Source organism: Trichosurus vulpecula, chromosome 3 (genome assembly GCF_011100635.1).
Source record: "Trichosurus vulpecula isolate mTriVul1 chromosome 3, mTriVul1.pri, whole genome shotgun sequence".
In the NCBI taxonomy this organism is placed as follows: Eukaryota; Metazoa; Chordata; class Mammalia; order Diprotodontia; family Phalangeridae; genus Trichosurus; species Trichosurus vulpecula.
The window spans coordinates 54,735,438-54,807,526 of NC_050575.1; the positions used below are offsets into that span (position 1 = coordinate 54,735,438).

The window sequence follows — 72,089 nt, forward strand, 5'->3', positions numbered from 1 at the left end:
TTCATGAGACCTCAGTACCAGGGTAGCTGAAAGGAACATATATATATATACACCCATATACGTACAGAGGGCACAGGGTGAGTTGAATATGAAGGGATGATATCTAAAAAAAATCAAATTAAGGGATGAGAGAGGGAGAAAGGGAGAGATAGAATGGGGTAAGTTATCTCACATAAAAGTGGCAAGAAAAAGCAGTTCTTTAGGAAGGGAAGAGGGGGCAGGTGAGGGGAAATGAGAGAATCTTGCTCTCATGGGATTTGACTTGAAGAGGGAATAACATACGCACTGAATTGTGTATCTTACCCCGCAGGAAAGAGGGAAAAAAGAGATAAAAGAGGGGAGGGGTGATAAAAGGGAGGGCAAATGGGGTAGGAGGTAATCAAAAGCAAACACTTTCAAAAAAGGACAGGGTCAAGGGAGATAAATGAATAAAGGGGGATAGGATAGGAAGGAGCAAAACATATTTAGTGTTTCACAACATGAGTATTTTGGAAGGGTTTTGCATAATGATACATATGTGGCCTATGCTGAATTGCTTGCCTTATTAGGGAGGGTAGATGGGGAGGGAAAAGGGGGGAAAATTTGGAACTCAAAGTTGTAAAAGCAGATGCTCAAAAAAAGTTTTTGCATGCAACTAGGAAATAAGATATACAGACAATGGGGCATAGAAATCTATCTTGCCCTACAAGAAAGGAAGGGAAAAGGGGATGGAGGGGTGGGATGACAGAAGGGAAGCCTGACTGGGAAATGGGACAATCAGAATATATGCCATCTTGGAGTGGGAGGGAGGGTAGAAATGGGGAAAAATTTTGTAATTCAAACTCTTATGAAAATCAATGCTGAAAACTAAAAATATTCAATAAATAAATAATGATTTTAAAAAAGGAGGCAGATAGCAAAGTGGATTAAAAACTATAATCCTCCTTCTACATTAAAGGAGTAGAGGTATTGGAATATGATAATCGGAAGTCAAAGGAGATAAGATTAAAACCAAGAATCACCTACCCAGCAAAACTGAATGTAATCAATGGGGGCTGAGGGGGGGAATGGATATTCAATGACATAGAGGACTTTAATGAGTTCTTGAGAAAAAGTGACAGTTCTACTTAAATTAATTTACTTATTCAGCACCATACCAATCAAACTACCAAAAATATTTTATAGAGCTAGAAAAATAATAATCCATGTGGAAGAGCAAAAGGGAATTGATGAAAAGAAATGCCAGGGAAGGTGGCCCGGCCATACCAAATCTTAAATTGTATTATAAAGTAGCAGTCCTCAAAACTACTTGGCACTGGCTAAGAAATAGATTGGTAGATCAGTGGACACAAGACCCAGTAATCAAGGATGATAGTAATTTTGTTGTGTTTATCCTTTGTTCTAGAAGAGGACTATGGCATCAGGCAGATGATGACATGACTTGCAGTTCACTTTGATTTGACAGTGGGAGGGATGTGCAAGGCCACTAGCCTCACTTTCTCCTCCAAAACCATGTGGGTTCAGTGGCTAGATATTCATCAGGATGACTGGAGGTGGCCCAGGATGCAATGGGGAAGCTGGCTTAGCCATACCAGATCTAAAACTGTATTATAAAGCAAAAATCATCAAAACTACTTGATCCTGGCTAAGAAAAGAAAATGGTTGATCAGTGAAATAGGTCACTTACACAAGACACAGTAGTCAATGACTAGTAATTTAGTGTTTGAGAAACCCAAAAACTCAAAATTCTGAGATAAGAACTAACTATTTAACAAAAACTGCTGGGAAAACTGGAAAATAGTATGTCATAAACTAGGCATAGACCAATATCTTTTGTACATTTAGGAACCTTTCATTTTTTTAAATGTCTTTTTCAATACATACCTAGTAGTGGCATTGCTAGGTCAAAGGGTATGCATGTTTTTATATCCCTTCAGGCATAGTTCCAAATTGCTCTACAGAATGGTTGAATCAGTTTGCAACTCCACCAAAAGTGAATTAATGTCTCATTTTCCCAATATCCCCTCTAACATTTGTCATTTTCCTTTTCTGTCCTATTATACTGTTTAATACATGTGAGATTGTACCACAAAATTGTTTTAATTTTCATTTCTCCAATCAATAGTGAGAGTATTTTTCCCTATGGCTATATATGATTATTTCATCTGAAAACTGATCATATCTTTTGATCATTTATCAAAGGGAGAATGGCTCTCATTTTTATAAATTTGAGTCAGTTCTCTATATATTTGAGAAATGAGGTCTTTATCAAAGAAACTTGCTATATTTTTTCACATTATGATTACTATCTGTATTTCCCTCCATCCTATTTCCCTCCTTTTATCCTACTCTCTTTCTCCTTTCAACCTGTCCAACCTCAAAAGTGTTTTGCTTCTGACTACCTCCTCCCCTGATCTGCCCTCCTTTCTATCTCCCCCCTTTCCTTATCCCCTTCCTTTCCTACTTTCCTGTAGGGTAAGATAGATTTCTATACCCAATTGAATATATATTTTATTCCCTCTATGAGACAATTCTGGCGAGATTAAGGTTCACTCACACTTTCTCACCTCCCCGCTCCTTCCCTGCTTTAAAAAACTTTTTCTTGTCTCTTTTATGTCAGATAATTTACCCCATTCTACCTCTCCCTTTCTCTTTCTCCAAGTACATTCCTCTTGCACCTCTTAATGTTTTTTAGATATCATTTCTCCATATTGAACTCACACCCATGCCTTCTGCATGTCTGTATGTATATATTTCTGTATGTATGTATGTATGTATGTATGTATGTGTATTTTTTTCCTTCTGTCATAATACTGAGAAAAGTCTAATGAGTTAAAAATATCATTTTCCCATGTAGGAATATAAACAGTTTAATCTTACTAAGTCCCTTATAATTTCCCTTTCCTGTTTTTCTTTCTACACTTCTCTCGAGTCTCCTATTTAAAGTCAAATTTTCTATTCAGGTATCTTCTTTTCATTAAGAATGCTGGAAAGTCCTCCATCTCATTAAATATCCATTTTTTCCCCTCAAGGATTATACTCAGTTTTGTTCGGTAGGTGATTCTTGATTTTAATTCTAGCTCCTTTGTCTTCCAGAATATCATATCCCAATCCCTCTCATCCTTTAAGTAGAAGCTGCTAAATCTTGTATAATCCTTATTGTGGCTCCACCACACTTGAATTGTTTCTTTCTGCCTGCTTGCGATATTTTCTCCATGACCTGGGAACTCTGGAATTTGGCTATAATATTTCTAGCAGTTTGCATTTTAGGATCTTGTTCAGAAGGTGATGTGTGGATTCTTTCAATTTCCATTTTACCCTCTGTTTCTAGAATATTGGGGCAGTTTTCCTTGAATATTTCTTGAAAGATGATGTCTAGCCTCTTCTGTTTATTGTGGCTTTCAGGTAGGCCAATTTTTTTTTAAATTATCTCTCCTAGATCTGTTTTCCAGATCAGTTGTTTTTCCACTGAGATATTTCACACTGTCTTCTATTTTCTTCATTCTTTTTATTTTGTTTCATTGTTTCTTGATTTCTCATAAAGTCATTAGCTTCCATTTGCTCCATTTTAATTTTTAAGGAATTATTTTCTTCAATGATCTTTTTGACCTCCTTTTTCCATTTGTCCAATTCTGCTTTTTAAGGCATTCTTCTCCTCATTGTCCATTTGGGCCTCTTTTTACCATTTGTCTTAATCTGTTTTTCAAGATGTTTTTTTTTTGCTTCAGTATTTTTTGTGTCTCCTTTACTAAGCTATTAACTCATTCTTCGTGATATTCTCATATTGATCTCATTTCTCTTACCAATTTTTCCTCCACCTTTCTTACTTGATTTTCAAAATCCTTATTGTGCTCCTCCATGGCTTGTTATCAAGTCATATGTTTTTTCTTGGAGGCTTTGAATGTAGAAGTTTTGACTTCATTATCATCTGATTCTATGTTTTGATCTTACCTGTCACCATAGTAACTTTCTCTAGGTAGAGGGCTCTTTCTTCCATTGCTCATTTTCACAGCCTATTATTTGATTTTTAACTTTTTGTTTAAATAGGGCTCTGCTTCTAGGTAGAGGGACCACTGTCCTAGACATTAGGGGTTTTGTGCAGCTCTTTTCAGAGATACTTCTAGGGACTTGTAAATTTTTAGTTCTTCCAAGATGGCATTATCTAAGGAGAGGTGTTTACTACACTCCTGGCCTGTGCTCTGGCCTTCCAAATTTGTTTCATTCTGTCTTTGGTGGGTTCTAGTGTTCTAAAATTTTAGAGTCATTTTTTAAAAGTATTTGGAGGACTTTGGGACAAAGTTCAGACAAGTCCCTGCTTTTATTCGGCCATCTTGGCTCTGTCTCTGCCAAGTCAATATTTTAAAAAATAAACAACACTGTCTAAATTAATTTAATTATTGTTATGGTAATTAGGGTGGGACTTTTATTTTTGCTGTTTTGTCTTTTGGAATGCTGAGATAATCAAGTACCTTTGATGAGTTGTGCCTTTCAAATGTAATGGCAAGCAAAGTAGACTTTTGTTGTCTTTGTTTTGGAGTGCTTCTCAGCACTAAGGAATCTTTGATTGAATTGGGAGTATTTGATGACCTACTGATGTCAAAGGAAAGCCTAGTTCACATGGGTTTGAGTCCCATGGTTGTGATGCCCTCTGACCCTGAGCAAGCCATTAAGTTCCAAGAAGGCCTAAGTCACATGGATTTGAGTCTCATGGCTATGATGCCCATTGATCTTGAAGAAGTGTATATAAACTCAGATGTTAGCTTTTTGTCTTTGGGCACACTCATTGGAAGAGTGTTGGTGATTTGGTCAGAGGAGACTCTGGGTAGACATTGGACGCCCTCCCCCCATCTTTGAAAAACTCAGTTGTTGTTGCTTCTATCACTGGTAACAGTGTGTGTATTGCTTTGACAGATAGCTAGAAGCCTGCCTGCTGATTTGTGCTTATTTGCTCTGTTTACATAATATATGCTTGTAATTTCTGTTTGTATTTTCTCTGAAGTTCAGGGTGCTGACTTTTCCCCCTAAACTAAGTGAATGATATATGTATGTTCAATAAAAGTAACATTGTAAACCCCTTAAAGTTGCTTTCCTTAGAAAAGTAGATCAAACAACCTGTGCTAGCAGCCCTCCTGTTTGCTGGTGTTGTTGGTGCTACACATCCACAGCAGCTGCTAGGAGCATTGTTGTTACATTTATTCAATTCCCTATTAAACTACCAAAAATTATTTTAGGGAGCTTGAAAAATAATTATAAAATTTACCTGGAGGAGCAAAATGTCAAAAATGTCAAGGGAATCAATTAAAAAATATATGTAAAGGAAGAAAGGGATTACAGGGAAAGAATTCAGAATTCATAATTTAAAAAATGAACATTAATTTTATGTATTCAAGAAATATTTAATGAAATATTGTGAAAAAATCAAAAATAAAACATTTATATACATTATAATATATTGTATTGCTTTAGAAATACTTTAGATAGAAATATGCTTATTGCTTGATTGATTACCTCACTTGATTTTCACAACCCCAGACCATTCAACAGCTTAGAAAGTTTTTGAATTCTTTTCTTCTTCGTGAATGGAGAAATAAATGAATAAAAAGGTGTGTATTAAGTGCCAGAAAATGCACTAATCCCAGGGGATATAAATACAAAAACATTGAGAATCTTTTCTGTAATGGATCTTTCATTCTAATGGGAGAAACAAAGTACCTGCAAGAGTGGTGACCAGGTGGGCATACTCTTGTGTGCAAAGTTATAAGAGTAGTAGATATCTATCTATCTATATATATATCTATATATCTATCTTTATGTATGTATAGACATAGATATAATACATGTAAGAACAATGGAAAAGCTGACAATTGTTGTTCAGAGGTAGATAGATGGCTAAATGGATAAGGCACTGGGCCTTGAGTGAGGAAAACCTAAGTTCAAATCCAGCCTCAGATACTAGTTGTGTGACCCTGAACAAGTCATTTAACCTGCTTGCCTTCACCCGCTGGAAAAAGAAATGACAAACCACTCCAGAATTTTTGCCAAGAAAATCCCATAGATAGCATGCACAATGGGGTCATGAAGAACCAGATACAAATGAAAGACTAAACATCCACCACAACAACAAGAATCCAGAGGGTGAAGGGATGGTAGGGGTAGGCAAGGTGAAGGCATTATTATTGAGCCTCTGTGGAAAAGGAAGGGGAGAGCTTAATCACCTCTTCTTTACCACCACCACAAATGAATTAAATACTCTAGCTGTTATAAAATTCTGACTTCTATTAGAGAGGGGGGCACTATCATTGGGATAGGACTTTACGGTTCATAAATCTGATCCACTGTTTTTTAATATTAAGGCCCAAAGATGAAAAGAGACTTGTCCATAGTCATAAAGGAAACAAATACAACAGCCACAATCTGCCACTCTGATTATGTATCTATCATTCTTTCCAATAACCTATGGTAATTAAAAACCCCCATCTAAAGCAATCTGCCATAATATAGATTCTATCACCCTGCTAGTCAAATCATGTCTCCCCTTTCCTTCCCAATCCTTACCCCCACATCTAGACATGCAAAAGCAATGCACAATGAAGAATAATTATAGTGTAGTAAAAAACAATTCAATGAGGAGACCTATATTTTAATCATAGTTCTATCATTAAGTTGATGTACATCCTTGAGCAAGTCCATAATTATTTCTTAGTGTCAATTAAAATCTCACTTTCATGAGAATCCTTTCCTGATCATCCTGAAGGATAATGCCATCCCTCTGTTGATTATCTCCAATTTATTTTATATCTCACTTATTTGTGCATAGTTGTTCCCATAATGTCTCTCTCATTAGGTTGTGAACTCCTTGTGAGCAGAGACTTTTACCTTTCTTTGGATCTGCAGCACCAATACTGTAGGTTCTTTTTTAAATTTTATTTTTATTTATTTATTTATTCATTCATTCATTCATTTATTTATTGGAAATTTTTATTTTTAGTTTACAACATTCGGTTCTACATAATTTTGAGTTCCAGATTTTCTTCCCTCCCTCCTCCCTCCCTCCCCAAGATGGCATTGAATCCCATATAGCTTCCATGTATAACTTTGCATTGAATTAATTTACACACTAGTCAAGTTATGGAGAAGAAATGTGATCAATGAAATGAATCATGCAAAAGAAGAAACAGGACCAAAAAAAAACAACCCAAAAATAAAAACAAAAGGGAGAAAAGGAAAAAAGGCTATCATGAAGTGTGCCTCAATCTGCATTCATACTTCATAGTTCTTTCTCTGGATGTAGATAGCATTCTCCATCGTGAGTTGTTTGGAGTTGTCTTTGTACCTTGTGTTGCTGAGAGGAGTGAAGTCTGTCAGGGTTGGTCCTCACAGAATCCATATATCTGTGGTTGTGTATAATGTTCTCCTGGCTCTGCTCCGCTCACTCAGCATTATGTCATGTAGGTTTTTCCAGGTTGTTAAGAAGTCCATATCATACCCATTTTTTATGGCACAATAGTATTTCATTATCTTCATATTGCACAGCTTGTTCAGCCATTCCCCAATTGATGGGCATCCCTTTGATTTCCAATTCTTAGCTATCACAAAAAGAGCCGCTATAAAAATTTTTGTACATATGGGTCCTTTTCCAGCTTGTGTGATTTTTTTGGGATACAACCCTAGAAGTGATATTGCTGGGTCAAAGGGTATGAACATTTTTATAGCCCTTTGGGCATAGTTCCTAATTGCTCTACAAAATGGCTGGATCAGCTGACAACTCCACCAGCAAGGTAACAATGTTCCAATTTTCCCACATCCTCTTCAGCATTTATCATTTTCCTGTTTTGTTATTTTAGGCAATCTGACAGGAGAGATGTGGTATCTAAGAGTTGTTTTGATTTGCATTTCTCCAATCAGTAGTGATTTAGAGCATGTTTTTCATATGCCTAGAGATATCTTTGATTTCTTCCTCTGAAAACTGCCTGTTCATATCCTTTGACCATTTCTCAATTGGGGAATGACTTGTATTCCTATATATTTGGCTCAGTTCCCTGTATATTTTAGAAATGAGGCCTTTATCAGAGATACTAGTTGTAAAGATTTTCTCCCAATTTTCTGCTTCCCTCCTAATTTTTGTTGCATTGATTTTTTTTTGGACAAAAACATTTCAATTTAACATAATCAAAATTATCCATTTTGCATTTTGTAATGCTCTCTATCTCTTGTTGGGTCATGAATTCTTTTCTTTTCCATAAATCTGATAGTAAACTATTCCTTGCTCTCCCAAATTACTTATAATATCAGCCTTTACTCCTAAATCGTGAACCCATTTTGATTTTATTTTGGTATATGGTGTAAGATATTGGTCTATGCCCAGTTTCTACCCTACCATTTTCCAATTTTCCCAACAGTTTTTAGTGAAATAGTGAATTCTTAGCCCAGAAGCTGGCCTCTTTGCGTTTATCAAAGAGTAGATTGTTATAGTTGTTGACTTGTCCATCTTGTGTTCCTATCCTATTCCACTGATCCACATCTCTGTTTCTTAGCCAGTACCAGGTAGTTTTGATGACTGCTGCTCTATACTACAGTTCAATATCTGGTATGGTTAGGCCACCTTCTCTAGCATTTCTTTTCATCAGTACCTTAGATATTCTAGACCTCTTGTTCTTCCAGATGAATTTTGTTATTATTTTATCCAGCTCTGTAAAATAATTTTTTGGTAGTTCAATTGGTATGGCATTGAATAGATAGATTAATTTAGGTAAAATTGTCATTTTTATTATATTAGCTTGGCCTAACCATGAGCAACTGATATTTTTCCATTTATTTAGATCTGACTTTATTCGTGTGAAAAGTGTTTCATAATTACGTTCATATAAGCCCTGGGTTTGTCTTGGCAGATAGACTCCCAAATCTTTTATAGTGTCCACAGTAACTGAATGGAATTTTTCTTTCTATCTCTTGCTGTTGGACTTTGTTAGTAATGTATAGGCATGCTGAGGATTTATGTGGGTTTATTTTATATCCTGCAACTTTGATAAAGTTGTTTATTATTTCAAATAGTTTTTTACTTGATTCTCTAGGATTCTCTAAATAAATCATCATATCATCTGCAAAAAGTGATAATTTAATTTCTTCTTTTCCTATTCTAATTCCTTCAATTTATTTTTCTTCTCTTATTGCTACAGCTAATGTTTCTAGTACCAAATTGAATAGTAGGGGTGATAATGGACATCCTCGTTTCACCCCTGATCTTATTGGGAATACATCTATCTTATCCCCATTACAAATAATGCTTGTTGATGGTTTTAGGTAGATGCTATTTATAATTTTAAGGAGGGTTCCATTTATTCTTATGCTTTGTAGTGTTTTTAATAGGAATGGGTGTTGTATTTTGTCAAAGGCTTTTTCTGCGTTTATTGAGATGATCATATGGTTTCTGCTAGTTTGGTTGTTGATATTTTCCTAATATTGAACCAGCCTTGCATTCCTGGAATAAATCCTACCTGGTCATAGTGTATTATTCTCGTGATGAGTTGCTGCAATCTTTTTGCTAATATTTTATTTAAATTTTTTGCATCAATATTCATTAGGGAGATTGGTCTATAATTTTCTTTCTCTGTTTTAACTCTACCTGGTTTGGGTATTAGTACCATATTTGTGTCATAAAAAAATTTGGTAAGACCCCTTCTTCACCTAATTTCTCAAATAGTCTACAAAGTATTGGAATTGGTTGTTCTTTAAATGTTTGAATAAATTCACATGTAAAACCATCTGGCCCTGGAGATTTTTTCCTAGGGAATTCATTGATGGCATGCTCAATTTCTTTTTCTGAGATGGGGTTATTTAGAAATTTTACTTCCTTTTCTGTTAAACTGGGCAATTTATGTTTTTGTAGATATTCATCCATATCTCTAAGGTTGTCAAATTTATGGGCATACAATTGGGCAAAATAATTCCTAATCATTGTTTTGATTTCCTCTTCATTAGAGGTGAACTCATCCTTTTTCATTTTTGATACTGGTAATTTGATTTTCTTCTTTCTTTTTTTTAATCAAATTGACCAAAGGTTTATCAATTTTATTGTTTTTTTCATAAAACTAGCTCTTTGTTTTATTTATTAATTCAATAGTTTTCTTGGTTTCAATTTTATTAATCTCTCCTTTGATTTTCAGTATTTCTAATTTGGTATTTAATTGGGGGTTTTCAATATGTTCTTTTTCTAGCTTTTTCAGCTGTATGCCCAGATCATTGATTTCCTTTTTCCCTATTTTATTCATGTAAGCATTTAGATTTGTCTCCCGGAAGTTCAAGAAGCCAAGTTTCTGGGCTGCAAGTTTCAGGAGTTGGTGTTTCACGGCCAATGGCATTGTGCTGCCTCTTGTTGCTTCTACAGACTGCCATCCTGTGTTGGGAGGACTGGGGATCTCTGCCAGTTTCGGTTGCCCGGCTTTCTCCCAGTCTGTCTCCCATATGGGTTTCCCAGCCAATCGCTTCCACTTTGGTCTGGAGCAGCTCCGCACGCTGAGCACTCTCCAAGCCTACAGATTCATGCCTTCAGCCTTTCAGACTCTCCCGGCTTGGAAATTTGCCCCACTCAGACTGCTCGCGGTTTCTAACTGTCTCAAATCTGCTCAAATTCACTTCTTTATAGGAATCTGACTGACCTTGTGAGAGAGCTCCAGTAAGATGCTGTTTTCATGTGGCCATCTTTAATACAGTAGGTTCTTAATAAATATTTCTTCACTTATTAAATTCTTCAACCATCCAATGAAAACAATTATATTTTTATGGGTAGACAAAAGAAGTATTAATTTTAAGTGAACAAAGAAAGTTTATATTTGTTCTGGATGAAAGGTATTATGCATATAAGGAACTTTCTCTGAGGTCACCAACCCTAAAAATGTAGATCAGCAACTCTTCTGAACAATATTTCTGGAGAGTTTTGTGTGGGACATTGAGAGGCTAAATAACTGGATAGGGTTTGAAGCCAGGTATTCTTTACTCTAAGAACAACCATCTCTTAATTACATGACACTTTCTTATGAATGTAAAAACATTGTGAAATACATCTAACACAATCCAAATGAAATCACCACTATAATAAATTGTGGAGCTATGACAGAGAGAGCCTTGGTAACTCATGGTATTCTAATCATTAAACATGAACATACAAAGGATATATGAATTTGTCAAATGGAGACATGCCAGCTTGGGTGTTCCTCAATCAATACAGATTGCAAACCTAGATAAATCCTTAGAAGTTGCTTAAGATACATAGAGGTCAGAGATTCATAGATTTAGAATTTTAAGAGACCTTAGAGACCATTTTGTTGCATCTCTCTCCTTTATAAATGGGAAAAAGGCCAAAATAAATAGACCCTGACTTGGCCAGGGTCATACAGCTAGCATTCTAAGAAGCTAGATTTAAACCCAGATGGTCCCAATTCCAAAGTCAGAACTCTCTCTCTGTCTTTCTCTCTCTGTCTCTCACTCTCAATCTCTCTCTCTCTCTCTCTCTCTCTCTCTCTCTCTCTCTCTCTCTCTCTCTATCACTGTGTGTGTGTGTGTGTGTGTCTCTCCTATATTACGCTATCTCTCATCTACTTTCCCAAGTGAGGCAGCCTAAAGGAATAGTTCACCAGATGAATGCTTTCTCTATTTGTTCATCGGGTATCTTTTGCCATAGCCCACTGAGACAGTTCCCCGCTTGCCCACTAATAGGCTTTTGATGAGACCATTTCTGTTCTATTCAGCGATGTATTATAAATTTTAATTTGTTCTGTTTATTTAATGAAATTCATTCAGACTAATCCTCATTTCTAGTAACTGTTAAAAAATGTTCCATTTAATTAAAATTAATGACCTTCATGCCTACCAAGATTTGTGAGTTCAGAGGATGAGATCTGAGACTTAGCACAAGAAGGAAACTCGGCACAAATGCAAGAAATCAAGAGCAGTCTGTGTGAGAGATTATCATTTTCTTTTTGGATTCCAATTCCTGCAGGCAAGCAAATAGGGCAGAGAAGCCACAGTTTACTAACATGATAGGAAGTAGTTTGCAGTGAGCAGCACTGGTTTTGTTGGGGCTTCCAACTACTTTGTGATTTTAAAAATGTATTTTGCACACACACACACACACATACACACACATACCCATATATATATATATGTATATATATATGGGTGTGTTTATGTGTATATGTTTGTGTATATGTGTGTATATAGATATAGAGATAGAGATAGAGATATACTTTCCTACAATACAACCTAGCTCAAGATATTAGCAGGCAAATTAAATTAAAATTCCCAACAGAAGAGTAGGAGATGAAGCAAATAGCAAAATACATTTGTCTCTATATTCTTATTGATTATTTTCTTCACATAAAGTCTACACTTCATCCTTTTGGCTGATGTATAATTTATTAGTGAGGCAAGAGTAAAATCCCCTCCAATGCTGAACTGCTGAAATTACTTTCCCTCAAAGTTAATGGATGCAGTAAGATATCAAGAAAAAAATCCCTGTGATTCAAGGACAAATCCATTTCAGATCACATTTTAATCTAAAAATCAAATTTCACTTGACAGATATTGTAAAATTTAAAAGACAAGCAGATGAGAAACATTACTATGCCCTGCAAACAAAACAAAGATCAGGTGATCAGCTAGAAAATTGGGTCATGTTCAAGTCCTGGATCATATCTAAATTCTCTGTTTTATTCGGAGGAAAACCCTCTTTTGGGAGGTTATAGGATCCTTAAAAATAAAATAAGAACACCCGATGCAATAACTCATCAAGCAAACTTCCTTAGAAACTTTGTTCAATTGTCCTCCAGGTGCTTTTTAATATTAGAAGAAAATCCCATTATCCCTTCATGGGGAGGATGAAGAGAGCAGTTAGACTCTGTCTGTTGAATCAATGTTAAACCTGTTAAGCTATGAAATACTTGCAATAAGTGACCTGTCTCAGGGAATAATTGAGGATGAGAAGTGTGATTTATTGCTTTGCTAGAAGGGGTGGGGAAGAGAGCAACTGCCTGTCTCACTTGATGGGCAGCAACTGTATTCCCTGTGTCACCCTGCCAGCAAGGGTCACCTTGTTTTGCTGGGGCCATGACTGCTGTGGTGAGGACAGAGTATAGACCCAATTTAACCCATGTCAAAGGGAGGACATTGAAAAATGTGACATTTTATTAATGACCATTGTTCCCTGCCCCACCTATACGCACACTTAAAAAAACCCCAAACACCAGCATTTGAATATATTTTCTCAGTGGCCAGGCAGAGAATATTCAAATACAATAGCTGCCAAAATCAAGGAAGTTCTACAGCTTTGCCTGCCAAGTTGCAAACAATATCTCGGCATGTGTTTTGATCTTTAGCTCATCAGGTTTTTACAACTGTTCTTTCCAAAAAGCCCCCAGAGAAGCAGAGAATAATTAAATTACACCAAGCTCCCAAACCACATGTTGGCAAAATGGGAGAGGAAAAAAACAACAGAAGGATTCCAGGTTGGCATATACTTTCCATTCTACCCAAGTAGCACTTGTACTGTTTGGATACCCAATTCTGGTTATACATGGTGTCCAAATTGTATATGAGTTTATGCTAGCATAACAGATACATAATTCAGTCTAATTTTCCATGGAAATTAAATGTGAGAAGAGTCTATGTGGCTTTATGGGAAAAAAATACCATGGAAAGCTTTGGAGTTGAGGGACCTGAGTTCAAATCCAAGCTTTGCTGTGTAAGACTTGTAGGACCTTGGATAAGCTAGTTTGTCTCTATGGGCTCTAGTTTCACCATTTCAGTCATGTCTGTCTCTTCATGGCCCCTTTTGGAGCTTTTTTCCCTGCAAAAGGCTGGGAAAACAATGAAAGTTATGCCAATAAATGAAAAGCCACAAATCTGATTCAGGTACCCAGAATAATATTTTTTTTTCTGACAAAAGCCTGTTCCATCTAGATTTGGAGCCAAAGGTTTGAGTTTGAAGCTCTACGTTCTGCCTTATGACTTCAGGTAGGTCTCAATTTCCCTCCATAGGTCTCAGATTTTTTATCCTGTGGCTCCCTAGGGTGTCCAGGATAAAACAGAAAGTTTCCTTTTTGGTATTTAAAACCCTTCACTATTCTTTCCTGAGTTACTTTTTATTACTTCCATTTATGCATTTTATGTGGCACAGTGGATAGAGTGCCAATTTTGGAGTCAGGAAGACTCATCTTCTTTGGTTCAAATCTGGCCTCAGATATTTACTAGCCTTGAAACCTGGGCAAGTCACTTAACCTCATTTGCCTCAGTTTCCTCATTTGTAAAATGAGCTGAAGAAGGAAATAGCACACCACTCTAGTATCTTTGCCAATAAAATGCCAAATGAGGTCATGAAGAGTTGGACAGGGCTGAAAAAGAACTGAACTAAAAGAAGTTAATGGAAGAGAGGAGTGCAGGTATTACAAAAAGTCATTGGTATATTCCCTAGTACAAGAGAATTCTAGGAAGACTCTGGTTCCCCAGAATGTGGGGAGGATTCTCCCTGCCTGAAGTTGCTTAGTCGCTAGTGCTTGCATACGTTGTTCTTCACATCTCTGGGTCTTTCCACACATTTTCCCCATACCATACTTGGAATATACCCTATCCTCACACATGCCTCTTAAAATCTCTAGCCTTTCTGATTATTTCATCCTTACAGGGATCCTGCTCCTCCAAAAGAAAAAGAAAAACAAATCCATGAGAATGTAAGCTTGAAAAATTGCTGCATTTTGTTATGTGTTGTGCTGTGTGTCAGATTTCACAGGACTGCCTTCTTTATTTTTTGTCTTTTTAAAAAAAATACTTATTCTAACATTTTCTTCTTTTTAAATTTTGAATTCCAAATTCTCTCCCTCCCACAGAGAAGACTAGCAATATGATGTCATTACGTATATGAAATTATATGAAACATATTTTGATTTTAGCTATTCAAATTCTAACTTTTAAGGAATTATTTTCTTCAGTGAGTTTTGGTACCTTTAAAAATTTTGGACAATTTTGGTTTTTTTAAAGAGTTCTTTTCTTCATTGAATTTTTGTGCCCTTTTTCTATTAAGACAATTGTGTTTTTTAAGGTGGTATTTTCTTTGATATTTTTTGTACGTCTTTTACCGAGCTGTTATTTGTTTTTTTTTCATAATTTTGTTCTGTCACTAAGTTCCTTTGGCAATTTTTCCTCCTCCACTCTCATCTCCTTCTTTATCTCCAGAATTCTTGTTGGGTTTGTGTTCAATCACCAGTTCTTCTTTGAGGCTTGCCTTGTAGATTTTTTCACATTATTGTCATCTTCTGGGTTTGTGTTTCAGTCTTCCCTGTCATTCTAGTAGTTTTTTATGGTCAAGGTTTGTTATTTGTTAAAGTTGGGCTCTGCTCATCTGGGTAGGGAGAGACACTGTCCTAAGCTTCAAGCTTGTTTTTTCTTCTGTTGCTGTTTTCAGAACTATTTCTGGGGAATATGCAAATTTTCAGTGCTTCCAAGATGCTGTGATCTGGGGAGAGGTGTGGTCACTGCTTCCCTGGTCTGTGTTCTTGTCTTTATCTAGGAAGGATTTCTGCTTCCCTGTACCTGCAACCAGTAGTAGTCGTCCTCTCCCTGAAACTGTGACCAGATCCCCTGTTCTCATGCAACTGCCTTGCTAAGGCACCTTTGTGCATGACCAGGGCCACTGCTCCCTTGTGATCTAACACAACCATTCCCCTCTGCCTTGGAACTGTGACCCAGAACTGCATATGTTCAATAGAGTTGCAAATCAGTGTCAGCTGCACCCAGTGTTAGCAAAGCATCCCCTGTAATCTCTTGTTGACCTATTCCCATCTCTGTACTGAGAGCTCCCAAAGCTGCTACTGTTGCTATGATCAATATTGCTGTCACTGCGTGTCTGTACCCTGGAAAGGTCCCTACACAGGTGTCACAGAGCTCTGCTGATGACCTCCTGACTTTTCTTAGGCAGGAAAAGTGACTGTACCTTATCTTTATGATGATGATGATGATGGCTGTATGGAGGGGAATATTGAGAGAATTCATCTGGTTTGCTTGTCTCTAATCGAGCATCTTGGCTCTGTCCTCAGGACTGCTTTTCTAAGTGCCATATCTAAAACCCAGAGTTTGAAGAAAGTCAAATGTTTCCACATTCCTCCTTTTCTTTATCTTTCCTTAAGACCCAAGGACTCATATGGAGGCAGTGTTTTCAAAATTATCTAGATTGAGTCCTTCTCCCAATGCAGTTCAACACCTTCTCTGTGGCTTAAAGTCTTAGAGAGCTGTATAGATCAAAAGTTGTCAAACACATTACCTAAGAACTGTACATAGTCCACAACACTCCTTAGAGTGGCCCAAATCACTTTAAAAAGTAAATGGGAAATAATTAACAAAAATATAAAAAATATTATAAAACATAGGCAATATAAATAAATATATTTTTACTCAATCTGAAACCTGAAGGGATCTTTATGTATAGTTTAGTGGCTGCCATTTCTTTTGGGGATTGATACTACTGATCACTTTTTTCTAAGTAACAAATTTTCAATTTTCCTTATTATTGAGATTATCCCCTTTTTTCTGATATTTTAAGAATCAAACCCTCACTATCTTCTGAATTATGTCACCACTAGCAGAGATCTTCTCTGTGTACTCTTAAATTAGATAGGTTTTTCTAGGGGAGAACTAGGAGTAATGGATAAAATTTCCACAAATGCAGATTTGGGCAAGATATAAGAACCACTCTTTTAATAATTAGAATCATCCAAAATTGCAACAGACTACCTTTTAAGGTAATGAGTCCCTCATCACTGGAGATTTTTCTTAAGAGGCCAAATAATTATTTTATTGTAGAGAGTTTTTTCTTGACTAGAAATGGGTTCAATTAGATTATGTCTATGGCTTCAAATCTGAGATTTTAAGATTTATTGTGAAATTGGTTATAGGACTGAAGGTAAACAGTCACATATGTGTATGTCTACACATATGCACACATATGATCATCTTTAAAATATCTGCAGCTATTTCTCTCTTTTCTATGATGTATGAATACAGAACAAAAATAGAGGAATTGTATGGAACAGAAATCAGAATGTAATGGTATATTGTTAAACAGAATGTCAAAGACAAAAAAAAAGATCATTTTTCAGTACCTGTACAAAACAATGCCAAAGCTAGGAGAAAAGTGAAAGTTAAAGCACAGGCAGCACCCTAGCCAGGCAAAAATGATGGGTGATTTTTTTTAAAGACAATTTTATCTAAACAGTTGTAGCAGTAAAATAGATAGAAAGCAGATCAATGATTTGGGCATGCAGTTGTAGCAGTAAAATAGATAGAAAGCAGATCAATGATTTGGGCATGCAGAAAAAAAAGCTTTAACTAGAAGAAATTAAAAATCTCCAATTAAAAACTAAATTAGAAATCCTGAATCAAAGAAATATTAATAAAATTGAAAGTTAGAAAACCATCGAACTAATAATTAAAACAAGGAGATGCTTTTATGAAAAAAAATTATAAAATAGAACTTTGGTTAATTTGATTTAAAAAAAAAAGAAAGAAGAAAACCAAATTACAAGTATCAAAAATGAAAAGGGTGAATGAACCACCAAACAAGATGAAATTAAAGTAATTATTAGGAGCTATTTTACCTAATTATATGCCAATAAATATGATAATATCTGTGAAATTGATGAATATTTACAAAAGTGTAAGCTGCTCAGATTAACATAAGAGGAAGTAGAATACTTACATAACCCTACTTTAGAAAAAGAAGAAATTGAGCAAGCCATCAATGAGCTCCCTAAGAGAAAATGCCCAGGACCAGATGGATTCACAACTGAATTCTACCAAACATTTAAAAAAAAACAATTAATTAAAATACTATTCAAATTTTTGGAAAAATAAACAAGATGCACTCCTATGAAATTCCTTTTTATGTCATAAATATGCTCTTGATACCTACACCAGGAAAAGCAAGAATAGAGAAAGTACTCTAATCAATATTGATATAAAAATTTAAATGAAATATTAGCAAGAAGATTACAGCAATCCATTACAAAGATGATACATTATGGCCAGGTGAGATTTATACAAGGAATTCAGGGTTGGTTCAATATTAATAAAATTATCAACTTATTGGACCATATTAGTAACAAAAACAATGAAAGTCATATGATTATCTCAATAGATGCAGAAAAAGCTTTTGACAAAATGACAGTCATTCTACAATAGGTAGCAGAATAGCTAGAATTTATATAGTGCTTTAAGGATCTCAAAGCCCAGGTGCCCACTTGGCCATTGTTTGGGCCCTAACTAACTCGGAATGTATATAAATAAGAATTGTTTCTGTTTGGGCCAGAAACCCTCAGGGTCTTCTCCTCCTACTTTGATTTTTTTTTTTCTGGGCTAGGTTAAAGAGGCCCTTCTTTGCCTCACTTTTAAAACCTAGCCTTAATCAGTGAATGGGCATCACTTCCATGAAACTGAGAACTACTAAAGACCTTAACTTTAAATGACCAAGTCTTCCACCACATCTGGGGCCATCTCTTGTCATCCTGGTATGTATTTAGCCACTGGATCCAGATGGCTCTGGAGCAGAAAGTGAGGCTGGTGACTTTACACAGCCCTCCACTACTTAAATACAATCCAGTTGCATGTCATGGCATCACCTCCATGACGTCATGGTCCTCTTCAAGAACAAAGGACAAACAACAACGTTCTTCTTAAATACACTAGAAAGCACAGGTATAAACTACCCAATAAAAGCAGAGGTGAAGCAGTGGTGCCTCTTACCATCACTATTATTCAATATTGTACTAGAACCATTAACTATTGCAATAAGAGAAGAAAAAAATTGAAGTAATTAGAATAGGTAATGAATTTAAAAAAAACTTATCAGTTTTCTCAGATGATATAATGGTATGGTTAGAGAATCCTAGAAAATCAATTTAAAAACTAGTTTAAACATTTAAGTGCAGCAAAGTTGAAGATATAAAATAAACCCACAGTAATCATGAGCATGTGTATATATTACCACAAAGTCCAACAAAAAGTGACAGAAAGAGAAATTCTATTTCAAATAACTGCAGACAATATAAAATTCTTGATAGTCTAACTGGCAAGATGGAGCCATGAACTATGTGAATAAAATTATAAAACACTTTTCAAATGCACAAAAAAGACCAATATAAACAATTGTAGACATATCTGCTCATGGGTAGACCAAGTCAGTATAATGAAAATGGCAATTCTGCCTGAATCAATTTATTTATTTAGTGCTGCACCAAACTACCAAAATTATTCTATATAGCTAGAAAAATAATAACAAACTTCATCTAGAAGAACAAAAGATAAAAAATATCAAGGGAATCAATAGAAAAAAAATGTGTAGGAAGGTGGCCTACAATGACCAGATTTCAAACTATTTTATGAAATGGTAATGGTGAAAATAATTTGGTACTGCCTAAGAAATAGAGTGGTGGATCAGTGAAATACATGAGGTAGACATTTCTTGTTGTTGTTCAGTTGTTTTTACTCAGGTCTCACTCTTTGTGACCCCCTTTGAGATTTTCTTGGCATAGATTTTGCAGGGGTTTGCCATTTCCTTTTCCAGCTCATTTTGTAGATGAAGAAATGGAGGAATAAAAGTTTAAGTAATTTGCGCAAGGTCACACAGCTAGTAAGTGTATTAGGCCAGATTTGAACTGAGGAAGATGAGTGTTCCTGCCTCTAGGCCCAGCAATCTATCCAGTGTGCCACCTGGCAGCCTTAGGTATATAGTACATAGTAGTAAATGGCCAAAGTTATCTAGTGTTTGATAAACCCAGAGATCTAAGCTTTTGAAAATGAAATCATTATTTGATAAAAAGTGCTGGGAAAACTGGAAAGCAGTTTGGCAAAAATTAGGAATAATATGACACATCTTATACCAAAATAAGGTCAAATTGGATGAAAGATTAAGACATAAATAATCAAATTATAGGAACATGAGACTAGTTCCAAACTGCTCTCCAGCATGGTTAGATCAGTTCACAACTCCACCAACAATGCATTAGAGTTCCAATTTTCTCACTTCTTCTTCAACATTTATCATTTTCCTGTTTTGTCATGTTAGCCAATCTGATAGGTGCAATGTGGTACTTCAGAATTGTTTTGATTTGCATTTCTCTAATCAATAGTGATTTACAGCATTTTTTCATATGACTATGGATAGTCTTAATTTCTTCATCTGAAAATTGCCTGTTCATACTGTGACCATTTATAAATTGGGAAATTACTCATATTCTTATAAATATTTTATAATGTTTACAATCACTTTAAACGGAATCTCTCTTAGTATCTCTTGCTATTGGGCTCTGTTAGCAATATATAGAAATGCCAATGATTTATGTGGGTTTACTTTACATCCAGCAACTTTGCTAAATTTTTTATTTCAAGTAGTTTTTTACTTCTCTAGACTTCTCTAAGAATGTTATCTTATCATCTGCAAAGAGTGATAGCTTAATTTCTTCTTTGCCTATTCTAATTCCTTCAATTTCTTTTTTCTTCTCTTACTACTAAAGCTAAAAATTCTAGTACAATATTGAATAACAGTCATGATAATGGATATCCTTGTTTCACCTCCAATCTCATTGGAAATGCATCTAGCTTAGACCCATTACCTATAATGCTTGCTGATGGTTTTAGATGGATGTTACCTATCATTTTAAGGAAGACTCCATTTATTCCTATGCTCTCTAGTATTTTTAGTAGGAATGAGTGTTGCATTTTGTCAAAAGCTTTTTCTGCATCAATGGAGACAATCATATGATTTATGTTAGTTGTGTTGTTGATATGGTCAATTATACTAATAATTGTCCTCTTATTGAACCAGCCCTGCATTCCTGGTATAAATACTGCCCAGCCATAGCATATTATCCTCAAGATAAGTTGCTGTAATCTCTTTGCTAATATTTGATCTAAAATTTGTGCGTCTATGTACATTAGGGAAATTGGTCTATAATTTTCTTTCTCTGTTTTGACTCTTCCCATTTTAGGTATCAGCACCACATTTGTATCATAAAAAGAATTTGGTAGGACTCCTTCTCCTATTTTCCCAAATACTTTATATAGCATTGGAATTAGTTGTTCTTTAAATGTTTGATAGAATTCACTTGTAAATCAGTCTGGCCCTGGAGATTTTTTATAAGGCAATTCATTGATGGTTTATTCATTTTTTTTTTACTAAAATAGGGTTATTTAAGTATTTTATTTCCTCTTTTGTTAATCTTGGCAATTTATATGTTTGTAAATAGTTACCTATTTCCCTGAGATTGTCAAATTTATTGGCATACAGTTGGGCAAATAGATCCTAATTTTTTATTTTGATTTCCTCTTCATGGGTGGTGAATTCACCTTTTTCATTTTTGATACAAGTAATTTGGTTGTCTTCTTTCATTTTTAAAATAAAATTAACCAAAGTTTTATCTAATTTTTCTGTCTTTTTATAAAACTAGCTCTTAGTTTTATTTATTAGATCAATAGTTTTCTTACTTACAATTTTATTAATCTCTCATTTAGCTTTCAGAATTTCTAATTAGGTTTTTAATTGGGCTTTTATTTTTTTTTTCTTTTTCTATCTTTTTTAGTTTCATGCCCAATTCATTGATCCTCTTTTTATTTTATTCATGTAAGCCTTGGAATTATAGAATTTCCCATAAGAACCACTTTCATTGCATCCCATAAGTTTTGGTATGTTGTCTCATTATTATCACTCTCTTGGATGAAGTTATTGATTGTTTCTATAATTTGTTCTTTGACCCACTCATTCTTTAGAATTAGATTTAGTTTCCAATTTCTTTTTAGTCTATCTTTCCATGGCCCTTTATTACATGTAATTTCATTGCATCATGATCTGAAGAAGATACATTTAATATTTCTGTCTTTCTGCATTGCATTATGAGATTTTTATGCCCTAATACATAGTCAATTTTTGTGTAGGTGCCATGTACCACTGATAAAACCTTTCTATCCCCATTCAGTTTTCTCCAGATGTCTACCATATCTAACTTTTCTAAAATTCTATTCACCTCCTTAACTTCTTTTTTGTTTATTTTATATTTAAATTTATTAGTTCTGAGAGAAAGAGGTTGAGGTCTCCCACTAGTATAGTTTTGCTATCTATTTCTTCCTGTAACTCCATTAACTTCTCCTCTAAGATGCTGGATGCTATACCACTTGGCACTTACATGTTTAATAATATTACTTCATTATCTATGATACTTTTTAGGAAGATATAGTTTCCTTCCTTATCTCTTAATTAGATCTATTTTTGCTTTTGCATTGTTTGAGCTCTGGGTTGCTACCCCTACTTTTTTTTTTACTTCAGCCAAAACACAATATATTCTGCACCAGCCTTTTATCTTTACCCTGTGTGTATCCCTCTGCTTCAAATATGTTTCTTGTAAACAACATATTGGAGGATTATTGTTTTTATCCACTCTGCTAGATGCTTCCATTTTATGGGAGAGTTCATACCATTCACATTCACAGTTGTGATTGCTATCTGTGTCTTTCCATCCTATTTTCCCTCTCAGTAGAGTTTTGCTTTTGACCACTGCCTCCCTCAATATGCTCTCCCTTCTATCTGGCCCCTCCCTTTTCTTCCCCTTTTCCATTAGTGTTTTTCCCTCCCTTCTATCAGCTTCCCCTCACTTTTCTTTCCCCTTTGCCTTCCTACTTCATTTAAGGTAAGTTAGATTTCTATATCTGTTTATGTTATTCCCTCTTTGAACCAAATCTGAGGAGAGTAAAGTTCAAACAATCCTCATCTCCCTCCCTGCTTTCCCTCTACTGTACTAGGTCTTTGTGCCTCTTTGTGTGATATAATTTACACTTTTCTGCCTCCTCCTTTCCTCTTCTCCTAGTCCAATCCCTTTTCACCACTTAGATTCACCACTTAGATATTTTTTTAATCATTACATCAAAGTGAACTTATTCCCACAACCTCTATCTAGATATACCCCTTCTAAATGTCATACTAAAGGTACAATCCTCAAGAGTTACAAGTATCACATTTCCTTGCAGGGATGTAAACAAATTGCCCCTATTAAAAACATGTTGGGTTTTTTCCTTTCCTGTTTACCTTTTTATGCCTCCCTTGAGTCTTTTATTTAAAGATCAAATTTTCTGTTGAGCTCCGGTCTTTTCATCAGGAAGGTTTCAAAGTCCCCTGTTTCATTGAGCATCCATCTCCTCCCCTGAAAGATTATGCTCAGTTTCTCTGGGCAGTTGATCCTTGGTTGGCTAAGCTCCTTTGCCTTATGAAATATCATATTCCAAGCCCTCTGATTTTTTACTGTAGAAGCTGAAAGGTCCTGCATAATCCTGACTGTGGTTCCATGGTTTAAGTTGTTTCTTTCTGGCTGCTCATGATATTTTCTTGTTGGAATTTTGGAATTTTGGCCTCAGTCTTCCTTAGAGTCTTCATTTTAGGAGCTCTTTCAGAACATGATTGGTGGATTGTTTCAATGACTAATTTACCCACTGGTTCTAGGACCTCAGGGCAGTTTTCTTTGATGATTTCTTAAAAGATACTGTGCAGGCTCTTTTTTTTTTAAATCATGACTTTCAGGCAGACCAATAATTTTTAAATTATCTTTCCTGGATCTACTTTCCAGATCAGTTTTATTTTCAGTGAGGTATCTCACATTTCTCTCTATTACTTTTGATTCTTTTGATTTTGTTTGACTGATTCTTGAAGTTTCATAGAGTCGTTAGCTTCCAATTGCCCAGGTCTAATTTTTAACAAGTTGTTTAAATTTTGCATCTCTTTTCCCCTTTGGTCCATTTTACTTTTTAAGACTTTTGTCTTCAGTGAGTTTTCACGCCTCATTTTCCATTTGGCCAATTCTAATTTTTAGGACCTCTCATTTCTTTTCCTAATTTTTTCCACCTTTCTTCTTTGACTTTTAAAATCTATCTTGAGCTCCTCAAAGAGGATTTTTTGGCTTGATACCAATTTATATTCCTCTTTGTGGTTTTGGATGTGGGCACATTGACAATATTGTCCTCTTTTGAATTTGTGCCTTGATCTTCCCTGTCCCCATAATAAGAATCTATGGTCATTGTCCATGTCAGCTTTTTGCTCATATCATTTGCCTATTTCCTAGCTTTTAAAGTTGAGCTCTGTACCTGGAGAACAGGAGGCACTGACCCAAGCTTCTTGTGCTAGGGTCTGGGACCTGGTCACTGGCTTTTTATACTGAGGTCTCATGTGCTGGTAGCTGCAGGCTGTAGGTATCTGGTGAGCTGGGGCCGGCAACACTGATTCTCTCAGGATGAGGTATGGGGGTCTGCCCTCTGTAAGATACCTGTTCACCCAGGCTGGTTTGAAGGACTGGAAGGCTTGGTGGCAGGAAGATACCTGCCTGCCTAGAGCTGTGCCTCCTAGAGTTGTGCTTCCTGGAGTTGAGCTGAAGTGTGGGGAAGTTTGGCTGCTAGAGGATTCCTACCCACCAGCACTCATGGTGGTTTTTCAAGCTGGAGTCTATCGGTTGCCCTGGTGTTGGCACTTGCCTCCTCCACCTCACTGGGGCTCAGGATTTCCCCCTGGTTTACTGAGGTTTGGCTTGCTGCTGGCTTGTTAGTATGCCTCCCATCCTGTATTGCTCCCCCCTCCACCAGAGAAAGAGTTAGCTTTCTCATTAATCCCCCAAGCTTCACAGGCTACAAAACTGCTACACATCTTTCTGCTGGCTCTGCTATTCCAGGGTTTTTTTTTCCTGGGGTATATTTTCTGGACATTCAGAGTTCAAAAAGGGAGAGTGAGAGCTATTTACTTCTTACCCCACCATATTGGCTCCTGGAAGTTCCCCAACCAAAAGCAATATTCTAATGAAGATCAACTGTGCATGAGTTAGCTATTCTGATCAGTACAATGGTCCAAGATAATTCCAAGGAACTTATCATGAAAAATGTTAACCATCTTCAGAGGAAAAAAGCTACTTTGATTACATGGTTTGGCAAAATATTGGCCCCTACCATAAGGGCCTGAACTCCTGCCTCCAAAGTTTCTTCCCTTCATGGGACCAAAATTTGAAGACTGATTGTTGTAGCTGCCAAAATCATTGTAGCTTCCACGACCTCCAGAGTTGCTTCCACTACCACCACCAAAGCTGCTTCCACCTCCTCTGTTGTTATAGCTCTCACAGCTGCCACTCTTGCCATGGCCCCTGCCCTGATTTCCATAATCCTATCTACCACTTCCATAGCCTCTGTTTCCTCCAGAATAACCAGGGTTGCCTCCTCTCTAACCATTATCATTTCAAAATCCATTGTAGCCATCTCTACTTCCACCATATCCTCTACCACCATGACTGCCACCAAAACCACCATGACCACTGAAGTTCCCACCACAGCCAAAGTTATCATTTCCACCAAAGCCACTTCCATGGCCACCACCAAAATTTTCAGAACCACTTTGACCTCTTTGACTAGATGAGGCACTGGCCATTTCTTGCTTAGACAAAAATTTCCTTCCTTCACAGTTGTGGCCATTCACAGTATAGTATTTTTGAATGACCATCTTATCCACAGAGTTATGGTCATCAAAAGTAACAAAAGCAAAGCCTCTCTTTTTGCCACTGTCTTGGGCAATCATGATTTCAATCACTTTGATTTTTCCATATTGTTCGAAACACTCTCTTAAGTGATTCTCCTCAGTGTCTTCCTTAATGCCACCCACAGAGATCTTTTTTCACACTTGAGTGGGCACCTGGCCTTTGAGAATCCTTTCTGGAAACATTTGTCTTTGGTTCAATAACTCTGCCATCACCTTTGCGAGTATTGCATTCACGGCTGCATCTACCTCTTCCACTGTGGCATAGTTAACAAAACCAAAGCCCCTAGAACATTTGGAATTTTGATCCCTCATCACCACGCAGTCTGTAAGTATGCCTGATAGCTCAGAATTACTCCTTAGGCTCTTGTTCATCATCTTGAAGTTCAGACCTCCAACAAAGAGCTTCCTAAGCTGCTGGTTCCTTTGGAGACTCTGACATAGACGTTGTGAGGGCAGTACCACATGCTTCAGTGATCCTTCTCCAACAGCATTGAGGACAGAAAGCTAGATTTCTAAGAAGGGAAAATTTGCTTCCTCTATCACTGTGCACACCATTTTTAGAAAGCTGCAATTGTGACTTTTGTCCCTGGACATCAAATGTTAATTTACTTCTCTATAATTTTGCTACAGGTTTTCCTTCTGGGATTAAATAGAACAAATTCAATACTTCTTCCACAGGGATTCCCATCAAATACTTGAACACAGTCATTTACCAATGTAATAGTAAAAGAGTCTTTAGCTCTTCTGAACCTTTTCTTTTAAACTTTGGTGCCAAGAATTGGGCTTAACCCTGGAGATGGTGTCTAATAAGGGCAACCCATGTCATCTTCTAAAAAAGGAATTCTTTTTCAATTGTACTGTGAATTGGATATCCTCCATAGCAATGGTAAATATCTTTTTGATGAGCATACATCTTATTATTTCATGCCTCCCCTAATGTTCTGTTTTAATGATCACAGTGATATCGAACAGTGTTATCTCTGTTGTTAAGGAATCTTAAATTATTTTAATGCATACATAGGAGGCATCTTGTTGTAAAAGAGCTGTAAAGCTGTCTTTTATTCTATCAAAAAAGCCTTTTCTGTATAACCAACAATCAATACACACACAGATCTTATATTCTGTACATTTTTTTTAAAAATTCAGTACGAAATAATGTCCACTACTGAATATCACTTCCAAAAATCTACACATACTTTGACTGTGAGTGCCTGAAATTCATATGTAGATGACTCTAATAGAGATTTCATTAACTTGGTACCCACCAATAATCACAAAGATTTCAATATAAAAAAGAAAACAAGAAAGATTTATGCAAGAAAATATTTCCCATTTTATGAATATATTAAGAAGTATGTGTGTTTGTGTAATTTAATAATTTAGCATCAAAACTGTTGTTCTGTTTGCGTCACCTTATGTATTATTGTTGTTATGTTTTGTTCTTTATAATTTAAAAAAATGTAAGGGATAGTTTTTTGGCATCTATCATAATCCACTAACCTACCTCTCCTACATTTCTCTTATTAATTAGAACTCATCCAACAAATCAATGCATTAGATTTTTCAGTCTAGACATGGGGAAGGGGGCATGTTTCCTCATCAGTCTTTTGAATTCTCATTTTTCATGACTACTTTTTCAAATGCTCTTGGGAATTTCTCCATTTGGTAAGTAATTAGAGGCAACAATTACATACAGAAATAGTTGATTAATAATTATCAATTCAAAAAGAATCCTCTCTTGTTTATTAAAATACACTCTATTTCAGTATTTGTTGTGGTATGTGGTGTTCACCATGCTTGGTACCTATTTATTTTTTCTTGAAATAGTATTCATGATATAAATGCATGAGGCTTCTGGGAACTTTTTGGCCTCTCATATTTGTACTCTCATATTTAATTTTATTTTAAACTTAAATAACAAATAAAAAAGGAAAAAACAGATATTAAAGCTTAAATACAAAATAAGAAAAGAAAAAAAAACATTGCATTGTGCAAAACAGAACATAAGAAAAGATTCAAAATATAAAGCAATAAATTTCCATTTTAAGAAAATCTACATAATAAATATGACACATTTTTTCAGAGCTGTCCATCTTTTCTTTATTTCCTTGTAGGTTTTATTTTGTTCTCTGCTGTGCACTTTTTACTTTGTTCTTTTTCCCCTGTCCTCTCTCCCATCCCACAAGAAGGCTACAATAATGCATGTATGTGTAGAAAGAGAGAGAAAGAGACAGACAGAGAGAGAGACACACAGAGAGAGAAAGAGAGAGAGAGAGAGAGAGAGAGACAGAGGCAGAGAGAAACAGAAATACAGAGATAGAGAGACAGAGAGAGACAACTGAATCAGAACCAGCCTCTAACTTCTGGTGGCTAGAGTCAGACAAATGGAGCAGGCTAGAGACAGGAGAGTCAGGACAGAAACAGGAGTTTCATTAATTTCAGAGGAAGGAAAATGATGTGTGCATACAGAAGCCTCCCCCCCACACACACACACACACAAACACACCTAAGAAAGCAGGCTTGACATGCTGGACTAAAAGGAGGTCTTATATACATCCTGGGATGGACCATGACACAATCAATTTAGGTCTTGATTTACTGTTCTCGTGGTTGGCACATCTTGGGACAATATGCGTATACTTGGGTCCCATGAGAATTGTTATTGTCTTCGGGGTCATGACCACCCTGCCAGGTACAGAACCAGAGTTCTGTGACAAGAACCGGAGTATAGGATGTGTCAGTGATTGCGTTTATATGATGGATGGCCCCGGGAAATAGGGGAAGCTAAATCCCTCAGTGATCAGCTGGTGCCAGAGGGTGATAGCATCCTGGGCACAAGGGATTATTGTTATATCAAGCTCAAGGAACAGCCTGTTTGTTAGGCCTTACCTCTGGAAAACAGGATATCTCCCAAAATATTTTTTAGTTTGTTAGTCAAAGGTTCTATTAAGGTCAGATCTTTTTGCTAAAATCCTGAAAGTCCAGCAATTCATTAAATATCTTTTTTTGTTTGTTTTCAGGATTATGCCTAACTTTGCTGGGCATAATATTTTTGGTCACAGCCCCAGCTTTCTTTTTTTTGTTTGTTTGTTTCTTTTGTTTTTGTTTTTTTTCTGCTTTTGGCTTTGCAATATATAGTGTTCCAAGACTTGCAGTCTTTTAGTGTAGCCACTTCTAGGTCTTGTGCGATTCTAACTGTGACTCTACCATATCTGAATTTTTTTTCTTGGTTTTCAAAATATTTTCTTTTGAGCTAGGAGTTTCAGAATTTAACTATGATATTTTTGTAGGTTTTCCTCGTTGGATCTCTTTCAGGTGGTGATTGGTATATATTTTTTTTCTATTTCCACTTTCCCTTCTTGTTCTAACACTTCAGGACAATGTTCTTTAATTATGTCTTATATTATTGCATCAAAATTCTTTTTTTTTAAATCATAGCTTTCAGGAAGTCTGATTATTCTTATGATTTGTCTTCTTGATCTGTTCTCCAGATCAGTTGTTTTTCTTATGAGATGTTTTACAATCTCTTTTATTGTTTCATTCTTAGTATCTTATTTTATTATTTCTTGGTCTTTTAAAACTTCACTGGCTTCCCCTTGCCCAACTTTAATTTTCAAGGAGTCATTTTCTTTCTTAGACTTCTGTATTTTCTTTTCTAGTTGGTCAAGTTTCTTTTCATAATCTTTTTTTCTAGGATTATTCTTTTTTTAAAACTTTTCCTCAATTACTCTCATTTTATTTTTATGGTCTTTTTAAAGTTCTTCTATGAATTGTTTTTGGGCAGTGACCATTTGATGTTATTCTTTGGGGTAGGAGAAGCTTTTTTTCCCTTCAGTATCCTCCTCTGTAGACGAACCCCAGTTTTCTCTATTCCCACAGTAATTCTCTATTGTTGGATCCTTTCTCCTTTGCCTGCTCATTTTATTTTTATTTATAGCAACTTCTTGTAATCACCTCTAGTTCTGGGTTATGGGAGGTGCCTCTGGCCTCAGATAATTCTTCAGTTCTTCCCTCTGGCCTGGAACTAAAACCAAGAACTCTCCCCACTTTTAAGTGTCCAGAGCCAGCAGCATCTCCACTCCACTGCTTCTTCACTAGCTGGATATGTGCTGGTTGCTTCTTGCCCAGGCCCTCCTCTCTGCAACACAGCTGGGGCTGGCATCTCTTATCAATAGAGATTTCCTCATTCTTCCCTTGCTCAGACATCTGACTCCCCGCACTGTCTGGGAGGTGAAAATTCTTGTGGCTTGGGCTTAGGCTACATCGAGCCCAAACTAGGCCCTGTGTTCTTCTCTTCCTGTTTCAGTGAAACTAGTCTGGGAACTTAGTCCTGGGATTTTTCTTCTGTTTTCTTCCATTTTCCATTTTCTTCCATTCTATTCTTCCATTCTTCCCCAGTTTCCTGGGAGGACAATGTTCTGCTCCAACTTATTGTTTATAGGTACCATGTCTGGTACCTATTCATTTTTTCTTAAAGAAAGTATTCATGATATAAATGCATGAGGCTTCTGGGAATTCTACAGTTTTGGGAATCTCATTTATTTTTTCTTTCTAAATAGCATTTTATGTTTCCCCAGTTACATGTGAAGAAAATTTTTAGCATTCATTTTAACAAGATTTTGAGTTCCAATTTTTTTCTCCTTATCTCCCTCTCCTCGTGTCTTCTGAAAATGATAGGCAGTTTGATATAGTTTATACATGTGCCATCATGTAAAATTTTCCATATTAGTCACAGTTGTGAAAAAAGAAACAGATCAAAAGAAAAAAAAACAGGAAAAAGAATAAAGTTAGTAAAAAAAATCCTTTGATCTTCATTCAAAGTCCATCAGTCCTTTATCTGGATATGGATAGTATTTTTCTGTCCTCAGTTCTTTGTACTTGTCTTGGATCATTGGGTTGGTGAGAAGAGCTGAATCATCCATAGTTTATTATGATACAATGTTCCTGATATTGTGTACAAAGTTTTCCCTGTTTCTGCTCATTTCACTTTGCATCAGTTCATAAAAATCTTTCAAGATTTTCTGAAAGTTGCCTGTTCATCATTTCTTATTGCACAACATTATTCGACTACATCATGTACCACACCTTGTTCAGCCATTCTCCAACTGATAGACATAACCACAATTTCCAATATTTTTGCCACCACAAAAGGGGCTGTTATAAATATTTTTGCCCATGTAGGTTGTTTTTCCCTTTTTTTATGATCTCTGGAATATAGACGCTGAAGTGTTTCTGGATAAAAGGATATACACAGTTTGTTTGCCCTTTGTGCATAGTTCCAAATTTCTCTCCAGAATGGTTGGATCAGTTCACAACTCCATCAACAATGCATTAAGTGTCCCAAATTTCTCTCCTCTTTTCCAACATTTATTATTTCCCATTTTTGTCATACTAGCCCATATGACAGGTGTGAGGTGGTACCTCAGAGTTGTTTTAATTTGCATTTCTCTAATCGAAAATTATTTAGAGAATATCTTCATATGCCTATAGATAGCTTTGATTTCTTCATCTGAAAACAGCCTGAAAGAAAGGAAGGGAGGAAGGAAGGAAGGAAGAAAGAAAGAAAGAAAGAAAGAAAGAAAGAAAGAAAAAGAAAGAAAGTAAGAAAGAAAGAAGAAAAGAAAGAAAGAGAGAGAGAAAAAGGCTTTGTAGATCAAATACATACACTTGATCTCATCTTTTGGAGACATAGCTAAGGTGGAAACATGTTCCAGATGTCTAATCTTCCATGCAAAGCAGTACTACATACATATTTCCTCAATCTTTTTCACCTTTCATTCCCCCCAAAAAAAATTCCTTAAAATTTTCTTGCAACCCCTGGGTGCTTATATTTCCCTCACTAATGGGCTGATTTTCTTGCTGTAAAAGCCAACCATTCTTTTTGCCTCCCATCACTTAAGCTTAACCATCCATGAACCTTTGTGGTTCAGAAACAATTTGGATCCAGGTTCTTTTATTTGGTATTTGCCATAGCACAATAGCATGTTGATGGATTAGTAAGTAGGGGCTGTTCAAGCTTTATTTTCTAATTATGGGCAGAAAAACAACTAAGAACAAACACCAAAATTCCCCAGAATCACATTGCTGCCACTCAGAGTCAGCTCTCTTTTCTAATATGCCCTCCTCCTCATTGTTCTAGGGGGTCAGAGAGTATAATCAGTCTTCTTCTTTCATTTCCAGTATTAAGCAGCTTTTAATTTAAACCAGAGCCTCAGCAACCTGACAGCTACCAACTTTTCAAACTGATAGGAAATTTAAAAAGTAGAAAAGAAAAAGAATTTCTCTCTGCATTCATTTTGTTGAGGAGGCCTATTTTATTTGTTTCTAAGATAAAACAATTTTCATTTTTAATTGCTTTGTCAAAGGCAGTAAATGTTTTTTCATAGTCTACCTGATAAATCTTCACAGCTTGTTAAGTTTTTCAAAGTGTAAATGGCTAATTTATTTTACATTCTTTTATTTTTCAAGATGGAAAACTCTTTTATTTTCTACCAGTGATGAAGCAACAAGTTTCATGTTCTGCATTGAAGATTGCTTAGATATATTCATTATTGCAAGCACATAGATAATTATAATAATATTTTGCATTTTAAGGTTTGCATGCAGTATCTTATTTGATCCCCATAACAATCCAGAGAAGATACTGTAATTATCCTGTTTTGGCCCTGGAAAAAATGGAGGCTGAATGTGGTTTAGTGACTTTCCTAGGATCATATTGCTAATGTGTCAAAAACAAAATCTGAAGGCAGGTCTTACTGACTCCATATCCACCACTCTAAACAACACATCAAGTTGCTTCTTCAAATGAGACCAAAGCTAGGAGGGCTGGTTATCTCAGCCTGACCCACAGCCACAATCCTTATTCAGTCCCCTCACAACTGTGGGATATTGACCATGAGAAGAACTGGATGAGGAAATATGGTTTCATCAGTATATACTTGTTCTTATTAATAAAAAGACAGTTAAAAGGCATTTTCTATTGATGATTTACTTAATGTATTTTTATTTAAAGATGGCATAATTAATATGATATATGACTACACTGTGACTATAGGAAGAAAATTAGGAAAACTCTACTACTTTAGTGTTAAATGATTTCATTTCTCTTTTTGGAAACCAATGTTCCCAATGTTTAGCATGATGTCATGCATGTAACAGGTACCCCATAAATGTTTATCAAATGACTGATGGAATCAATGAGTATGGTTTGGCAAAGAACTTAGGAAGCCTAATGGTTACAGCTGGGGAGTAGGAGTCAGGTCTCTGAAATTCTATTTCTGGTTTTTCTTCCAATTGCATTCAATATGCATGAATATTCAGAAGCTGTTTATTTTGGGACCCAAATTGAAAAACACACATCTAGTAAACATGGTGCTAAGGAAAGCACTGGACAAGCTGATGCAGTTGAGAATAAAGAGCACATTTTCTGCCAGCCTCCCAAAATACGCCCATAAAATGTGTGCCCATGCGTTCAGGGGTGCACTTCAAAATATGCATTTGCATATGCAGATACTGAATTCCGCATACAAAATGGTTAATTGCAAATACAAATCAGCCACTGTGGACATATTTACTTGTTTTGTAAAGGCCAGTACAGTCATGTGGGCCACAAATGAATTCATGCTGTCATATTTTTGGGAATGATTTCAGAGTGGAAAATGTGACCTTCTTTGCTGAAATCAATTAAGCAACTGTCATTCTCTGGACTAAAACATGGCATCATTTTCTCAAATAAGGCAAATCTAACTCTCTTCAGAGAGGAATACTTCAAGGTGGTTAGAATTGGAGTGCTTTAGTGGTATTTGTTGAAGGAGACAGATGAATTGAGATTGATAAAACTATGTCATCTTTCATACATTCAATCCTAAATTATCCAAGCAAAGATTATTCATAACTATTCCTTCAACTTAACTGGTGGGTACTCAGAGAATGAAAATATTATGTTAGTTATAATGTTACGTATGTTACAATATGAACCTATGGTTTAAGAAGACAAATCTGCTCCTTTGGTAATCCATCAGTGCGGTACGATAGAAGATGACAAGGGTTTGAATTCCATCTTTGCAACTTATGACTTATGGAGGTTGCTTCCTCACTCTGAGCTTCATTTTCTACATCACTGTAACAACAGGAATCACTGTTGGGCCTAGAGGTCTGGGCACTGTTTCCCAGTGTCTATTTCCCAGCCTAAGTTATTCTAAACTCATGCGTGTAATATAAATAAGTTCAGTTAAGAAAAGAAAAAAAATGACAAATGTTGGAGGGGATGTGGGACAATTAAAACGCTAATGTGTGACTGGTGAAGTTGTATGCTGACTCAGTCATTCTGCAGAGCAATTTGCAACTATGCCCAAAGGGCTATAAACTATGCATACCCTTTGACTAAGCAATACAACTACTAGGTCTATATCCCAAAGAGATTTTTTAAAAAGGGGAAAAAAAACCTATGTATACAAAAAATATTTATAGCAGCTCTTTTAGTTGTGGCAAAGAATTGGAAATTGAGGGGATGTCCATAAATTTGGGAATGGCTGAGCAAGTTGTTGTATGTGCTTATGATGGAATACTATTGTTCTTTAAGAAATGGTGAGCAGGATACTCTCAGAAAAACATGGACTTACATGAATTGATTCAAAGTGAAATGAGCAGAACCAGGAGAACATTGTATAAAGTAACAGGAATATTGTATGATGATCTACTACAAATTAGCTATTCTCAGCAATAAAATGATCCAAGACAATTCTGTAGGACTTATGATGAAAGGTGCTGTCCATCTCAAGAGAAAGAACTAGTTAGAGCCTGAATGCAGATCCAAGATACTTTTTCTTTACTTCATTTTTTCTTGGATTTTTTGTCTGTTTTTTCTTTCACAGAATGATTAACATGGAAATATGTTTTGTGCGCTACACATGTATAACCTATGTCAAATTGCATGCCTTCTGAATGACGAGGGGAGGGTAAAGAGAGAGAGAATTTGGAAATCATAATTTCAAAAAAAAGAATGTTAAAATGTTTTTACATGTAATTGGAAAAACAAAATATTAAATAATATATTTGATCTTGGATTTAATAGGGAGCTAATAGAGTAGAGAATGGTCAGACATATACTTTTGAAAAAAAAATTTGCAGTTGTCAGCTACAAGGGAAATCAAAGTCACCTCATCCTGAACCAGCAAAAAATTCTTACAACATTATTCACGTATAACAGGTAGCATGCAATTTTTGTTTGAAGATTTCAGAATTCACCATCAGAGTCATCATGACTATCTACTTCTATTCAGAATAATCTCCATTAGGGTAGATACATGGAGAAAAAAGTTTACCACCTCAGAAAATCATTCACACACTTTTCTTTGTTCACCCATTAGCCAAAATGAAATATAGAAGTGGAACTGAGAGAATTTATGGTCCATCTCCAGGTACGTATTAAAGGCTTCAGTTTCTAAAGTGTGAGCTTCTGTGTGGCCCATGGGCCTATAGCATGATTCTACTATATGTATGACCAACCAATTAGAGAACAGGGAGATGGTTTGAATCCCAAATTCCTAGCAATAGAAAATTATGAGACTTGTGTCCAAAAACTCCGCCACTAGCCTTGACCTTATTATTCCCCAACATTATCATATTTTTCCCCTTCTACTTTTGTGTGAGCTCCAGACCTCATCCCTTCTGCCTCAGCTATTAACTCCTCTAGGATAATTATAACTTACACATACCCTGGGCACACACAGGAGCAGATATGAAAATGCTAATGGAATATTCTACACACATACATACACCCACATATTCACAGAGTTTAACCACCCTTCAGTACTCAGATCACCTCATGGGTATGGCAGGTGTTCCAGGGAGGGTGAACTCTGAGCTCAGGTGTACTGCCTCTTCCCCTATTTTGGTGGTGGTGGTGGAGGGGGTGGTGTGTGGTTTGGCAGTGTGAAAGACACAGTCATGCATGTGTTAGCTACATAGACAGACAGACAGACAGATAGATAGATAGACAGACAGAAAGACAGACAGACAGACAGACAGACAGACAGATAGATAGATAGATAGATAGACAGATAGATAGATAGACAAATAAATGAGGCATATGCTAATTTAAAATTTATTTTTCTTTTTGTTCTGATAGAGATAAAAGATAAAAATAAGGTTGGAGATGATTGATTTAGAACACAGCCAAAACTAATAGAACCCCCCTTTTTAGGTTGATTGTTTGGGTTCTTTCTCTCTTCCTCTTTCTTCTTCTTACTCTAATTGAGCTCTTCACTGCTGACTAGAGTATCTACCATTCAGTCAGCCAGGCTTTCAATCACTCAGCTATAGCCTTGATTAGAGCTTACCCTTCTTTCTTGCCTCTGACCCATCACTGTGGAAAGTGCACTGATTCTGGAATCAACTAATGTGACTTCACATCTCTCCTGCAATGCTTGTCACCAGGTTGATGTCACTTAACATCCCTGGACTTCAATTTTTTTATCTCTAACATAAAATAGTTAAAGTAAATGGCATCTAAGTACCTTAAAGGTCTAAATCCATGATCCTATAATTTGTATATACATCACTGGGTTCTAAGTTCTTTTGTGGTAAGGACAAGGTTTGATTTATCTATGTCCTCCCATGTTTAATACAAAATGTACAATTATTTAAAAGATAATAATTCTGCCTCCTACTAATAACAATAATAAGAACTAACATTAATATAGCACTTTAATTTTTACAAAATGCTTTCCTCAAAATAACTTCCTGTAAATTATTTATAATAATTTGTAAAGTTTGGTGGTAGGAGAAATTGTTTTTAATCTATCTATCTATCTATCTATCTATCTATCTATCTATCTACATATATATCTATATACATATCTATCTATCTATCTATATACATATATATCTATCTATATACATATATATGTATATATGTGTGTGTGTGTGTGTATATATATATATATGTGTGTGTGTGTGTGTGTGTGTGTGTGTGTGTGTGTGTGTGTATACACACCTATCTATATACAAGCATTTGCAAAGTGTCTACTATGCCAGGCATTCTGCTATGTGCTTAGGAAATCTATACCATTAATGAAATAATTATTGAATTAACCAAAAGTCATGATCTAAATAAGAGCCCAGACATCAAGAAACTATCAAGGAATGAGTGGAACTGGGAGAATATTGTACATAGTAACAGCAATATCGTATAATGAGCAACCATGATTGACTTAGCTATTTTCAGCAATATAATGATACAAGACAAGAGGCCTTATGATGAAAAATGCTGTTAATCTACAGAGAAAGAAATAATGAAGTCTGACTGATGGTCAAAGCATACTTTTTAAACTTTATTTTTTTTCTTTTTTGTTGTTGTGTTTTGGCCTATGCTTTCTTTCACAACATGACTGATATGGATATATGTTTTGTATGACAGTAGACATATAACCTATATCAAATTGCTTACTTTCTTAATGAGGAGAGGAGAGGGATGGAAGGAGAGAATTTGGAACTCATAATTTTAAAAGAATGCTGAAATTGCCTTCACATGTAGTTGGAAGAAATAAAATATTAAACTAAAAAGAACACAAGTAACAAACAAATAGATAAAAAGAAATGAGTGCAATGCAAGAAAATTATTAAAGCAGTTAACATCTTTGTAAAATGAGTATAATGGGGTGGGGGGGCAGAGCCAAGATGGCCGGCTGGTAAGCAGGGACTAGAGTGAGCTCCATACCCGAGTCCCTCCAAAAACCTATAAAAAATGGCTCTGAACCAATTCTAGAATGGCAGAACCCACAGAACAGCAGAGAGAAGCAGGGCTCCAGCCCAGGACAGCCTGGATGGTCTTTGGGTGAGGTGTATTCCACACGGAGCTGGGAGCTGGGAGCTGGGAGCTGGGAACGGAGTGGAGCAGAGCCCAGCCTGAGCAGCATGGAACAACCACACTTGGAGTCGGGCAGATGGGGCCCCTAGCGCCCTGAATATGTGAGCTGTGGCAGTTACTAGACCCCTCGACCCACAAACACCAAAGACTGCTGAGAAGGTTAGTGGGAAAAGCTGCGGGAGTGGAAAGAGTTCACGGTTCAGCTTCCAGTCCCGGGGGCAGCAGAGGTGGGGCAGCTACAGTTGCTGCTGCTTCTGGCCCCAGGACCACCTGGTGGGAGAAATTAAGTGGCCCATCAGAGCAGGGGTGCACAGCCTGCTGAAGATCTAAGCCCAGCCCAGGCTGGGGATTCTTGGGGAAGGAGTAGTGTTGGTGTGACAGAGCTGGCACCTCCCCCCCAAACTCGGAACATAGAACTCGTTAGTCTACAAGCGGTCATACCCCACTGAAAAACTCAAGGGTCAAGTTAATTGGTTGGGAATATGGCCAGGCAGCAAAAGTACACCCAGATTCAGTCTCAGACTTTGGATTCTTTCTTTGGTGACAAAGAAGACCAAAACATACAGCCTAAAGAAGACAACAAAGTCATAGAGCCTACAACAAAAGACTCCAAGAAAAACATGAACTGGCCGCAGGCCATAGAAGAGCTCAAAAAGGATTTGGAAAAGCAAGTTAGAGAAGTAGAGGAAAAATTGGGAAGAGAAATGAGAAGAATGTGAGAAAACCATGAAAAACAAGTCAATGACTTGCTAAAGGAGACCCAGAAAAATACTGAAAAATACACCGAAGAAAACAACACCTTAAAAAACAGACTAACTCAAATGGCAAAAGAGCTCCAAGAAGCCAATGAGGAGAAGAATGCCTTGAAAGACAGAATTAGCCAAATGGAAAAGGAGGTCCAAAAGACCACTGAAGAAAATACTACTTTAAAAATGAGATTGGAGCAAGTGGAAGCTAGTGATTTTATGAGAAATCAAAATATTATAAAACAGAACCAAAGGAATGAAAAAATGGAAGACAATGTGAAATATCTCCTTGGAAAAACCACTGACCTGGAAAATAGATCCAGGAGAGATAATTTAAAAATTATTGGACTACCTGAAAGCCATGATCAAAAAAAGAGCCTAGATACCATCTTTCAAGAAATTATCAAGGAGAACTGCCCTGATATTCTTGAACTACAGGGCAAAATAGAAATTGAAAAAATCCATTAATCGCCTCCTCAAATAGATCCCAAAAAGAAATCTCCTAGGAGTATTGTCGCCAAATTCCAGAGCTCCCAGATCAAGGAGAAAATACTGCAAGCAGCCAGAAAGAAACAATTTGACTATTGTGGAAACCCAATCAGAATAACCCAAGATCTGGCAGCTTCTACATTAAGAGATCGAAGGGCTTGGAATGCGATATTCCGGAGGTCAATGGAGCTAGGATTAAAACCAAGAATCACCTACCCAGCAAAACTGAGTATCACGTTCCAAGGCAAAATATGGATTTTCAATAAAATAGAGGACTTTCAAGCTTTCTCAGTGAAAAGAGCAGAACTGAATAGAAAATTTGACTTTCAAACACAAGAATCAAGAGAAGCATGAAAAGGTAATCAAGAAAGGGAAATTGCCAGGGACTTACTAAAGTTGAACTGTTTTGTTGACATTCCTACATGGAAAGATGATGTGTATGATTCATGAGACCTCAGTATTAGGGTAGTTGAAGGGAATATGCATATATATATATATGTGTGTGTGTGTGTGTGTGTATATATGTTTATGTATATATATAAGTGAATGTGTATGTATGTATATCTATGTGTATATGTATGTAGGTTTATGTATGTGTATATATATATATATGTGTGTGTGTGTTTATATATATATATATATATATATATATATATGTATATATATGTAAAAGAGAGAGAGCAGACACAGGGTGAGTTGAAGATGAAAGGAGGATATCTAAAGAAATAAAATGAAATTAAGGGATGAGAGAGCAACATACTGAGAGAGGGAGATGGGGAGAGATGGAATGGGGTGGATTATCTCACATAGGGGTGGCAGGAGGAAGCAGTTCTGTGGGGGGAGGGGAGAGGGCAGGTGAGGGGGGAATGAGTGAACCTTGCTTTCATTGGATTTGGCCTGGGGAGGGAATGCCATGCATACTCAGTTGGGTGTCTTGCCCCACAGGAAAGAGGAGGGAGGAAGACTAAAAAAAATAAAAGGGGGGGATGATGGAGGGGAGGGCGGATGGGGGTGGAGGTGGTCAGAACAAACACTTTGGAAAGGGGACAGGGTCAAGGGAGAAAATTCAATAAGGCGGAATGGGTTGGGAAGGAACAGGGTGTAGTTGACCTTTCACAACATGAGTGTTGTGGAAGGGTTATACATAATGAAACGTGTGTGGCCTAGGTTGAATTGCTCGACTTCTTGGGGAGGGTGGGTGGGAAGGGAAGTGGGGAGAGAGTTTGGAACTCAAAATTTTAAAAACACATGTTCAGGGACAAAAAAAAGGAAGTTTTTGCATGCAACTAAAAAGTAGGATACACAGGCAATGGGGCACGGAAATTTGTCTTGCCCTGCAAGAAAGGACGGGAAGGGGGGATGAAAGGGGAGGGAGGTGATAGAGGGGGGGGGCTGACTGTGGAGCAGGGCAACCAGAATGTATGCCATCTTGGAGTGGGGGGGTGGGTGGAAATGGGGAGAAAATTTGTGGTTCAAACTGTTGTGAAAATCAATGCTGAGAACCAAATATGTTAAATAAATAAATTTAAATTAAATTAAAAAAAAAGAATTAAAAAAATGAGTATAATGCCTAAAGGAAGAAAATAACTCTTTAAAAATCAGAATTTGTCAAGTGGAATCTAATGACTCCATGAAACATTTACAAGCAATTAAATGAAATCAAAAGACTGAAAAATCAAAGAATATGTGAAATATCTCCTAAGATGAACAGTTGACCTAGATAATAGATCAATCATATACCCCTATAAATGAGTGGAAGACTCAGGATATGCTATTTCGGAAGGCAAAGGAGATAGGATTACAGTCAAGAATAACCTATCCAATAAAACTGAGTATAATTCTATGGGAGGATGGGTAATAGACATTTAATGAAATAGAGGATTTTCAAGCATTCCTGATGAAAAGTCCAGCGCTGAATAAAAACAATGACATTAAAACATGATTTAAGAGAAACATAAAAAAGTAGACATGAAAGAGTAATCATGAAGGAATTAAAATGGTTAAACTCTCTAGATACCAAAGAACCAGTAGGAAAAATAGAAATTGAAAGAATTTGGCAATCATTGGCAAAGAGATCCCAAAATGAAAACTCAGGGGTATGTTATAGTCAAATAGAGGTACATGGTCAAGGAAAAGACACTGCAAGCAGTCAGAAAGAAATAATTCCAATACCATGGAGCCACAGTCAGGATCAAACCAATGTCAATCTTAATCTTCTTGTGCTACAAGTGCTATAATATATGAATCCACTTATTGAGCTACAAGAATACTTAATGACTAAATAGTGACAGGAGATATCAGTGTCTCTCTTTTTTAGTTTCAGGTAAAACTAAAAAAAAAAAAAGCAAAGTATAGAATTAGTCAAATTCCTTCTAGAGCTAAACTCTCTTTTGCCACCTGATTGTTGCCATCATGAAGTGTATGCACATTCCCAGTAAGGGCCTGTTTCAGTCAGTTCTAGTGTACTGTTGCAGCATGCCAATATGGTGGAAGCTCACCTTGGATGGCATGAACTAGCAGATCTATAAGCTGGACAAGAAGAGTCTAATGTCCTTCTGGATTGCTGGGATCCTGAGAGTTTCTCATGGTGCGTCACAAGTAGACTTTGTAACAGACAACACAGTTTTGAGAATCTTGAAGTCCAAAGAGCTTGTCTCTGAGCTTCATGATCAAGAAAACTGTCGCTGTTCACAAGCATCTTGAGAGAGATAGAAAGGATAAAGATTTTAAATTCTGTTGGATTTTGAATTAGAGATCCGCTGTCTTGGTATTACAAGACAAAGAATGTGCTCCCAGTTGGAAATACGAATCATCCACAGTGTCTGCTTTGGTTGCATAAATTTTGGATTATGTACTAAAATAAAAAAAAAAAACATATTTAACTGTAAAAAGAAACTAGATTTATGAGATCTTCTAAATGAATCTACAATAAAATACGTGTATTTTTCTGCACCACATAGAACTTTTACAAAAATTGACCATGTGTTAGAACACAAATATATTGTAAACACATGTAAAAAAATCATAAATAATAAACATATCATTTATCGACAATAATGTTATAAACATAGTATTTCATGAACCAAAAACAAAAGACACAGACACAAATGGAGATTTAACAATGAAACTCTAAATAATGAGTAGATTAAGGAACTCATAGCTGAAATTAATAATTATATGAAAGAAAATAAAATAATGAAACATCATACCAAAATTTCTGGAATGCACCTGAAGCAGTCCTCACAGGAAAAGCATATCCCTAGGAATACACAATAAGAAAATAGATATAGAAATGAATGAACTGGAATGCATTTTTAAAAAATTAGAAAGCAAACAAAAATAAAATCTAAAATAAGCATAAAAGGGCAGGCATTAAAATTAGAGGAGAAAGAGATAATCTGGAAACCCAAACTACTATATAAATGATAAGCAAAATTTAAATCTAACAGTCTAATCAAAGTCTAAGACCTATGTACATAAAATTATTATATAAGCATATACATTCTAGCTTCCAAAGTAGTAACTGAAGTCCAACATTGAAAAATAACTCCCGATAAGGTGGGAGCAATCAGGAAACACTTCATGAGTAATTAGCTTATGAGTTAGTTTCAAAGGAATTGAGAGGTAAAATGGGAAAGGGAGAGCATTCCAAGCATGAGAAACAAAATTAAAAAACAAAAAGCATGGAATGCCTCTGGTCTCCCTGTCTCAAATTTCTCCCTGCTCCAATTTATCTTCCACATAGGTGCAAAGGTTAAGATTTGACCATGTCATGCTCCTATGTAAAAAAAAGAAAAAGAATTCCATGGCTCCCTAGTGCCACTAGTACCAAATAGAAACGGCAACATGTTTGGAAAGGAGACTGGCTCTGGAATCAGAAGACTTCAGTGCAAATCAAGTATATTATATTTCACTTCTATGTGACCTTGGGCAAGTTAAATAAATGTTTCTAAGACTTAATTTCTTCATCTATAAGATAAGTAAGCTTAACTAGATGATCTTTGAGATTTCTTCTCCGCTTCAAATCTGTGACTTTAGATCTATGATATTTTATTGTTCAGATATTTCAGTCTTGTCCAACTCTTTGTGACATCATTTGGGATTTTCTTGGAAAACATACCAAAGTGGTTTGCCATTTCATTCTCCAGCTTATTTTACAGAGGAGAAAACTGAGGCAAACAGGGTTAAGTGGCTTGTCAAAGGTCACAAAGCAGGTAAGCACCTGAGGGCAGGTTTGAACTCAGGTCTTCCTGACTCCAGCTCCAGGACTTTATCTATTTGTGCCACTTAGCTACTCTACTTGGCATTTAATACACTTTATAATCTGTCTCCTAGAGCAGCTAGGCAGTTCAGTGTATAGAGTGGGACACCTGGGTTCAGGAAGATGAGTCTTCCTGAGTTGAAATCTGGACTCACCAGCTTTGTGACCTTGGGCAAGTCACTCAACCCTGTTTACTTCAGTTTCCTCATGTATAAAATGAGCTGGATAAGGGAATAACATACCACTTCAGCATCTTTACTAAGAAAACCCCAAATGGGGTCAAGAAGAATTGAACATGACTAAAAATGACTGAACAACAAAATAGTCTGGCCCCAATACATATGTTTAGCCTTTGGCATTATGGCACTTCTTTCACCTTATGGTATAGTGAACCTGCCTTTGTGTTTCTCATACATGTTACTACATCTTTCATCACCATACCTTTGCATAGTCTGTCTCTCATTTCTAGAATGCATTCATTTATTTCAGAATTCAAGTGCTACCTTCTTCATGAAGCCTTCCTTCATATTGACGACTACCAGTGACCTCTCCACAGCAAATTACCATGTATTTATTTTTCATATACTTATATATGCATATACTTCAAAAATTTTATATATACTTTTATATGTATAGCTTGTCTCCAGTTATAGAATGTAAGTTCCTTGCCATCAGGGATTGTTTCATTTTTGTCTTTGTGTTCCCTATGGACAATTCCTCATACATTCTAGTTACTTCTTGTTCAGTTGATTGATAGATGCATGAAAGTATGGACCCGTTCTATGGACATAGAGTAGTCCAATTTAAATGGTGAATCAAGTGCATAGAAAGGAAATAATATGACAAAAAAACTTGAAAGGCAGGGTGTTATTGGGTGGTGGCCTTGAATACCAACTAGGTAGACAGAGTGGCAGATAGAATGCTGTATCTGGATTCATGAACAACTGAGTTTAAATCTTCCCTAAGACATTTACTAGCTATGTGACTGTAGGCATGTTAGTTAACCTCTGGTTACCTCAGTTTCCTCACCTTGATGATGATGATGATAATAATAACACTTAAGGTTGTTATAATAATAGAAGGGCATAATATATCTAAAACACTTTGCAAACCTTGAAGTGCTATATGAATTCTAGTTATGATGATGATAACTATGATGATTATGATGATGTTTTTTAGGCTATAAGGAATGCCTGAAGTTTTTAAGCAGAAAAGTCAATGGCAAAATCTTCACATAAGAATGATTAATCTGATACCAGAATGAAATAAAGATTGGAGGACAAAGAGTGAAGGTACAAAGAAGTGGTTGGAGATCATTGTAATAGTCCAGGTATCTGTGTTGCCTGGATGTGAGCATCTATGTTGTAATCATGGCAGCAAGAAGGGAGAAATATGAGAGATATTATGGACATAGAATTGATAGCACATGGTAACCATTAGGATACAAAAATGTAAAGGAGATATAAAAATTTAAGATATTAGGGTGGAGCCAGGATGGTGGAGTAAAAGGAGGGACTTGCTTCAGCTCTCCCCCAAACCCCTCCAGAAACCTATAAAAAATGATTCTAAACAAATTCTAGAGTAGTAAAACCCACAAAATGACAAAGTGAAACAAGTTTACAACCTAAGACAATCTGGAAAGTCAACAGGAAAGGTCTGTTGCAGCAGTCTGAGAGAGGTGCACAGTCCAGTGTATGCCATGCCAACACAGATGCAGAAGGGCTGGAGCATTCCTTGGGGGACTGAATCAGTGGCAGCTGTGGCAGTTTCCACACTTCTCAACCCACAAACACCAAAGAAAACTGAGAAGGTCAGTACAAAAGGTCTGTCAGCTGGAGAAGATGTAGGAAAATTGGAACATTGTTACATTGCTAATGGGGTTATGAACTGATCCAGCCATTCTGGAGAGCAATTTGGAACCATGCCCAAAGGGCTATAAAAATGTGCATATCCTTTGACCCAGCAATACCTTATCAAGGGCTGTAATCCAAAGAGATTACAGAATTAGGAAACAGACCAATATGTACAAAAATATTTATAGCAGCTCTTTTTATGGTGGCAAAGAATTTGAAATCAAGGGGATGCCCATCAATTGGGGAATGTCTAAACAAATTGTGGTACATGAATGTAATGGAATACTGTTGTGCTCTAAGAAATGAGGGGCAGATAGACTTCATAATAAACTGGAAAGACTTATATGAACTGATGCTGAATGAGGGGAGTAGAACCAGGAGATCATTATACATGATTACACAGTATCTATAAGGACTAACTTAGATAGACTTGGCTCCTTTCATCAATGCAAGGTTCAAAGACAGCTCCAAAAGACTCATGATGGAAAAAAGCTATGCACATCCAGAGAAAGAACTATGGAGTCTGAATGCATATGGAGGCAAACTATTTGTTCTCTTTTTTTCCCCTTCTTTTTTGGTTTGCTTTCTTCTTTCTTATGATTCATTCCATTGGTTATAATTCTTCTTTACAACTGAACTGTTACATAAATAAGTTCAATGTGAAGGTGTACATAGGACCTACATTGGATTACATGCCATCTGGGGTGGGGGGAGGAGAGGGAGAGACAGAATATTTGGAACCCCAAAAAGTTGTGGAACTGAGTGTTGTAAACTAAAAATAAAAAATTAAATATAAAAAAATATAAAAAGAAATGAAAAGGTCTGTCATATGTGGGTGAGAGAAGAATAAGTTCCAGCCATGGCCCCATTCCCAAGGCATCAGTGGTAGCATCAGTGGCTGCTTCTGGAGCTCTCAGATGATAGATGGTGAGGGGATCCAGTGGCTGATCAGAGGTGGATTGCAGGGATCTCTTTGGTGGCACTGAGGTAGGATTGTCTTGCTTTACCTTTGCTCACATATCAGTTGAAGTCTTGGTGGCAGTCCTGGGATGAGGAGGAGCACTGGTTTGTTGGAGCGTGTGGTGCACATGGAGACAGAATCCTCCAGATAGTTCCAAGGCAGAAAAGATTCCTTGTGGTCAATCACACATCAGAGCACAGACCAAGAGAGGAGTAAACACCTCTCCTTACATCATACCATCTTGGAAGAACTGAAAATTTACAGGTCCCTAAAAATATCTTTAGAAACAGCTGCGCAAAACCCCTGAAGCTTGGGACAATATACTCTTCACACTGAAAACAAAGACCTACCTTAACAAAGAGCTAAATAGTCAAGTAATTAGCTGGGAAATTTAGCAAACAGCAGGAAAAATATCAGACTATAGAATCTTACTTTGGTGACAAGTAAGATCAAAACATACAGCTGGAAGAAGACAACAAAGTCAAAGCTCCAACATCCAAAGCCTCCAAGAAAAATATGAATGGGTCAGAGGCCATGGAAGAGCCCAAAAAGGATTTTGAAAATCAAGTAAGAGGAGTAGAGGAAAAAGTGGGAACAAAAATGAGAGTGATTCAAGAAAACCACAAAAAACGAGTCAATAGCTTGCTAAAGGAGACCCAAAAAAGTACTGAAGAAAATTACACCTTAAAAAATAGACTAACCCAGATGGCAAAAGAGCTCCAAAAAGCTAATGAGAAGAAGGATACTTTGAAAAGCAGAATTGGCCAAATGGAAAAGGAGGTCCAAAAGCTCACTGAAGAAAATAACTTCTTACAAATTAAATGGAACAAATGGGGGCAGCTAGGTGGCACAGTGAGTAGAGCACTGGCCTGGAGTCAAGAGGACCCAAGTTCAGATTCAGCCTCAGACAGTTGACCCACTTAGTAGCTGTGTAACCTTGGGCAAGTCATTTAACCCCAATTGCCCTGCCTTTCCCTCTCCAAAGGGGAACAAAGGGAATGGAGCAAATGGAAGCTAAAGACTTTATGAGAAATCAAGATATTATAAAACAAAACCAAAAGAATGAAAAGAATAGAAGGCAATATGAAATATTTCATTGGAAAAACCCCTGACCTAGGTAAGAAATACAGGAGAGATAATTTAAAGATTACTGGACTACCTGAAAGCCATGATTAAAAAAAGAGCCTAGATATCATCTTTCAAGAAATTATCAAGGAAAACTGCCCTGGTATTCTACAGCCGAAGGGTAAAATAGAAATTGAAAGAATCCACAGATCACCTTCTAAAAGAGATCCCAAAAGGAAAACTCCTACGAATATTGTAGCCAAATTCCAGACTTCCCAGATCAAGGAGAAAATATTGCAAGCAGCCAGAAAGAACAATTAGAGTATTGTGGAAACACAATCAGGATAATACAAGATTTAACATCTTAAACATTAAGGGATCTGAAGGCTTTGAATCTGGAGGTCACAGGAGCTAGCATTAAAACCCAGAATCAACTACCCAACAAAAGTGAGTATAATCCTTCAGGGGAAAAATGGATATTCAATGAAATAGAGGACTTTCAAGCATTCTTGATGAAAAGACCAGAGTTGAATAGAAAATTTGAATTTCAAATACAAGAATCAAGAGAAGCATGAAAAGTTAAATAGGAAAGAGAAATCATAAAGGACTTATTAAAGTTGAACTGTTTATATTTCTACATGAAAAGATGTTATTTGTAACTCATGAGACCTTTCTCAGTATTAGAGGAGTTGGAGGGCATACACATACACACACACACATATACATACACACGTACATATACATGCAGATATTCCTATAAATACATACATGCATATACATATGTGGATATGTTGATATATGCATATATACATATATGTGTGTAGGTGTATGTGTGTATGTATGCACACACACACACACACACACACACACACACGGCACAAGGTAAATTGAATATGAAGGGATAATATCCAAAAATAAAATTAAGTTGTAAGAGAGGAATGTATTAGGAGAAGGAGAAAGGGAGAGGCAGAATGGGGGTAAATTATCTTGTATAAAAGAGGCAATAAAAAGCGTTTACAGTGGAGTGGAAGAAGGGGGAGGTGAAAGGGAATGAGTGAACCTTACTCTCACCAGATTTGGCTTAAGGAGGGAATAGCATACACACACAATTGGGTATGGAAATCTATTTTACCCTACAGAAAAGTAGGGGTGAAGGGGACAAGAGAGGGGCTGATGATAGAGGGAGGGAAAATGGGAGGAGGGACAGAGTCAAAGGAGAGAATACAATAAATAGGGGGTTTTATAGGATGAAGGGAAATATAGTTAGCCCTTCCATAACATGCATGTTATGGAAGCTTTTTTGCATGACTACACATGTATAACCTATATCAAATTGTTTGCTTTCTCAATGAGGGTGGGTGGGGAGGAAGGAAGAGAGAGAAAGTGGAATTCAAAGTTTTAAAAACAAATGTTAAAAATTGTTTTTATTTGCAATTGGGAAATAAAATATACAGGCAATGGGGCATAGAAGTCTATCTCACCCTGCTGGAAAATAGAAGGGAAGGGGATAAGAAAAGGTGAGGGAGACACGATAGAAGAAAGGGCAGATTGGGAGAGGAGGTAATCAGAATACATGCTGCCTTAGGGTGGGGGAGGGGAGAGATGGGGAGAAAATTTGGAACTCAAAATCTTGTGGAAGTGAATGTTGAATACTAAAAATAAATTGAAAAAGAAAAGAAAAAAAAGTCCAAGATAACACAAAGATTTCAGGCATGGGAGACTTGGTGAATGTAACAAAAATAGTAATGTTGGGAGGGACAAGCTACATGAAAAGATTGTAAACTTGGTTTTTGATAATTAAATTGCTGGTAGAAGATCCATGGGAAAACTTCCTACAAGAAGCTAAGATGTCAGGAATGCAGAATAAAGGTCTGAGGCAGAGGTAAAGATTTTGAAGTGATGATTTTCATGATCTAAGTAAAAATCTGGTGCTATGGGAGTTAATGGGCTTCCAAGAGAGAGAGAGTGTAGAGAAAAAAGAGGACCAAAGACAGAACTTGGGAAAATGTTTACCTAAAGATAGTGTGGTTAGATACATAGTTAAAAAAAGAAAAAAGAAAAGAAAAACAAGGAAGTTTTGTTGCTGTTGTTGTTGTCATTGTTTAAATGTAGACGCACTAAGCAAAGCAACAATGCATCTGATCTACGTTTCAAACTAGTGCCGATTTAGAAGGGACCTGAATCTAGTCCAGTGCTTTCATTTGATAGGGAATGAAACTGAGGCTCTTGGGTCTTATATGTCTTGGCTAAGGTGGCAGAGATTGTAATCAATAGAGCTGAAAGTTGAACCCAGGTCTTCTGGCTTCATTTAATGAAAGCTCAGACTACTGACAAAGCAAGTTGGGAGCTTGTAAGGATTTTAGACTTACAAACACATTTTCCCCACTGTACTATAGGTCTTTATGTGTATGGAACTTGTCAAAAGCAGGAAATATATACTCAGCCCATGTTATCAGATGTATGTATGCTCACAAGACACTAAAATTGTCTACCGAGAGAAAAAAGTAAACATAAGGGGCAAAAAGAATTTATCTGGAGCCCCAAGGGCCACAGCAACATCAATTGCCCAAAACACCTGGGTTGCAAGGAGCCAATAATGATAAATGGTGGAAATAAACCAGAGCCTAAAACCGCTGCTCTGACAAGATACATGGAAAATGATGCAATGCAGCTGGGATCAGCCACTGGAATACCAACAACTTAGGCAGCAGGGAACAACTATGAATCAGTTGCCAAATGATTGACTTGGAATTCTTTGCATAATCCATTGGAAGGTGTAACAATGAATTAGCTTGATTATAGTGACCCAATTCAGGTAGTAAGGTGATTCAACTGAATCATTTAGGAGATCAAAATATTGGATTGGGGGTGGGCTCTGTGGGTAATCTTGATACAGCCTAATTCTAACTTAAGTTATTGTCTATACCCCACCCTGCCCAAATTAGGTCTTTTGAATTTTATTCAGAAATCATTTTTCCTAAGTATAAATTGATCAGGAAACATGAAGATGTTCCACAGGGGAGAAAACAGACTCAGAATAATATAGATGCAAAGAATAATTTCAAGGCCTCTTATTGATCTTTCTTTCACTCCCAGTACCTATTTATATCTCCCCTAACACTGTGATTTACCCATGGTAAGTAACTTACACTTAGTAGGTATATAATAAATATCTGAATGAAGGAATGGAAAGCATAGAGCAATTTCAGATGGAGTCTTATTTTTAACTTGTATCATGGACTTTAAGAACACAAAGGAAATTCTGTGTTGCATACCTGCCCAAGAACTCCTTCTATGACATTTCCAGTGCCTACCTAGCCCCTCAGTGAATATGTCCAATGAAGAGGAACTCCTTATTTTCCAAGGTACCCCATTCTATTTGTATATAGCTGTAATTATAAATATGTTCCCTCCCCCAATATCATGCCAAATTTACCTCTCTTTACATTGCATACATTGCTTCCTGTTCTTCCCTTTATGACTAAGCAAAATAAATGCTTTCTGTCCTCTTTGTGACAGACCTTCAAATAGTTGAATAGTAATGTTTCCTTTTTTCTTCCACAGACCAAATACTCCTGGTTCCTTCTATTAACTCCCGAATGGTGGGGTCTCAAGTCCCGATGACATGTTGGTCACTTTCCAGCTGGACACTCCAGTTTGTCCAAAGCTTTTCTAAAATGCAGCTTCCAGAATTGAACAGAGTATTCAGATATGATCTGGCAAAGGTAGAGTTCAGCATGACCCTCATTCTCTATGTTCCAGATGTTATCCCTGATTTTAGTGTAGCATAAGACAATATTGTCTATTTTTCTTCCCTATTGTACAGCTGACTTCTGTTGAACTTAGAACTCACTAAAGCACTAAGATCTTTTCTTAGTAACTGTTGTCAAGTTACTTCTCCACCAGCCTGTATATGTGAATCTTTTTATTTTACATCTATTTCCATTAAATTCCATGTGATAGGATTTGGCCCATCACTCTGGCCTTTCAAGTTCCTTTCCTCTTTAACAACATAATTGACTCTCACTCCAAGCTTCACATTTTCTTGTAATTTGATAATCATGTCATCTATATTTTTAAGATGGTGAATAGCAACATGGCCAAATTGGGATTCCTGGGGTACTCCACTAGAGACTTCCTTCAAAGCTGACATTTACCCATTAATGGTTTCCCTTTGAAAATCTTAAAATGTTGTGTTATCGTCAGTTATTGTTTTTTCTTCTTTGGGACCAGTCTTTCATCCAGTTTCAAATTCATCTTGTTATCCTAATATTAGATATTCAATCTCCATCTTATCCATTTGCTTCTGATTACATCTAGGTCTGGAGCAGTGTAGAGGCAGAACCTCTCAAATGAGATTCACAATCACTCAAGAAATTTCCACTAAACTACCTCCACAGCAAATAAAAAACTGCCAATTGTCCAGACTATACTATGCATTCTAATGGATAGGTCCACTGGTATACATTTCTTGATTAGATACTGTGGATGAAAAATTGATTAGGTCAAAGGATTTTTAGATGTGGGCGATGTGCTGATTTGTCTTACTGATCTACATATATATATGTACACACATACGTATATATATATATGTGTGTGTGTGTGTGTGTGTGTGTGTGTGTGTGTGTTTGTTTATACATACATACATAACAAGGAATTTAGAGATGAAAGGTGGAGAGTAGATTAGTGAGTAATCATAGATGTGCAAAAATAAAGAACACCAACAAAAAATTAATATATAAAAAAAGAACTGCTGAATGGGACATAAGCAGAATATTTTTGTTACTGTTTATTAAAACCTAATGTTCACAATTTTTATACAATCATCTTCTTGTTCTGTGTATAGTGAAATGCCTGTGGTTTGTTGATTATTGTTAAATTCATCATTTTAAAAAAATTAATATAAATATCAATTGGTCCCCAAATTGAATAGGATGTGAGTGGGCTAGATCGCATTTGAGAAACTTCTGAATTACTTATAGTAAATATTCCTGACATACTATTTACAGGACATTTCTGATCTTTTGAATTTATCTTTAGATGTCTGCCCTTGTTTCCTATCAATGTTTTTAAAATCTGAGTTTGTTGATGAGTTCCCTCTATGTAAGTTTCTTTCTTCTCCTGGCCTTGACCCTTACTTTCTAGACTTCAAAACTACATCTTCTCAACTGCTTAATCTTCCTAGAATTTTCCTCAGTTCCTGGGGCTTCCTTGCCTTGGAATAGCCTACCATCCCTGAAGCCTGCTCACCCCAGAAGATTTTTCAGCTTTTCTTTGTATATTGTCTCACTCCATTAGAATATAAGCTCCTTGAGGTCAAGGATTTTATTTTGATTTTATTTGTATGCCCAGCATAGGCCAGCATCTGGCAAAGAGTAAGCACTTAATGATTGTTTTGTACCTTTCTTGTGGTAGATCCCCTTTTCCCTCCTCATTGGAATGTTTCTCCTCGTATCTTCCAAATTCCATTCTTGAGAGCTTCCCACCATTATTAGTCTAATTTCCCCTTCAAAGAATTAAGTGATATAATTTCATCTATTGCTTCTTGTAATTCTCCAAAATTTGGTAAACAATGGACTGTTTTTCTTACCTCTTTCACAAATTCAATGGTAAAGTAGTCACTTGGATTAAAGTTTCCTGCTATTTCTACTTCAGCAACAAGTTTTCCATGTTTATCACAATCAGATCCAGAATAATAGTTTTCTCTGTTGCTTGCTTCATCATTTGAAGGATGCATCTATCATTAAGCCAAATCATAAATGTATCCCCTATTCTATTTTTAGCAGGTAGTGAACAACAAAAGATACTTGGATGCTATTGTCTTTCATAAATTTCTCAAGCTTGCCAACAGGATTTGTGTTTGATTCTCCATCTCCTTAAGAAATTTCTCCTTTTATGCAGGTGGTATATATGATATTACTTTATTTTTCTATGTTATTATATATTATATTACTTTATCATTTCTATTTCTACCTCTATTTTTTCTTACCCAAAACATTGCTCTTTATTTTTCACTTCAACTTATTCACATTATTTTATAGGGAGTCCCAAAAATCTTAGGGTAGTTTTAAGCTACTGAAGCTTAAGTATATACTATGCCCATACAAATACATACATATATACACATATCTACACATATGTATACATACATACCTGTAGAGAGAGATAGAGACAGAGACATAGGGAGGCAAAGGGGAGGACAGACAGAAACACACACACACACACACAGAGACAGAGAGACAGAGACAGAGACAGACAAAGACAGACAGACAGAGACAGAGATAGAGACAGAAAGAAAAACAGACAGCCATAGAAAGAGAGATGCGCCTTCATCACCTTCCCCTACCTTTAATCTATTCTCTTCCTTTTGAATAAAGCATACCCTTACAGAGACAAATTCCATTATTCTATTCATGAGTCTCATTCAATCAAGTATCAGTAATAGCTAAGAGGTCAAATTTGTCTCCTTGCATTAGGATCTCTGATTCCCCTTCTGTATACTTTGTGCATTTGTATATAGACATCTAATGCAATGGGGTTTATTACTGGCTCTTTGCTTAGATACTCCCTATCATACATTACTGCTCCTCTCATGTTATGCTTTCCCTCAAGTTGTTTGTGCTACTCTATGTCACCAAGCTGGTTGGATCCATGTGAGGAGTTTTCTTCCTACCCTTCCTTACACATTCTAAGTTTTCTTTATTAGATGAATGAGACAAACACATTTGCCCCACTCACTATTAGGTGTAATCTATCTCCCTGAAAAGAGTTCAGTATTCTTATTTTAATCTGTGGTCCAGAAATATAAATCATAATCTAAGATGCTAACTTCTTGGCTTTCCCTAATCAACCTTTTGCTTTCGAATCTCCTAATTTCAATAAGCAGCAATGAGGAAAACTACACCCATGATCCATAGGTTTTCAGGTTGTGATTGTAGTTGTAGTTGTTATCATTGTTGTTCTTGTTGTTGCTGTTAGTTTAGCCCAGGACTACAAATCTTTAGCAATGTTTCTAGTTTCTTTATCATTGTATCACTAGAATGAGGTAGTGGTCACCAGGTTTGGCAATTCTCAACCAGTTCTCCTGAAACAGATGAAGGCATCCAATTAGAGCCTTCTCTGGGATGTAGCAGCCTTCTTAATTTATTCAGGTTGACAAATACCTGCCTCATCACCCTCAACAAAGAGACACAAACCACCATTACTCTTCTCCTCTTCCTCTGATTTCCTCTCACCTCATGGGGTCTTTGAATCATCTTCATTTTTCTTTGTAGCACATGAAGCTGCATCCTTTGGAGTTGGTACTATACCCCCTTCCTTTATAGAAAGGGCCTGATAAGTGGGGCCAAGATGGCGGCTGGAAAGCAGGGACTTGCTTAAGCTCCCAGCCAGGTCCCTCCAAACACCAATAAAAAATGGCTCTGAACAAATTCTAGAACTGCAGAACCCACAAAAGAGCAAAGGGAATTAGGCTCCAGCCCAGAACAGCTGGGATGGTCTATTGCAAGGAGCTGGGAGCAGAGCACAGCAGAGCTCAGCATGGACCATGCCAGGACAAACCAGACTGGGAGCTAGGCAGAACAGGGCCTAGCACCCTGAATCAGTAAGCTGTGGTAGTTACCAGACTTCTCAACCCACAAACACCAAAGATAACACAGAAGGTTAGTGGGAAAAGCTGCTGGGGCAGAGTGAAAGGAATTGGTGTTTCAGCCACCACCCTGGGGGCAGCAGAGGTGGTGCAGATCTGAAGCTGCTTCTGGAGCTACAGCTGCAGTTACTTCCCACCCTAGGCCCATCTGGTGGGAGGAATTAAACACGGATCAGAGTGGGAGTACAGAGCTTGCTTGGATATGAGTCACAGTCCAGGTGGGTGGTTCTTGGGGGAGGAGGAGCACTGGTGTGGCAGAGCTTGCTGGGTAGAAGTAGCTCTGAAAATAGCAGCACAGCCCTTCAAGGTAGGGACAAAGTATTCTCTACTCTGCAAGCAGTCATACCCAGACAAATAATTCAAGGGTCAAGTAGTTGGCTGGGAATATGGCCAGGCAGACAAAAAGGACTCAGATTCAGACTAAGATTTTGGAGTCTTTTTTTGGTGACAAAGAAGAGCAAAACATACAGCCAGAAGAAGTCAACAAAGTCAAAGAGCCAACATCCAAAGCCTCCACGAAAAATAGAATTGGCCTCAGGCCATGGGAGAGCTCAAAAAGGATTTGGAAAAGCAAGTAAGAGAAGTAGAGGAAAAATTGTGAAGACGAATGAGAGTGACATGAGAAATCCACGAAAAACAAGTCAATGACTTGCTAAAGGAGACCCCCCAAAAATACTGAAAAATATACTGAAGAAAGCAACACCTTAAAAAACAGACTAACTCAAATGGCAAAAGAACTCCAAAAAGCCAATGAGGAGAAGAATGCCTTGAAAGGCAGAATTAGCCAAATGGAAAAGGAGGTCCAAAAGACCACTGAAGAAAATACTACCCTAAAATTAGATTGAAGGAAGTGGAAGCTAGTGATTTTATGAGAAATCAAGATATTATAAAACCTAACCAAAGGAATGAGAAAATGGAAGACAATGTGAAATATCTAACTAGAAAAAACCACTGACCTGTAAACTAGATACAGAAGAGATAATTTAAAAATTATTGGACTACCTGAAAGCCATGATCAAAAAAAGAGCCTAGATATCATCTTTCAAGAAATTATCAAAGAGAACTGCCCTGATATTCTAGAGCCAGAGGGTAAAATAAAAATGGAAAGAGTCCACTGATCACCTCTTGAAAAAAGATCCCAAAAAGAAAACTCCTAGCAATATTGTTGCCAAATTCCAGAGCTCCCAGATCTAGGAGAAAATACTTCAAGCAGCCACAAAGAAACAATTTGAGTATTGTGGAAACACAATCAGGATAACACAAGATCTAGAAGCTTCTCCATTAAGGGACTGAAGGGCTTGGAATATGATATTCCGGAGGTCAATGGAGCTAGGATTAAAAGGAAGAATCACCTACCCAGCAAAACTGAGTCTCATGCTCCAAGGCAAAATATGGATTTTCAATAAAACAGAGGACTTTGAAGCTTTCTCAGTTAAAAGACTAGAGCTGAACAGAAAATTCGACTTTGAAACACAAGAATCAAGAGAAGCATGCAAAGGTAAACAACAAAGAGAAATCATAAGGGACTTGCTAAAGTTGAACTGTTTTGTTTACATTCCTACATGGAAAGATGGTGTGTGGATGTGTGTAATTCATGAGACCTCAGTATTAGGGTAGCTGAAGGGAATACATACATACATATATATATATATATATAGATAGATAGATAGATAGATAGATAGATAGATAGATAGATAGACAGAGGGCACAGAGTGAGTTGAATATGAAGGGATGATATCTAAAAAAAATCAAATTATGTGATGAGAGAGGTATATATTGAGACAGGGAGAAAGGGAGAGATAGAATGGGTTAAATTATCTCACATAAAAGTGGCTAGAAAAAGCAGTTCATTGGAAGGGAAGAGGAGGCAGGTGAGGGGAAATGACTGAATCTTTCTCTCATGGGATTTGACTTGAGGAGAGAAAAACACACACTCAAATGGGTATCTTACCCCACAGGAAAGAAGGAGGAAGTACATAAAAAGGGGGTAAGATAGAAGGGAGGGCAGATAGGGGGAAAAACAAACACTTTCGAAAGGGAAGAGCGTCAAGGGATCAAACTGAATAAGGGGGACTGGATAGGAGGGAGCAAAATATAGTTATTCTTTCACAACATGAGTATCGTGGAAGGGTTTCACGTAATGATACACATGTGACATATTGAATTGCTTGCCTTCTTAGGGAGGGTAGGTGGGGTGGGAAGAGGGGAGAGGATTGGAACTCAGTGTTTTAGAAGTAGATGTTTAAAAAAAGTTGATTTTGCATACAACTGGGAAATAAAACATATAGGCAATGGGGAACAGAAATCTGTCTTGCCCTACAAGAAAGTAAGGGAAAAGGGGATGAGGGGAGTGGGGTGACAGAAGAGAGGGCTGACTCGGGAACGGAGCAATCAGAATATATGGGGGGAGGGTAGAAATGGGGAGAAAATTTGTAATTCAAAATCTTGTGGAAATCAATGCTGAAAACTAAAAATATTAAATAAATAATAATAAAAAGAAAGGGCTTGATATTGATTATATAGCACCTAAAAACCAGTGGCTCTTCCTCTTACCCTACATCTTCCTGTCTCATTCTTTTACCCTTCTATTTCCTGTCACAGGTGAATATCCTCCCCACCCCCTGCTAACTCTTTACATTTCACTCTTTTTGGGTTCCTCTTGGAATTGTTTCTTATAATTTTTACATCCTGAGTGATAAGCTTCTTAAAGCAATCTGGATAAATATTTATATTGATAAAACCCTTACAAAGGTTTCAGGTATAGTCAGCTTTATTTATTTTTCTATACTGAAAATACAAAAGAAGTAGGAGTTGCCCTACAGGTGGAACGACTGACTCTAGAGTCTAGCACTTCTTAAACTGTGGCGTCACGACCCAGAGTTTAAAAAGCACCAAAGAGTTCATGAGTGGAAAAAGTTTAAGAAGCCCTACAAAGTTTTGAAATAAATACCATTTCTTTCAGTGCTTCCAGTTTCCTTTTTCTTTACTTTATACCCCAGAAAACAAATATTTTAAATGCTTTCTCTATTCTCTTCATCAAAACCTATTCTCAGGAAAGGATATAAAATTCATTCTCACTAAGGTACATAAATCGGTTAAAGCATTAGGCTATCACCCTGAGATTTTTGCATTTAACAATTCATGGTTTAAGAAAGACTTGAGCAAATGGAGTAAGTATCAAATTGTGATGCTTCAGCATCAGAATCTTTAACAGGAAGAATTGTCTTTTGGAGAAAAGGGTTTACTTGGTACCCCTGAAATCACATGCTGTTTAATATACACCATGTGTTTAACCTCTTCTGTCCACAGATCCTTTATTTTCTCATTTGACATTAATTTTGAGAGAGGACACTTTTCATAAACATAAAATAATAGATTAGATTTGTATTCATGGTATCATGATGTCAATATGACGACTTCTACGACTTGGACTTTTATTCACCATTTGAATTTCTTCTAGTCAGTTCCTCTGTAAGATAAAGGGGTTGGCTTAGACAACCTTTAAGGTTCCCTCCAGCTCTTGCCATGCATGCAACATTTATTGAATTCCTATTGAGGGAAAGGCACTGTGATAGATGCTCTACTGCCCTGAGGTAGTTCCATCCTAGTGGGGTGAAGATTAATATCAGAGCTACAGTGGGTACTCTGTGTTCCCAGGGACATTTAGCACAGATCTTCCTTGACCCATACTGGGTAACAGAGAACTAGGCACAGAGGGTAGAAAACAGCCCAGTGTGAAGGGTGTGGGAACAAAGCTCAAACATGCGTATTATTATTTTAATGGAGACAGTAAGTGCTTTCAAACATAATGGAGGTGATAGAAATTAAATGATGCGAAGGTAGGGTTGGTGCCAAATGCCAGCAGGTACAAAAATCCAATCAACTTTCTAATCTGATAAGGCCTCTTCAACCCCATGTGATGTTGGTTGTCATTAAAGATGATTTTTTTAAGGCCACAAGAAATAAAAGTGAATTCTTCCTATAGTTTTGTCTACTAGCTATTCAGAAGAGGTATGCCATAGATTTTCCCCACTAATTGAGAGAAACAAATCAAGTTGCAGTACATTTTTTTTTCTGAAACATGTGTGAACAACAATGTTTCAGGGCCACCCAGTAACACTTTGGTTGTTGTTGTCATCCTTATTTCAATGAGAAATTTAGGACATGTCATGCAGATTCTTAAACCAATTCTGTCACTGAAAGCACAGCATAAGTTTTCCACCTTGAAAAACCCTCTCAGAAAAAAAAGAAAAACTCTCTCAGAATACCAAATTCACCATTCTCAATGGTGCTTTTCACTATAGCAATGGCCACAAAAAGAATCTCTGCATCAGTGTCCTCCCTGCAAACTAAAATTTAAGTGAATAGTCCACCATTCTCACCAAGGCCAGAGTGAAGTGGAATCAGAAAAGTATAGAAAGGGACATGACCTTAAACAGACCATGAGAGGAGGTATGGTATATATATATATATATATAGTAGATAACAGCAATAGACTAGAAGTCAAGAAGACTCAAATTTGAATACCACCTTAGACATGTATTAGTTGTGTGACACTGGGCAAATCACTTAGCATCTCTGAGCTTCAGTTTTACCATTTGTAAAATGAAGATAACAATACCCTATCTATTGTGAAAATCAAACATGTAAAAGTATCATCTTGTGAACCTTAAAATGTCACAGCAGTGGGAACTATTAGTCACATTAAAGATGATCCCTTTATTATACATACAGATAAGGAAACTGAAGCTGTTGCAGAAGTGCCTTGTCCTGTGCCAGAGAGCCTACTGATTCCCTGTCTTGCACTCTATCCACTGTTGTCCTGCAAGTTTGGTTGAAGAAGGCAAACAAGTTAAGTGACATGTAAATTCATATTGTTTATTGCCTTAAATCAAGAGAAGTTAGCTTACTTATACATGCAAGGAGCCAGAGAATAAGTTATGACTATCTGGACAAAAGAATGAGAAAGCTTAAATACATTTTTGGAACAGTCCCAACTCAGTATATCTGTGTCATTCAAATTTATGATCTCCATGTATGCTTAATCACAGTATAAGAAAGGAATTTCTTAATTGGATAGGATTGTAAACACAATAAGATAAAAGAGTTGACAAAGTGTCAATTGAAATTATGATCCAGGACATCTGTATTTTCTTTACCATTAACATACCATAACATAGTATATGTATATAAAATATTAAGATAAGAAAAAGTCCAATTATTCAAGATACTGTCTTGGGTTAAGGGTCTCATCCTTTATGACCAGGAACAGAGGAAGGAATGCTCTTAAGTCAGCCCCATCTAGGCTTATTGACACAGGAAGAGGTATTCTCTGAGTAAACTCAGAGAACAAAGAGGTCTAGGCTCTTCTTCTGCTTGATTATTAGTTCAGGCTCTGGTCCTTTTTGAAGCTACTAAATTCACATTAAATGATTATCACCACCAAGCAATCACTGTGTCTAAAGGAACTAACACTTAGGGTAGCTACTCTGTATCACTGTGACTGCTTATTTGCATTTTTCTTGTTTTTATCATGACTCAACTAACTCAATAATGTGAGAAATCAGATATGCACACTGCACTTTATGGCTAATTGAGGATTGATTATACAATATCATAATAACCACACTAGAATTCAGGAACCATGCAATTTACACCATTCTTTTCCCCTCCAGGTAGCTAATCTTCAGCTATGGACCCTACGAGAATGCACCACACTTAGGCTTTAGAGGAATTATTGCATCACTGCTGAGAAAAGTAGAATAGCATATAATTTTCCAGGCACGCACTTTGATTTTAGGCCCTACATTTGGGATAAGCATCAGCTAGAATTTCTGTAGCCACTGAGCTTTTTAATATAAATGAATGCTCATTGACAGCCAGGCTATTCTACTACCATTGTTTAAGACTTCATAATCATTAAGCAGCAAACACTTTACCTAATAGTATTCTCAGAGATTGATTCGCATATTTTTGTGCTGTTCTTTTAAACATTTTAGCCTGTCATTTCCTGTATTAAAAAACAAAATGGAAAGAAATAAACTGTAAATTCCATATAAAATTACCTGTATAAAACACCTTCAAGAAGTTCTGATGAGAGTTAAGAGGCAAAGAAATGGCAGATATAATGTGTTGGACTGTAGGGCTCAAGTATTGTCATGCAGAGCAATGAAAGCTTGCCTTTGGTACTTTGTGTGTGACCGTATTCATTTAATTTCCTTGAGCCTTCGTTTCCTCAATTACAAAATGAGAGGTTTGAATCAGATCATCTTGGAGAATTTCAGAATAATATTTTTCATCTTACCACTGGCATGCAGAAAGCATTTAGTAAGTGCTTCTTGACTAATTGAGCTTATGAAGCCCAAAGTGGTTAAGGTATTTGCTCAAGGTCACACAGAGATGAGGTATCAGAAGCAAGATTTAAACATACCTACTCTAACAGCAAAGCCCCTCTGTGTGACAGCAGAAAGAGATATTGGGCACCATTTCTAAGCACATCTTTCTCTACAGCCTAGTGCACTTCCAGCTGATTCACCTTCCTTAGCAATAGAAATGTAGTCTGTTCCTGAAGAACAGTTTCTATTCTTCAAACCCAAGGGTCATCATCACGGTGGATTTTATTAAATGGCAAAATGAAACTCACAAAGAACCAGACAAGTTGCTCTCTATCTGAGAATTAATTTTAAAGTTGAGCTTTTCTCTGAAGAAGTAGGCAGCCATCATGTGGCATCAACTCTTAATTAACATAGGACTTCAATTCCATCATGAATCTCAAATTGGCAACTATAACACTGATCATCTTTGAGAGTGCAGAAAGGAACAAATCATAGGAGCTTAAAACTAGGATATGAAGCATTGACTGATTCTAAACTGCAAGGTTGCCTATTCCCATCTCTGTTGATACCAGTACCCTTAGCTTATTGGCCTTGTCAACAGTCAAGTCAACAAACATTTATTATGTGCCTATTATGTGTAAGATATTGTGCTAAGCTCTAGGGATACAAGGAAAAGCAAACACAAAAAAACAAACACAAAAAAACAGTTCCTGTTCTCAAGGATCTTATAGTCTAATGAGGGAGACAACATACAAACAAGTATATATAAATAAAATTAATATAAGATAAATTAGTGATAATCAATAGAGGGGAGGCTTTAGCATTAAGGGGGATTGGGAAAAGCGTTTTGTATATAATGGAATTTTAACTCAGACTTGAAGGAAGCTAGAAAGTTAGGAGATTGAGGAACAGAGTCCCAGGCATGGGAGATTGCCACTAAAAATGCCCAGAAATGGAGATTCCACTTGGAGGCCAGTACAACTGAAATAAAGAGTAGTTAGTAAGGAGTAAGGTGTAAGAGGACTGAAAAATAGGAAAGGTTCAGGTTATGGAGGCTTTAAAACTCAAATAGAACAGTGAGAAGAGCTGCTTCCAGGGGCAGGATGAAGGAGGAGGTTTTCAGATCACTCTGTGCTTATTGGTATGGAGACAAGACACTAGCCAAATGATATTCCCTTTACTATAAGCAGTATATTGGCAAAAGAATATTACTATTGCTCAGAATGCAATTATACACTGCAACATGTTCTGGGCCATTTATAGACATCTGTGTCTCAAGTTACAGAGCCTTAGGATCCTACCTCCTCCTCCTGCATACTCTATGTGTTTTTCATCTCTAAGAAATGTGGGGGAGTAACTTGGCAATGTTATTACAGAAATATCAAGTCATAAAATCCATTAATCTGAAAGCCAAAAAGGGCAAGAGAAAAGAGACTTGTATTATCAAATATTTGTTTTAAAGGATAACAGGTCTGCATTTTAAGCACTTTTAAAGTTTCTGAGGGCTAACAGATTCAAAATGGCGTGATGTTCCCTTTTCATAATCACAATAGCTGAGACACATACTTGAGAAGCACAAAAACCTGTAAGAAGACAGATGTGGCAATAAATAATAAGTACTAAATAAGCATTAGCAGCTATATACATATTGTCCCTTCTATCCTAATCATCATTATCATCACCATCTTCATCATCATCATTATCATCCTCTTTCAAAGTGCAACCCATCATTTACTTGGTGTGTGTGAGGGTGGGGAAGGCAGAACACAAAAACATGGGAATGCTTTTGTGCATCCTGAGAATACTACCATGAAGACCTGGAAAAAATGTGGAAACATAAGCCAATTGGGTTCTGGCAGTATCACAGGCTGTGTTAACCCTAACCTAACTGCTTCTATCCATCTGAGAAAACGCACAGAGAAGCTGAATGTGGCAGGATTTTGTACCATCATGATTATCAGCTTGACAAGGATGACAGCAGGGTGGGTGAGAATTCTTTGTGTATGGCAACCATAATAATATCAAGTGCATTGGAACAAATCAGAAGTGTCAATACTCTTTACACAAAAAATGTTTTAGTGCAGATAGTACTGACCACTAAAATGCATAAACCATGAGTATGCATGAAACAGACTGAACCTGGGAACATTTTTTGGGTTTAGTTTTGTTTTGCTTTTTATTGCACATCGACACTACATCATAACAACTTTAGAAACAGTCCTAACCAGTTACGAGAAAAAACTTTATACTTTTTTTTAAAAAATCATATCCTCATGGATGAAATCAATAATATATTAACAAAGAAGCATTAAGAAAATACTGTCATCTGAGTTTGATTATAGGAATATACTCATAGAGAAATCTCCTTTATTCCTTTCCTAGCTCTGCTACAAACCCTTTGTACTTCTCCATATCCTAGCAATCTTCTCCTCCTTCAATATATTCTTACCTCCCCTGAGATTTTATCATACTGGCTTATCATTGCACCCTTGGGACTCACTCCTAGGATATCCTTTTTGAGGAAGTGCCCAGGTCAACCAATCACACTCCTCCATTCCTTTCAGCTCTGATCCTACCTTTCCAGACTCCTACTCCATGACATAATGTGCTTCTTCACTTATCTTTTATGTGTTGTCTTTTCCTGTTATAATGTAAGCTCCTAGAAGTTAAGAACTGTCTTTTTCTTTTACCTGTATTTGTACCCCCAGCACCCTACCACAGTGTCAGACATATAGTAAGCATTTAACGAATGCTTGTTGATTGACTGACAGATTAGCTTTTTGGGCTGTCACATCATATTGAACTTATACTCCATTTAACCTGCAGAATTTTTCCAAGCTAATGCCTAACCATGCCTCCTCCATCTTATACCTGTAAAGTTGATTTTTTTGAACCCAAATGTACAGTTTTATGTTTTCGTATGTAGGAATTCATCTTATTAGTTTCAGTTTGACACATTGTGAAGTGAGCAGAACTAGGAGAACATAAACAGTAATAGCAGTATGGTAATGACAATCAACTGTGAAAAACTTCATTACTCTTGACGGGGTTAGACTGTGGGAACCCCCTTGAACACTCCTACTAGATGAAGGCTTTTGCCTGAGGCCATTAGCCTTTCATTACCACTAGGCCCAAATCTCTAGGTTACTCTTAACCTAGCCTAGCCCTCCATTGCCCAGCTACTTTCCAGACTTGATCCTATCAAAATGTCTATGCACAAATTTGTTAACTAGCCAGCCCTACATTGTCTGTTATCTCCAGGTAGTATTCAGCTACTTTCCACCCTTAATCCCATTCTCTTTTTTCCTAGAGTCTGACCTCACCTCAGTCCCATCAAGTTCCCCCTCAGACTCCCCCTCAAGACCTGCCCTAAACGCCTCCTCCCATCACCCCAGGACCACTTTAGATCCCTCCTGCAATCTTTCTGTATATAAGCTCCATCTTGCCTCCATGAAGGTACTCAGATTCAGTCTAGCTCAGAAGATTGGATCTGGCCCTCTTGTGAAAATGAGTGTCACAAATGGTGAGATTTCTTAAGATTCTACCCAATATGGCAAACCTTTAACAAACTTTGTTTTTCTTTGGCTAAGAAGGCTTGAGTTGAATTCGTTCAAGTAGGACCCAGCATGTTGGTATTTTGGGGTCTCAAGCACCCCTAAGGATATATGGTTCCCTGACCTCATCACTCTGATCAATGCAATAATGCATGGCAATTCCAAAGAATTCATGATGAAAGATGCTATCTACCTCCAAAGAGAGAGAACACTAATGCACTCTGAGTGGTATTTAAGTATATTTACTTTTCCTTTCTTTATTTTTCTTAACTTTTTCATTCACAACATGACTAGTATAGAAATGTTTTGCAAGATTTCACAAATATATATATATATAATATATAATTATATATTATATTATATGTTATATATATTATATAAATATATATATATATATAAAGAGTTTCATATTAATTGCCTTTTCAATGAGTGGGAGGAGGGTGGGAAAGAGGGAAAGAATTTGGAGGTGAAAATAAAAATTAAAAAATAGGTTCGGTTTAATGCTGTACCTTATTAAGATCTTTTTGAAACCTGGTTCTGTCATTCGCTGTGATAGCTATTTGTCCCCACTATGAGTCAGTCTCCCTCCACTCCAGACACAGATTGTGAAATGAAATGGTCTACTGTACATTATAAACAACTAATCTCCATACTACAAATGTAAACCCCAGAAGATCTTTCCCGGAGATTAAAATGATACAGTATTTCATGCCATCAGCATAATGGGATTCATAAATAAGGAAACCTGTAGGACTTTTTGCTTCTTAGATGGTTTTAATTTTTCTTTCAAAGTTTCTATTTTTTGAAGGCTTTTAATACTATATTTCATGAAAATTATGAGTATTTGGCCTGATGTTACCTGTGAAGACATTTTTATTAATATTATTTTTATTGATCAGTGCATTATCTCTTTGCAATGTTATTTTAGTTTATGTGTGTGTGTGTGTGTGTGTGTGTGTGTGTGTGTGTGTGTCTGTGTCTGTAAATATACATACATATGTGTGGGTCAGAAACCACTACTCACATTAAAAATATACAGAGAGGAGCCAAGATGGCAGCTGGAAAGCAGGGACTAGCGTGAGCTCCCTGCCAAGTCCCTCCAAAAACCTATAAAAAATGACTCTGAACTAATTCTAGAACTGCAGAACCCACAAAATAGCAGACAAAAGCAGGGCTCCAGGCCAGGACAGCCTGGATGGTTGCTGGGTGAGGTCTTTCGGCACACGGAGCTGGGAGCGGAGCAGAGCCCAGCGTGGGTGGCGCGGACCAACCAGACCAGGAGCTGGGCAGAGTGGGCCCTAGCACCCTGAATCAGTGAGCTGTGGCAGTTACCAGAGTTCTCAACTCACAAACACCAAAGACAATAGAGAAGGTTAGTGGGAAAAACTGCTGGGGAAAGGGTGATAGAGTTCATGGTTCATCAGTGGAGGTGGGGCAGGTACAGAAATACAGCTGCAGTTGCTTCCAGCCCCATATCAACCTGGTGGAAGGAATTAAGTGGCAGATCAGAACAGGAGTGCAGAGCCTGCTGAAGATCTAACTCCAGTCCAGGTTGGGGGTTCTTGGGGAAGGAGGACTGCTGGTGTGGCAGAGTCGGCTGTAATAGCTCTGAAATCAACAGTGAATTCCCCCAAGCTTGGAACATAGTACTCTTTACTCTACAAGCAGTCATACTGCACTGAAAACCTCAAGGATCAAGTCAGTTGGCTGGGAACATTGTCAGGCAGCCAAAAGGCGCCCAGATTCAGTCTCAGACTTTGGAATCTTTCTTTGGTGACAAAGAAGACCAAAACATACAGCCAGAAGAAGTCAACAAAGTCAAAGAGCCTACATCAAAAGCCTCTGAGAAAACCATGAACTGGTCTCAGGACATGGAAGAGCTCAAAAAGGATTTAGAAAAGCAAGTTAGAGAAGTAGAGGAAAAATTGGGAAGAGAAATTAAAAGGATGTGAGAAAACCATGAAAAACAAGTCAATGACTTGCTAAAGGAGACCCAAAAAAATACTGAAAAATATACTGAAGAAAACAGCACCTGAAAAAATAGACTAACTCAAATGGCAAAAGAGCTCCAAAAAGTCAATGAGGAGAATAATGCCTTAAAAGGCAGAATTACCCAAATGGAAAAGGAGGTCCAAAAGACCACTGAAGAAAATATTAACTTAAAAATTAGATTGGAGCAAATGGAAACTAGTGACTTTATGAGAAATCAAGATATTATAAAACAGAACCAAAGGAATGAAAAAGTGGAAGACAATGTGAAATATCTCATGGGAAAAACCACTGACCTGGAAAATAGATCCAGGAGAGATAATTTAAAAATTATTGGACTACCTGAAAGCCATGATCAAAAAAAGAGCCTACATATCATCTTTTGAGAAATTATCAAGGAGAACTGCCTTGATATTCTAGAGCCACAGGGCAAAATAGAAATTGAAAGAATCCAGAATCCACCGATCACCTCCTCAAATTGATCCCAAAAAGAAATCTCCTAGGAATATTGTTGCCAAATTCCAGAGCTCCCAGATCAAGGAGAAAATACTGCAAGCAGCCAGAAAGAAACAATTTGAGTATTGTGAAAACCCAATCAGAATAACCCCAGATCTAGCAGTTTCTACATTAAGAGATCGAAGGGCTTGGAATATGATATTCCGGAGGTCAATGGAGCTAGGATTAAAAGGAAGAATCACCTACCCATCAAAACTGAGTATCATTCTCCAAGGTAAAATATGAGTTTTCAATAAAATAGGGGACTTTCAAGCTTTCTCAGTGAAAAGACCAGAGCTGAATAGAAAATTTGACTTTTAAACACAAGAATCAAGAGAAGCATGAAAAGGTAATCAAGAAAAAGAACAAGAAAAAGAAATTGCAAGGGACTTACTAAAGTTGAACTGTTTTGTTTACATTCCTACATGGAAAGATGATGTGTTTGATTCATGAGACCTCAGTATTAGGGTAGCTGAACGAAATACGCATATATATATATGCGTATATATATATATATGCGTATATATATATATATATATATATATATATATATATATATATATATATATATGTGTGTGTGTGTGTATATATATATATATACACATATATGTGTGTGTGTGTATGTATATATGTATGTGTATGTATATATATACATTATATATATATATATATAGAGAGAGAGAGAGAGAGAGAGAGAGAGAGAGAGAGAGAGAGAGGGCACAGGGTGAGTTGAAGATGAAGGGATGATATCTAAAAGAAATAAAATCAAATTAAGGGATGAGAGAAGAATATATTGAGAGAGGGAGAAAGGCAGAGATAGAATGGGGTAAAATATTTCGCATCAAAGTGGCAAGAAAAAGCGGTTCTGTAGGAAGAGAAGAGAAGGCAGGTGAGAGGGAATGAGTGGATAGATAACTGCCCCCCAGCTTTGATAATCCAGACAGATATTGGTGCTTTTCTGTTAACTATGTATTACGATTTGATCAGACAAGGTCTGTCTGTTGATGTTTGTAATTTCTGTTTGTATTTGCTCTGAAGTTCAGGGGGCTGATCTTTTCCCCCAGAAATAAGTGAATAATATATGTATGTTTGATTAAACTGAGATTCTTAACCCCTTAAAGTTGCTTTCCTTAGAAAAGCAGATTAAAAAACTTGTGTTAATGGCCTTCTGTGTGCTGGTTGCTATTGGTTTTATACAACCACCATAGCTGCTAGCAAGATTGTTGCAACGGTAGGAAATTTAAGTAAGATACCATTCTAGCTCTAATGGAGCATATGGTATAGTAGAGCCTGGAACACAAACATAGGTTACTATAATAGACAATATTGCATGAAAAGAGCACTATGGTGGTAAAAACAAAATGACCTAATGTAGGGAAAACCATTACCACTAGAGAAGATCTGAGGAAGACTAATATTTGAGCTGGAGAATAAGTAGGAAAAATTTGAATATGATCATGATAAAACATTTAATATGTTTCTGGTCCTTTGTTTCACTAATTAAGTTTGCCTTCCTTTTCAGTGGTTGGGTGCTTGGCAATTACTTTCATTTTCTCTCCCACTCCTTTTGTAGCATCTGTATTTGATATATCACTATAAAGTGCTTATTGTTCTATTTTCAGTTGCAGTTAACACCTTGGTAATTTTTTTTAACCTTCCAAACAGAGTAAATTATGTAGCTTTGCCCACTATGCATTTTCACATTCACTTGAGGGTGGGGGAAGGAGTAGAATAACAAAGTGTCAGCAAACATTCTGTATTCAATAATTGACTAACAAGGGCTCTTATCTCATAACACCTATAAGAAAGATTCTTGATGAAGATAAAAAAGGAAAAAAGTCCCTGAATTTCATAGGTTAAATCAGGTGATAGTCAGATAGCCTCACACATTCAGATGTGCAAAATCTAATGCTAACATTCATGTTTTAGGTATATTAAAAACACACACACACAGATGGCAAGGGAAAAAATAGATCATCTTTTCAGAGACACCTAAGCCATCTGCAAAAAACTACGAAAAATACATGAGTGTACCAGACTCCTCTTTCCCCGTACTCAACACACACAGTGGCAAGTTGTTCTTTTGTATGCTTTGCTCAGAGAGAAAGAATGGCAAGGAGAAACTTATGAAATGAAGGGATAAAAATTACACTTGATTCTATCGAACCTTTTAAGATCAGAATCTTGCTTATAGTTGACTGTTACACTGTGTTGGTAAGCTTAGCTTGAAATAACTTTCTCATACTTTTCTTGGAAGATGATACCATTTCAAGGACTTGCCCATTTCAAGAGCTTTACTGTGATCTGACACAAATGAACAATGTTTTTGTTTCTTTCAATACTTCTTTACCTTACCTGCACACTTCTTCCTACCTCCACTACACTTCTGTCTTTTATTTTGACTATCAGGACAAAAGGCCTTTAAACTGCTCTTCAGCTTTTAGGACTCAAATCTACACACTTACCTCTTTACTCCTCTTTTTGTCTTACCTTTTCATTCCCAGTCTTACAAATCCTAATGAGGCTGACAAAATCAGAAGGGAGGCAGTATTGCGGTATGCTTGAAGGAAAGGATCATCTTACTTTCATGCAGTGGGGGTGGGGGGGGAGGGGAGATTATTTATCTCATGTTCTCCTTAACTGTATTACTCCTAACATTCTAGACCAAGAGTTCTTTATCTGAGGTCTATAAACTTTTTGAAAAAAATATTTTGATAATTGAATTTCAATGCAATTGATTTCCTTTGTAATTCCATATATTTATGCATTTGAAACATTATTCTCTTGCTCATAGGAGAGTAAAGGAGGGAGAGAATAAGTATCTATTAAGCACTTATTGTGTGCTAGATACTTTGCTAAATGCTTTAAAGACATTATCTCATTTGATCCTCACAAGTTGGTATTGTTATGATCCCCTTTACAGTTGTGGCTTCTCTAAACTGCTTAAAGGGTCCATGCCAAAATAAATAAATAAAGAAGAATAAATCTTTCCCTAAGCCTTACTGCAAGGCATGACAAGGTAGATTCTCATTCTAATAATCAAAATCTGTTGCTGGTAATTCTTCTCTAGTCTTCAGTTTTTCACTTGGTTCCCTCTTTAAATGATAAAATCAAATGCCATCTAATCCAAAAAATTTTCCCTGACCCTCAGATTGGCAATACCCCTCCTTTCTCCAACCTCTACATTTCATATGGCAGGTATGTATTTTATCCCTTTATTAAACAATAAGAAGATAACAGAAGGAATCTTTACATCTAAATCATGTGCCACCTTGGCAAATAGTATATTACTCCACAGAGAGTAAGTGCTACTCCAACTCACGTCATCTATATCCCTTATCATCTGTAGCCCTTTTACACAGGGGACTCAAAGATCATCTGCTCTAACCCATATCAATCATTGTGTAAAATATTCCAAGTTATGGGAAATGCATTGCCACCTAAAGATTATAATTCTTCCACATTCTAGGAAAAATTGTGAATCAGGCCAAGCTTCTTTTCAATACCTATTAAAGTCCAGCTCTAATTAAACAGGTAACAACTCAACAACCATTTATTAGATGTTTATTATATGCCAAGAACTCTGCTAAGCACTGGGAATACAAAACAAAAAGATAAATAATCCCTGGCTTCTATTATATTATGTTGTAATGGAGTGTATCAGTGTACATATGCACATATGCAAATGTACACAATGTAAATAACAGCAGAATTTTAGAAGGAAAAGATGCAAATGATGGGACCCAGAAGAAATTCCTGCCAAAATGATAGCATTTCCACTAAGTTCTGAAGAAAACCAGAGAGTGGTTTTCCAGGGAGTTGATATAGGAAGGGAAAGCTTTCTAAGCAAGGGGAAAGCCTTTGAAAAAGCATAGAGTTAGGGGAATGTATGTCTTGTACAAAAAGTAGAAAGGAGTCCAGTAGAGCTAGACCATGCAGTGCTAACAATGGGGCTTAGACTGTGGGAAACCCCTTTGACCCTACCCTGAATCTTCCCACTTAATCTAGCTTTTCATGCCCAAGCCTAGCCTAGCCTTCTATTGTCTGGTTACCTTTGGATTGCCTTCTGGACATTTCCCACCCTTGATCCTATCAAAATATCTATACCCAAATCTATTACCCTAGCCCTCTATTTTCTGTCATCTCCGGGTAGCCTTCAGCTATTTCCCACTGGGGAGTTTGACCTCACCCCAGTCTCCCAGTCACCCCAGTTCCATAAAGATCCTCCCTCTGTCCTCTACTCCCATCACCCCAGACTCCTTGAACACCCTAGATCCCTCCCACAGTCTTTCTGTATATAAACTCCATCTTGCCTCTATGAAAGTGCTCAGATTCAATCTAGCTCAGTAGATTGAATCTGGCCCTATCGTGCTTCACAAATGGTGAGATTTCTTTTTTTTTTTTAATTTTTATTTATTTATTTATTTATTTATTTAATTTTAGTTTTAGTTTACAGCAGACAGTTCTACATAATTCTGAGTTCCAGATTTTCTCCCCTCCCTCCCCCCTCCCTCCCTAAGACATCATGGAATCTCATATAACTACCACGAATGACTTCGCATTGAATTAATCTATACACTAGTCAAGTTGCGAAGAAGAATTACGACCAATGGAATGAATAATGAGAAAGAAGAAACAGAACCAAAAAAAATAAAAAAACCAACCCAAAAACAAAAACAAAAGAGAAGAGAAAAAGGCAAGCATGAAGTGTGCCTCAATCTGCATTCAAATTTCATAGTTCTTTCTCTGGATGTAGATAGCATTCTCCATCATGAGTCCTTTGGAGTTGTGCCTGCACCTTGTGTTGCTGAGAAGAGCGAAGTCTGTCAGGGTTTGTCCTCATGGAATCCATATATCTGTGGTCATGTACAGTGTTCTCTCGGCTCTGCTCCACTCACTCAGCATTATGTCGTGTAGGTTTTTCCAGGTTGTTATGAAGTCCGTATCATCCCCATTTCTTATGGCACAATAGTATTCCATTACCTTCATATACCACAGCTTGTTCAGCCATTCCCCAATTGATGGGCATCCCTTTGATTTCTGATTCTTGGCTACCACAAAAAGAGGCACTATAAATATCCTTGTACATATGGGTCCTTTTCCTGCTTGTGTGATTTCTTTGGGATACAACCCTAGAAGTGGTATTGCTGGGTCAAAGGGTATGAACATTTTTATAGCCCTTTGGGCATAGTTCCAAATTGCTCTCCAAAATGGCTGGATCAGCTCACAACTCCAAATGGTGAGATTTCTTAAG

General features: G+C 36.8%; 1 protein-coding gene across 1 annotated transcript; it reads right to left on the minus strand.

Annotated features, from left to right (window-relative positions):
- Positions 1–13,740: 13,740 nt before the first annotated feature.
- LOC118842063 (heterogeneous nuclear ribonucleoprotein A1-like) lies at positions 13,741–52,551 on the minus strand. Its single transcript, XM_036749729.1, is given in 7 exon segments — positions 13,741–13,829; positions 24,991–25,118; positions 25,278–25,705; positions 25,707–25,795; positions 25,798–26,046; positions 28,170–28,278; positions 52,405–52,551. Coding segments are annotated over 7 exon segments (1,239 nt in total).
- Between the last annotated feature and the right edge of the window lie 19,538 nt (positions 52,552–72,089).